This window comes from Elaeis guineensis, chromosome 13, assembly GCF_000442705.2.
Source record: "Elaeis guineensis isolate ETL-2024a chromosome 13, EG11, whole genome shotgun sequence".
NCBI lineage: Eukaryota > Viridiplantae > Streptophyta > Magnoliopsida > Arecales > Arecaceae > Elaeis > Elaeis guineensis.
In genome coordinates this window covers 2688867-2746366 of record NC_026005.2, presented here as the reverse complement: position 1 = coordinate 2746366, position 57500 = coordinate 2688867, and the positions used below count along the sequence as shown (strand labels likewise).

Below are 57500 nucleotides of genomic sequence, written 5' to 3'. Positions count from 1 at the left end.
ATTTATCATTATTTTGAGTTCAATCTGAGCTTAATTTTGAATCATGCTAGGCACAAGCCTAACTCATGAACTTGATCATCATATACCAAGCTACATTCATTTTGAGCTTGAACCAGCTTAGTTCAAACTTGATTTCAAACCAGCTAGAATTTGTGTTTCATTGTTTTAAAGAATTAAAAAAAAAATACTAGTTGAAGCTTCAATCCAATGGTTTTCTATTTTTGTAAGATATAATAAATGTATAATAATATACATATATTTGAGCATTATCAAGTCACGCATGATAGAGCCACATTAATTTTTTGCTTGGCTTGGAATTATGAGGTTGTATGCTGATTCAAGCTTAGTTTATTTAGCTACAACGTGACCTTAACTTGTGCTTTCTCAAGCCAAGATACATCCCTTCATTGGATAGCCCTCAAGATAGAGTACTTTAATACTTAAAAGTTTCAGTCATCTTACATCTTATAGCTATCCACGCTACTATCCCAAATTTAAGTTCAACATTATTTCCTATTAAACAATTGCGTCAAAAATTCTCTACCACATGTTGGGCTGTTGTGTGTTAGAGCAAACTCCTGCAAGAAAAGACAAGGCCCTAGATTGGACACCTAGAAGTGTTAGTAATTTTTTTATTCAATATTTTGACTCGCACAAACTATTGATTGCCATTATGGTTCATTTATCTGCTTCCATGAGCCTTCCAGTCATCCATTCGTGCTAGTAATTTTGATGGTTTATAACAGATGTTGATTCAGAGCAATATAAGTCTATACATGTAGAAGCAAAGTAGAATAATATTAATCCGAGTCATCCATTTTATTTCAGCCTATCCATATTTTTTTGTCCATGGTAGTACATAGTTCCACCTTTTTATTTCAGCCTATCCATATTTTTTTGTCCATGGTAGTACAATAGGTTCCACCTTTTTAATACTATCCACTAGGCTTTGTTCCACAACACAAACTTCAGATTTAAAAACATGCGAGATAAAGGGAGAACACTCGATCCTTTTAACAGACTAATTCAAGGCTTATCTTCTGACCTTGGACTCATTCCAATGCTTAGCTAGACATGATTATAATAATTTGATGGCAGGTGAAAGGTCACGTTTATCGCTTTTCTGTAATTAATCTGTAGGCTTATAAATACTGCGTTAGTGATGCACCACATTGCCATAACTTCGGCACATATATACCAGCTTGATCTTGTCTCCAATTCCTGTCCCCCCAACCTAATCTACACAAATAATTCTTCTATTGTAAGCTGCCATGTCCAACATCATTCAGATCCAGGCCCCAACATACGGGAACCTTATCACTGTTCTTAGCATCGATGGAGGAGGGATTAGAGGAATTATTCCAGCTACAATACTTTCCTTCTTGGAGTCACAGCTTCAGGTAATTGTTTGTCATGCTACCATAGTTTATGAATCGACATATCTGCCATGGTGATTAATTAAGTCGTAAGCTATATCTGTACCAAGGCTGAAATTGGTCCCTATATTCTATCTTCATTACCCATGTTAGGTAGGTTGGTAAGCAACTCATTTAGCCTTGCAAGCATGTAACAATTAATGAATAAAGTCGTTGTTATGTTGATCCGAAGAAACTAGGTTTCCACAAATTTTGCTAGATTCTTGAACGAATCAACTCTTCAATTTAGGTGTTTGTTGGTTGCAGTTTATGTTCATCATGAAGTAGAAACTAAGTTTCCACTACACCTACAATATTGCATGAGGGTTTTGAATTTTGTATGGAATGATGAAGAATACTACTCTCAAAATGATCTGATGGGGAGAAAGAAGATTTTTCTCCACCTGCTCAACTCGAATGTCGTAAAATAAAACTAAAAGAAGAGAGAAGATTTTCGAAAGTACAATTTAAGTCCTTGTTTCTTTTATTAACTGATTTAAAACTGAGATATATGGTGGCGATATCCATCCTTGCATAATTCAAGTTAGATTTCTTTTCTTATTTTTAGTAAAACTCTTTTATCTAAAATAGACATATCTAGTAGAAATAATCTAATAAAAGTCAATATTCTTCAAGAGATAGATCTTTACTTCTAATCAACTTTGCCTTCTATTACTCTGCTGAATTCTTCTTAGATTGAAGATTATATCCAGTCAAAATCTTACTCAAAAAAAAATTTTCAATTTAATCGACCTACTTCAAATCTCAAAAGAAAGAATTTAGGTTGATCGTTAGGAGCACCACCTCCTAAAGGGCACGACATTATCATGTAGATCTCAAAAAGTTCTCTGATTTTTTATATGAAGATCATCGAAATAGGATGTTGTACGACGAAGTTATAGCCTATAGAAGTTTGGCTTGGACTCGACTTCCCGATATGGGGGATCTTGCTCTTACGTACACACTATCCAGTCCTATCTATAATAGCCAAAATAATTCACATCGAGTTATATAATTCTTCTAGATCATAATATTTGCCATGCATTGTAGGTGGTCATGTTGTTTTTTGAGAAATGAACATGTGTTCTAAGCAAAAGATGTTCTTTTAGCAAATTTAAAATGCACCTTTCCTCTCTCAAAGACTGCACCCTTCCTATAAAATGAACACTAAAAAAAAAAGAAAAATTGTTCAACCAAATGGCGGTAATATTTCTCAAGATGTTGGCGCCTCTCCCTTGGCACCAATATCATGTATGAAACATGGTTTTAATTTGTGGAGACCAATCTGGTTTACTCTATGGATGGATTGCTTTCAAAGTATTAAACTTAATTACCTAAGTGAATAAAACTTCTCATATTATGTCTGAAAAATTTTCAACCGCGCATGCATTGATTTTAAATCCATGCCACTGGTATATGCCTGCATAGAATGGTCGTAAGTAATGTTATAAAACTGACCCGCTCAACACATGACAACAAGCTTGCATGAATCAAATTAATTAATCCCAAAATAGTAAGTCCTGAAAACTCATATGGACTCATCAACCAATTGACCCATCCAATTGATCTAGTTTTGAACCATCCAAGTCAACCCCTGTGAAGGTACTCAAATAAAACAAAAGGTAAAACTAATTATTTTATTATTTATTTATTTGAATTAGATTTTCCTTTAAAAATCTTAGCTATAGTATATATTTGTCTTTCTCCAAATTCCGTTTATCATCAGTACCATCCTAAGTTTTATAGCAAATGTCAGGTAAGAGATTTTCTTTCTCTAATAATAGGTTGTGAAATTCTGTCATTTGCACTTAATTTAGATAAGACATATCTAATAAGATCATGACTAGTTAATATTAAAATTTTACAATTTTATTCATTTATTGTTTTGAAACTTTATTATTTTAAATAATTTCTTGTGATGCCACAAGCTAACAGATTGATCCATTGTGGAGCTGAGAACTAATGGATCAGGTTACAGGCCAACACTAAATACTTGATTTCCATACGTTGTCTCCTTTTTCAGGAGCTCGATGGAGTGGACGCAAGGCTTGCGGATTACTTCGATGTGATTGCTGGAACGAGCACCGGTGGCCTTGTGACTGCAATGTTAACGGCACCAAACGAGAAGAACCGGCCTCTCTTTGAAGCTAAAGACATCAAAGCCTTCTATTTGGAGCACAGCCCTAAGATCTTCCCGCAACATCGGTAATACACACACACACACACACGTATATATGTACATACACCTTTGCTTAGACTCATGACTTCTGTTTTTTGACATTTAGTAATTGAGAAGCAAGTACCAAGAAATTAATGCCAATAGAAGTGATATAAAACTTAATGTTGCTCACATTACTCGCCAATTTTAATGATGTTATTTAGAAGATGCTTGGTTCGCGATTGAAATCGGAATCAGAATCAAAATTAAAATCAAAATGATTTGGAATCGGAATCAAATAGCTAAATTCTCTGGTTGCTTGATTCGAGAGCAGAATCAGAATCGAAATTGAAATTAGAATGAAACATTGAATCCGTAGAGAAGGATAGGGATTGGGGGGTGCTTGGTCAGGAGGAGTGAAAGTCGGAAATCGAAATCAGAATTAGTGACTCCCATTTCAACTGTTTGGTTGGAAGGAGTTCCATTCCAATTTCGATTATGGAGTAGAATGGAAATGGCCCAATCTATATAGAACTCAATCCCTACTCTCATCTATGAATTTAAATTTCCATTTCGATTCTGATTCTGATCACGAACCAAGCACTTTGAGGGATTTGACCATTCCAATTCAATTTCAAGCCATTCCGATTTCGATTCTGATCGCGAACCAAGCACCTCTTGAGTTTCATATAGATTAGGCCATTCTCATTCCATCCTAAAATTGAAATCAAAATGAGACTCCTTCCAACCAAATGGTTGGAATGAAAGTCACTCATTCCCATTTCCATCCAGACTCTCACTCCCTCCAACCAAGCACTTTCTAAAATATTAATTAATATATAATTAATGTTATCATGAGATCCACTTGATGCTATAATATTGTTGCGACAGATAAGGATTGTCATTAAAAATTTTGAATATATTTATCTAAAACTAGCTCAACAAGCTATCAGTTGTCATCTAATTACATTAGCCAAGAAGCCCTGGTATTTTGACACCCGTCCTAATTAAGTGCTGCAAGTGCCGGGGAGAAGTTTCATATTCAATCCTAAAAGTATAACTTTCCCGCACTTTTAAGATTTTTTTCTTTCTTGGATAAAATGAAAGAAAAAAAAATATATCATGATGCTATGTATGAAAAATTGACTATTAGCATGCTTATTAGGTTAAGATGATGTTGATACTATCACGATAGTGAGTCAATACATATTTGGTTCCATCAGAATCGGAATTGGAATGAAAATCGAAATGACTTAGAATCGAAATCGGAATAGCCAAATTCACTAAAATGCTTGGTCCGTGATTAAATCAAAATCAAATTAGAATTGAAATAAAAATTTAAATCCATAAAGAGAATAGAGATTGAGTTCCGTATAAATTGGACCATTTCCATTCAACCTCAGAATCGAAATCGGAATGAACCCTCCAACCAAACGGTTGGAATAAAGTCACCCATTCTTATTCCGATTCCAGACCCCATTTTCTCCAACCAAGCACTCCGGAATATAATACTGTGACAGTGGTGACCTTTATAAATTGCACTCCATTTCATTTCTCAATGTCATATGAGGTTCCACCATTTTATGGAAAAGGATTTCTCCATAGTTACATAAATATAAATAACATAAATATATGAAATCAAATGCCAATTATTTTGATAGAAAACAGGATCACTGAAAGTGATCAAACCCTTCTCTGGTGAGGAATTAGATTATTTTCAGTGTACAGAGATTTACAAATAAAAAGAAAAAAAATAAATTATAGAACCCATAAGAATATTTGGTGTATGTTTTGCACCGTAAAGAGTTGTGCTGCTTAATTTGGATAGCCACTATATCGCTCATCTTGAAAATCGAGGGCACCCACTCATCTTGGAAGCAAAGAGCCTCACATTGGAGAGCCGAACACACTGGGTTGAGAGATTATACGAGAGCTCTCCATTCCCGATGAGATAACTGACGCCGTGGCTAGAAACATGCACCATAAATTAAGGATCCAAAATCTAAGCATCCAACGATGATGTCCCATAATTGGTTGGTAACTACTAATTGGATTTGTACTTGTGTGTGTTGCAGAGGCCCTATTGATGGAGCATTTAACACCCTCAGACTATTTAGCGGACCCAAGTATGACGGGAAGTATCTTCATCAGATTGTTAAGGAAAAACTAGGGAGCTTGAGACTGCACCAGACCTTGACAAACGTGGTCATACCAGCTTCGATATCAAGCGACTCCAGCCCACAATATTCTCCTCCTATGAGGTTCTTCTTTAATTATTGCAACTCTAGTTAGTTTGACTTTCTTTCAATTTTTATTTTCCATCTATAGTTGACTTAAGAAGTGCTCAAGAATAACATTGGTTATAAAACCTTGCAATGGCTAAGTCAGATACGCAATGACTAGCTGTTTATCCTTAAATTTTCTGTCCTCATAACCCTGTGTGTTTTCGTTGGTATGGATGAGGGGTTTAATATGTTCATCCACCTTCCACTATCATTTCTATTGATGCGGCAGAGCTGTTCTTCTCTTACTCCTGTCTCACTATTATTTTGATTCTCCTTCATAAGCATGATCCTCCCCTTCCTTGTTCAATAAGATCCTTCTCCCTATTTATGTTCAATGTGAATATTCCAATTACTTTTTGTTAGGATTTGACGCCTCGAGATTCAGCCCACATTGAGCCCACAGTGAGGTTCGCGGCGAAAAACGGAGTCCAACGAGACCAAGATCACCTGAATCGGAGCTCGGATGGAGAAGATACGAGCTTTCGAAGATAGCACGAAAACCGAGGCGGCGGAGGACCGCCGGCGACCGGCGGCGGGCGGCAGCGGCGCGGCCGCAGGCGGCGGCGCGCGGGACGCGCGTCCCAGGCCCGCTGGCCCGCGTGGGACGCGGGACCCAGGCCCGGGCGGGACGCGGGACCCAGGCCCGCGCGGGACGCGCGTCCCAGGCCCAGGCCCGCGCGGGACGCGCGACCCAGGCCCAGGCCCGTGCGGGACGCGCGACCCAGCAGCCTGCTGGCCCATCCCCGGTCCACCGTGGACCGGGTGGTCCACGGAGCGGCCTGTGGACCGCGTGGACGTTTCCCACTCGATTCGCGCGGTCCACGGCCCTATTCCGTGGACCGGAGCGCGATCTAAGGGTCCAGAGAGCTCCCGGTGTTGATCGGACGGCTTGGGACGTGATTTGGCTTGATTAAGGATTCCTAATCCTTCTCTAATCAAATTTAAACCAGATTTAAGCCTTTAAAAAGGCCTGAGACGAACAGAGAAGCATGGGGTTCGGTTTCTCGCCGCCGTACGAACCGTGGAGAGAGAGAGAGAGGGGCGAGGGCGCTGTGAGAGAAGGAGCAGGAGGCTCCTGGACAGCGGTCGCCAGGGTCTTCAGGGGTTCAGGGGGTCTCCAAGAGAGAGAGAGCCATGTGAGAGAGAATTGGGTGTACAAGGGTTGAGGGTGAGGTCTCCTCTTGTAAAATTTTCTTTTCATAGTGAAGTTTGCATGCCCCGTGGAGGCGAGCCCTTTTGTGGCTGATCCACGTATTTTGATTGTTTTTCCTTTTGTTTTGTTTCTTCTTTCTTCCTGCTGCATCGCGTGGTACTGGAAAGATCTTGGGAGGTGGTGTCCTGGCCAGACATCCACCCAACAAGTGGTATCAGAGCAAGGCGGTACAAGGACGCAGATTGCAGTGGTGGTGAGCAAGACTGAAGATGGAGAAAACAGGAACAATCAGGATGGAGATCAACAAGTTTGATGGTAAGAGCAATTTCTCCTTGTGGCAGGCAAGGGTGAAGGACGTGCTCATCCAATAGGGGTTGATCGAAGCTCTCTTGTGCGATGAGAAACCGACCACCATGGAGGTGCGGGATTGGAAACGGCTACAGATGCAGGCGGTGAGTACCATCCGTATGTACCTGGCGGATGAGGTGGTGATCCATGTGCTGAGCAAGACTTCCCCGACGGTGCTGTGGTCGAAGCTCGAGGAGTTGTACATGGCGAAGTCTCTCACCAACACTCTTTTCCTCTGGAGACAGTTTTACCAACTGCGGATGACTGAGAGACAGAGCGTGCAGGAGCATCTGAGCCACTTCCAGAAGATCCTCACCGACCTTCTCAGCGTTGGCGAGAACGTTGAGGAGAAGACCAGGGCGCTGGTTTTGCTGGCGTCGCTTCCTTCTTCGTACGAGTCCTTGGTGACTGCTCTTCTAGTGGGGAAGAGCACTATCAAGATGGACGAGGTCACCGCAGCGATACTCCAGAACGAGGTTCTCAGGAGGGAGAACCCAGCTTCGAGCTCAGGTGGCGATAGCTCAGCTTTGGTGGCTTCTGGAGGTGCAGGAGGCGGTAGACGGAGCGACAGGAGATCGCATCGAGGGCGGTCTAAGTCCAGGAGGGACTTGAGCAAAACCAGGTGTTACCGGTGTGAGGAGTTGGGGCATCTAGCTAGAGATTGCCCTCAACTGAAAAATCGGACGGTGGCTGCTGTAGCGACGGCCGGCAGTGATTCAGATGGAGATGTCCTAGAGATATCTGACGAGGTATCTACTTCTTCCCAGCAGTGGATATTAGATTCTGCATGCCCCTATCATGTGTGTTGCAGAGAGGAGCAGTTTGACTCCCTGGAGAACAGTGAGAGCACTGTATATCTGCCAAATGGATCGAGCTGTGCGATCAGAGGCATTGGGACGGTCAGCTGGAGGACACATGACGGTGCAATGAGGAGATTGGGGGAGGTCCGATACATACCCAATTTCAGGCGGAATCTTATCTCACTTAGCAGACTGGATTCGAGAGGCTACAGGACGGTAGCTGGTGGAGGAATCCTGAGGGTGCTACGCGGCGATAGGATTGTGCTGGAGGGGAAGAAGGGGAGCAGAGGACATTATTACCTGGCAGGGAGCCCAGTGCGAGGTGGAGCATCGGGAGCCAGGTGGAGCTCAGAGCGAGGTGGAGCTCCAGGAGGCGGATCGGGCACGAGACAGGAGACTCGGGAGGACGAGAGGCGACGTCGCAAGGTAAGATTCCTATTGCCGCAGGATGATGCCCCGAGCAGGTCTCAGGTCAGGAGGAGCACAGCATACGACGGAGATGGGATCGAGCAGCCTGGCTCGACTCCCATGTTTGCCCATCCATGATCAGCAGGCGATTGCCCCAGGGCATGGGGGCGAGGAGATCCAGAAGCTCTCGGAGTTTGGAGGAGGCCGAATATCGAGTCGAGGTGGAGATTGTTAGGATTTGACGCCTCGAGATTCAGCCCACATTGAGCCCACAGTGAGGTTCGCGGCGAAAAACGGAGTCCAACGAGACCAAGATCACCTGAATCGGAGCTCGGATGGAGAAGATACGAGCTTTCGAAGATAGCACGAAAACCGAGGCGGCGGAGGACCGCCGGCGGCGCGGCCGCAGGCGGCGGCGCGCGGGACGCGCGTCCCAGGCCCGCTGGCCCGCGTGGGACGCGGGACCCAGGCCCGGGCGGGACGCGGGACCCAGGCCCGCGCGGGACGCGCGTCCCAGGCCCAGGCCCGCGCGGGACGCGCGACCCAGGCCCAGGCCCGTGCGGGACGCGCGACCCAGCAGCCTGCTGGCCCATCCCCGGTCCACCGTGGACCGGGTGGTCCACGGAGCGGCCTGTGGACCGCGTGGACGTTTCCCACTCGATTCTCGCGGTCCACGGCCCTATTCCGTGGACCGGAGCGCGATCTAAGGGTCCAGAGAGCTCCCGATGTTGATCGGACGGCTTGGGACGTGATTTGGCTTGATTAAGGATTCCTAATCCTTCTCTAATCAAATTTAAACCAGATTTAAGCCTTTAAAAAGGCCTGAGACGAACAGAGAAGCATGGGGTTCGGTTTCTCGCCGCCGTACGAACCGTGGAGAGAGAGAGAGGGGCGAGGGCGCTGTGAGAGAAGGAGCAGGAGGCTCCTGGACAGCGGTCGCCAGGGTCTTCAGGGGTTCAGGGGGTCTCCAAGAGAGAGAGAGCCATGTGAGAGAGAATTGGGTGTACAAGGGTTGAGGGTGAGGTCTCCTCTTGTAAAATTTTCTTTTCATAGTGAAGTTTGCATGCCCCGTGGAGGCGAGCCCTTTTGTGGCTGATCCACGTATTTTGATTGTTTTTCCTTTTGTTTTGTTTCTTCTTTCTTCCTGCTGCATCGCGTGGTACTGGAAAGATCTTGGGAGGTGGTGTCCTGGCCAGACATCCACCCAACACTTTTCTTTGAATAGTATGAACAAAGTTGTCTACTTAAACCTAGAGTGAAAATGGGCTGTATATGAAAATGCTTGCTGAATATGGATGTATATGAGAACAAGGTCAACTCAAAGTAACTACGCATAACAAGCCATTCTTGAATGGTGACCCATCATCCATAGCAAGCTCTTCTAAAATTGGGTGTAACTTGACCAACATTATTCGTGTATCATTCAGTGCTAATATGACAACGATGAACGTTGCAAATGCAGGTGAAAAATAATGCTCTATTGGATGCTGAGCTATCTGATATCTGCATTAGTACATCTGCTGCTCCAACTTACCTTCCTGGACATTACTTTAAAACAAAAGATTCTGATGGAAAAGTGAGGGAATTTAACCTTATTGATGGTGGTGTTGCAGCTAATAATCCGGTACTGCAACATAATATCAAGTTTTTTTTTTTAAAGAATATTGTACTAGCATATATTGTTTATGTACACTAACCTATTTCCTTCTTCTTTTAATGTTGTGCAAACTATAGGCATTGGTTGCTATGGGAGAAGTAACAAAGGAGATTTTTAAAGGGAACCCTGATTTCTTCCCAATCAAGCCTACAGATTATGGTCGATTTCTAGTCATCTCATTAGGAACAGGTGCACAAAAGAATGAGGAAAAGTTTGATGCCAAGGAGGCAAGTAAATGGGGAATTCTGGGTTGGTTGCTAAGTGGTGGTTCGAATCCATTAATCGATGCCTTCACTCAAGCAAGCAGTGATATGGTTGATATCCATATATCTGTGGTCTTCCAAGCCCTACATTCTGGATCTAAATATTTGAGAATTCAGGTGACCTATTTATAAATGATTGTTGCATGTTTATATGGAGTTATGTGATTATATTGTTACAAATATGAAAATGTGATGAAGTTAAATCTTAAGTACTTGTGAAGAAAGCTTCTATTTGAAAGTATTGCCTTCTATACTTCTGGTGATTTAACTTCTTAGTAGAACAGGCATGAATATGTAGAAGCCACTTAATTAACTTTTTTGTTCCCGTAATGTTTACATATAATATGTACACAAATATTCAAATTAACTTGCATGTCATGTATGCTTCTGTTCCTTTTATAAATGAATTATATTCAGATTAATGTCCAATTTACCATTTAGAATTTCTAAAGCAAGATAACAGAATTAAATAAAGCCTATCCTAAAATATGGCTTCCTTTTTTAAAGTATAACATACATAAATAGGACAAGCAGAAATACATAACCCAAATCGCATGTATCATTGCATGATAATCAAGTGCAAAAGCTGTTACTTTATAAATATAAGACTTTATAACATTTAGAACTTTCTAAGAACAAGAAAAAACATGTAAAAGACTCTAGAATATTTCCACGAATGAGGATAATCATTTTTAATCGTTTATGTCATTTAATACTTGATAATATAATAACAAAAACAATTATTTATTAAGTTTAACTATTATTTCTTCATGGTTCATAATGAGGTTCCAAACATGGTAGCAAGGGCTTGACCATCTTGAATTAGAAAAAAGAAAAAGGAAGAAGACAGAAGAAAAACGAAAAATTTTAATCATATCTGGAAGATGTAAGCACCAAGTTTGAGAAAGTCAACGGCCTCCTTTTAAATTCATGAGATCGCTAAAAATTAGTTGTGTTCCGAATCAACTAAAATACATAATATGGTTGTTCCATAGTGCATGCACATATGTGGGTGCTTGTGAATGTCACTACATAACAGGAAAGAGGAACACATACACACATTTAGCATATTTATAACGTTCAGAGCTCAAAAATATGGTATTATACATATGGTAATTAAACATGACGATCCTTTTGTTATTGCTAAACCAGGATGATACATTAAAAGGGACAGCATGTTCAGTTGATGGAGCAACAGAGGAAAATTTGGATAGTCTTGTTAAAATTGGTGAAGAGCTTTTGAAGAAACCTACTTCAACCATAAACCTTGAGACAGGTTTATGTGAACCTATACACAAAGAAACAAATGAACAAGCACTTAAAAGGTGAGTTCTTCATTAGCATAAATCTATTTCTTTGAAATTTGTTACTTCCACAAATTAGTGAGTAAACATGTAATAGATATTATCCTACTTTTATGAAAGTCCATGAGATATTTTTCAAAAATCCAAAATAGAATTCTTACCATGAACCTGCATATTTAGCTAGGAATATAAGTTTTCACTTATGTTAAGATTTTTTTTCTTTTAATTCTAGGTTTGCTTAGATACTTTCTGAAGAACGAAGGCTTCGGGAGATGAGATCACCATATACAAGAGCCTCAAAAGAGCAAGAATAAATATCTTTGATTTCTCCATCATTTTATTATCAAAATGACATGTCATGGTTCAAAACTAATGTGTAGGGATATTTTCTTTTGAATTTAATATTATGCAGACATGTTGTTACATTTCAATATCAAAGTCCTAAAAGATGTGTAATGTTTCAATTTAATGTCATGATTGGGTAAACAAATCTTTCAAGCAATTTTGAGATGAAAGGGTATAGTCCCTTTTTTTCTAGTTGAAACAAGAACTGAAACTTTTCATCATAAATACTCATCTATTTATGACAAAAATTTTGATCGCCAAGATATTAAAAAAATAAAAAATTTTAAAAATTCAAAAATTTTAGATTATTAGCGATGAAAATTTTTTTTCATCGTAAATAGTCAATTATTTGAGACAAAAATATTTTTATTATGAATATTTTAAAAAAAAAATTAAAAAATATAAAAATTATTTATGGTAATATTTTTTATCTTTAAATTCTTTTGAATATGTCTCATTACTCAATTTTACATAGATTGTTAGTTTTATGGACTGACTAGAAGTCATAAAGTACAAAAACCTTGTATCTACCTAAGAACATAGAAAGGAGATGATACTGGATCTTTATATGTTAAAATATTATCTACAAAAAGGTTATCCAAAGATTTTCGAATGTATACCAAACTAGACCTTCTAAATTTTTTTAAATAAAAGCTCTTCTAAACTTTTTAGTAGTTGTATAAGTCATTTGCATGATGATATAATTAAGTCATGCATAATAGATGTAATGTTCATCAAGTTCAAAATTTATCATATTGATTGATCATATCTAAATAGCAAGATATCTTTTATGATATCATATTAATTATGGTGTCTCTATCTAAGTTACTCTAATAAAAAAAAAATGAAGCATAATTAATATCATACAAAATAATAATATTTATCATAATTTTTTATAATAAATTAATATTTTTTAAAATATTTAATTATCTATAAATTATTTTAAGTTTAATTAGAAGGCATGAAAAGTAATTTTGAGTATTTGATTATCTCAAAAGACCAAAGTCAGTTCCCAACCTGAAGATCCAGATTCAAAAATATTTATAATGACTTGGACTGATAAGAATCGAAATGAGTTCTACTCAAGTAATCAAATACTCTTAACTCAAACTACAGTTGATGCTACTAAAGCATACCTTTCATAGTATTAAATGACATAAATTTTAGTAATAAAAAAATAAAACTAATAGAATATAACTATATAGGGTGGATATGTATCGCATAACTTAGTGAAAAAAGACTTGAAACTTGGATTTAATATAAAAATAAATATATAAAAATAAATTAATATCTTTCTTAGTTTATTCTTGCTCGAGGAAGAGAAAAAATTGTATCCCATGAAATTACATATCTTTTTCAAATTACAAAAATAATACCCTCTGTGCATATAACCAACTACAATAAATATTATTTATCATTACCATTTATTTTAAAAAATTTCAAGAATAGAGATTGGAGGAGACTTGACTGAGATCCAATATATTTATTAACTAATTTTGAGCCCCTGCATTGTGTGCGGGTTCTAGATGATACAATGGATTATTTTTTAAATATATATATAAATAGTAAAATAATATCCATTCAAATTTTTTTTCATGAAAAATAATTAGCGATGAAAATTATTTTTTGTTGCTAATAAGATAATTAATGATGAAATATTTCATTTTTGTCATAAATTTTTTAAAAAATTGGGGTAATTTTTTTTCATCAGAAATTATTAGCGACGAAAATCTTTTTTCATCACTAATAACCTAACTAACGACGTAAAGTTTTTCATCGTAAATTTTTTTTTTTTGGTGATTCTTTTTTAGCAAAAAAAAAGAGTTTTTTTGGTAGAAATTATTAGCGATGAAAATTATTTTCTGTCATTAATAGCGTTATTAACGATGAAATATTTTTTTTGTCATAAATAATTTTTTTGGTGCAAAAATTTTTTTATCAAAATTTTTTTTCTAAATTTTAGCAATAAAAACTGATTATTAGCGATAAAAATTTACGTCGCTCATAGTTCACGTCCCATCGTGCGAAACCCTTCTTCTCCCCCCCAATTTCGCATGAAATCGATTTTCCCCCCCTCCCCCCTCTCCCCTCCATCGCATCTTGCTGCCGCGTCTGACCGCCGTCGTCGTCCGTCACTGTCCGCGGTCCCGTTGCTTCCCGTCCGTTGCCGGCGGTAATGATTTTTTTTTCTTTTGGTGTTTTCTCGGGCCACCGAGGTGCCGACGGGGATGGGGCCGGAGATTGGCTGGCGGGGATGGGGTCTGGGGCCGAAGATGGGGGTCGGGGAGGGTTTGGGGAGGATGTGGCCGGTGGGGGATGGGCCAGGGAGGGGGCAGCTAGCAGCTCTATCTCTGTTGCCGGGAGGGTGTCGACCGGCAGAGATGGGGTCGGAAAGGGGGCGGCTGGCGGCCGGGGGAGACGGGGCCAAGGAGGGGGCGGCGGGGAAGGAGGAAGGGAAGAGAGAAAAGAGGGGGAAAAAAGAAAAAAAGAAAAGCAAAAAAAAAGAAAGAAAAAAAGAAATAAAAAAAGAAGAAAAAAGAAAAAAAGAAAAAGAGAAGATGGGGCAGGGGAGGGGGCCTGCCGATGGCTGAAGGAGATGGGGTCGAGGATAGGACTACTGGCAGTCGGAGGAGACGGGGTCGGGAGAAATGGGGCCGCCGACAGGGCCCCTCCCTAGCCCCGTCTCCCCCAGTCGCTGGCGATCGAAGGAGACGGGGACAAGGATAGGGCCGCTGGCAGCCGAGGGAGACGGGGCTGGGAAGGGGGCGACCGGCAGTCGGGGGAAACGAGGCCTGCTGACAGTCGAAGGAGACGGGGTCGGGGAGGGTGTCAACCGACGGAGATGGGACCGAGGAGGGGGCAGCCGGGGGACACGGGGCCGAGGAGGGGGCGACCGAGGGAGACGGTGTCGGGGAGGGTGTCAGCCAGTGGAGACGAGGTCGAAAAAATTATTTGATTAATTATTTGATTAATTATATTTATTACATAAATTTTTTAGTGTTACTGCTAAAATTATTTAATTATTTGATTAATTATTTTTTATTCCACTAAATAATGAACATTGTTGTTACTTATTACTATTTAATTATTTTATATATTGTTTTGTATATTTTTATTTATTATAATTAAATATAAAAAATATTTCTATTTTAAAAAAAATTATTTAAATGTTTGATGAAAAAATTTCAATACAGAGTTATTCTTTTTTGATAAATTAGAAATCCATCTTCGCACTACAACAAAATAGGTTATTGACGATGAAAAATTTTCGTCGCTAATAACTGATTTTTATCGCTAATAATATTAGCAATGAAATTTTGGTCGCTAATATTTCATCACAAATAATTCCATCATTGATAGTATTTTACGATGAAAAAATAAATTTATCGCTTATAAAAGATGTTTACGATGAATATTTTTTATCGTTAACAAAAATTAATGAAAAAATTTAATCTAAAAAAAGATATTTATGATGAAAAATTTTCTTCGCTATTATTTGCTAAATTTTTTAGTGACAAAAATTTCTATCATAAAAATTATTTTTACAATGAAAATAATTCATCACTACTAACTTAATAAAAAATTATTTTTAAAAAAAATGAATAATATTAGCGATGAAAAAATTCATCATAAATAAAATTATTTACGATGAATATTTTTTTATCACTATTAATTATATATTTATTGATAAATTAAATTATGTTAATAAAATATTTTTAGCGATGAATATTTCATTGGGAATAATTCTATCGTTAATAATTTAGTCATATTTTTTTAAAAAATTTATGAATATATATTTTAAATTTATATGTATAATATTTTTTATAAATTAAAAAATTTAAAATAAAAAATTTACATAATAAATTGATAAATAAATTTTATTATTTTATTATATTAAATTAAAATTATAAGATGTTTGAAATAAAAAAAAGTACATCAATAAGCCAGCAAATATCGACATCTGGAGAGCGAGTTGGGGCGGAGAGCGCTCAACAGAGCTCAGACCGGTGATGGAGCTCAGATCGGCCTGTTGCTGCCTCATCAGCTGCGCCATCCGCTCCATCTGCACCATCCACTCTATCATCTGATAGTCGATAGTCGTTGATGCATACAGCCAACTCCTGAGCTCGTTGTCAATCCTCGACAGCCTACCTCTGCACCTCCGTCAATCGAGCATCGCATGCAAAATGGATATCCATCCTAGATGTGCGTGAAGATGAAGGAGCAATGATCTCAAACCCTGGACCCCTAACATAACAGGATCTTGTACCGAGCATCCGATCACAGATCTCATCATCTGTGGGTGCGGTCAAGCCCTCAGAGGTAGGTTGGGATCTAATCTCTATTATATGATCTTGAAAATTAAAATTATAGTTATTTTAATTTTTAATAAAAATCAAATTATGAATAAAAAATAATTAAAAAATTTTACAAAGAGCTCCTGGCTCTCCATCGTCCACTCCTCCAACCGTCACTGGTGGGTCCGCTGGTAGATATCGATCCTACCAGAAAGCTTGCCACTCTTAGCATCTCTCTGCAATTTGAAAATTAATTAAAAAATTTTAAATAACTAAAGAATTATATGCTAATTAGAAATTAAAAATTATCTACTATGTGCTCCATGTGACGAGCAAACGATCTCGAACCCCCATAATGCGGCACGGTCTGTCTCACCCGGTTCACCGTATTCTGGGCACATCATCTCTGTAAAATTATCAATAAAATTAGTAGATAAAAAATTTAATTTAAGAATAAATGATTAAGTCATTAAATTATAAAAAAAATTTAGATGTATAACCTGATATGCTGGATCCTCGTACTGTCGGCATATAGTAGTCCAATCATCTATGGTGATGCCGTCATAGGGCTGCTGCCGTGCTGTCTCCACTCCATGATCCTGCACCACCGGATACCAATACTGATGCATGTGATGACGATAGTCCTTGAAACGCAATGATAACTGAATGTCGATGGCTCGCCTCACATGATCCTCCTCAAAATCAACGATATCAAATACACCATGTCAATAACAAATATTAAAAAAATATTATGCAAATTAAATACTCACAATATAATTTATTTTACTTGTAAGTAGGTGTAAAAAATTTCTCTCTGAGTCGGTAGAACGTGACGCCAATCGAAGAGCATCACAAGAGCATAACTACGGCATATGATACCCAGCTCAGTCTGCCAAGGGTCACACCATCCCCTAATGGGTCTGATGTAGCCGATCGGTATCTCGATCTAGAGATGCTATCCCGGGTGCTCGCATCTCCAATGCTTCAGAGCGAGGTTCTTCAATAAATCTCGCCCTCGCCTCACCATCGATGAGGACTCACCTGAAACAATAATAAATAAATCATTAATATGATCCAAATAAAAGAATCAAATTTCATTATATATAAAGTATAATAGTTAATACCACTAGGACCCACCTCATTGGGACTTGTCTCACTGGTAGGTACAGGACTCTCTGACAGTGAAGTCAATGCGATAACGGAGATCGATGGAGGTGCCTCAATCTCTGAGGCATCTGCAAGGAGCTGTAAACACGAACGTCATCGTTTGTCTCCTGGTACCATATCTGCAGAAATTGAAATATAAATAAATAAAATATTAAATAATAATAATAAAAATTAAATAATATTCTAATGAATATAATTATATCGCATATCATTATTGAAAGATAAAATTGAACAAAGAATATAGATCTACTCATCAATCTCTCTCGATGTGTAGATCCTCGTCCGAATCACAATAATCGATATATGTATCGTCTTCTATCTCATCATCATTTATGAACTGATCGTCGCCCTCCGACTCATCAAGATTAAATACAAAATCAGCTTCAACTTCGTTGGATGAAAGATTAGCCCTATTCAAAGGTGCCGTTACAAATTTTTCATCAACCAAAAGCTCGGCTAATGTTTGTTCTTCTTACTGAAAAGCTTCCTCTTCATGTAAATCTGAATTTTCATCAATTTTTAATCAAATTGATATATCATATACGCCTTTAAATATTATTTTTTATACAATATGTCAATTACCTCGATACTTTAGATCCTTCAAATATATTACTTGTTTCACTTGAGTTGCTAATATATATGGCTCATTTTGGTAACATGTTCGTGCAAGATTTGCACTAATATATTGTGAATCGATATAAATACCGATCTTCTTATTACTAATATCCTACCATTTATACTAAAACAAAAATATAGAATTACTGGACCCATACTTCAGTTCTATGATATCTACCAGTATACCATAATAATCAATCTCTTCTTCTCCTTCATATCCTGTTATAGCAATTTTACTATTCTGAATTCATCGTTGCATCTCAAGCTCCCTTATGTGAAATCTCATTTGTTCAATGAAACAAGATGTGTAGTGATTAACCCTTCAATTGGGACCACATACTAAATCATGCAACTCATCGGTCGCACCTACTTCTTTATTGAAATACTTATGTTTCATCTACATCATAAGATAAAAAATTATGTTGGTTTAAATAATATTATTTATAAGTAAATAAATAACGTATCACTAATGTAACTTACAAGATCATCAAATTATTTTGTAATTTTTTTTTTATATCGATCATCGATATCCGTATTATTCTCTTTACATAGTATACTCTTGTGCTCACTGCAAAAAATTATGATTTTTAATTTTATATCGACATAAATTTTTTTAAAAAAATTAAATAGTATGGTAAGATGATACTTAATAAAATCTTTAATTTCTTCACAATTATTTAGAACATAAAAATATGCTTTGGATAGTTCGTTCACATCCATAAATTCATATCTCCTTACACCAGTAGGTCGAACCATTTGTTTAAATATAGACAACGTCGGTTAATTATCATCCCATTCATGATCTGCGTTATGATCTGCACGATTGAATCTTATTTCGATATTATCAAAATACATTGAGCAGAATGTGACACACTCAATAGCTACATATGCTTCTGCTATAAACCCTTCAGGCCTTGCTTTATTGTACATATATTTTTTTAAGGTGCACAAGAATCTACAAATAAAAGTAAATTTTAATTTTAAAAATATATTTATATCTTATAATTGATATGATAAAGTATGAATAATTTTTTTACCATTCAATAGGATACATCCATCGATAATATACCGGTCCGGCCAAAAGAGCTTTTTTTCGAAGATGAACAGCCAGATGCACCATAACATCAAAAAATGATGGTAAAAATTTTTTTTCTAACTTACAAAGAATAAGTACAATATTCTTCTCTGATCTCTCAAGTAAGTTAATCTTCAATTTTCGATAACACAGTTCTCGAAAGAATACCCCCAGCTCAATCATTATAGTTTGACCATCACCACCCAATAACCACGCATGACCACAGGAAGCAAACGTTGCATCATCATATGGGAGTCATGACTTTTCATGCCAGAGATATTGCCATCATTGTTTCCAACACACCACGATATGTTTGAAGCATATGCATCAAAAAACTTTACGATTTTGAACCATCCACAAAAATTTTTTTTTTCCTCTCCAAATAGTGAATAATATGCAGGTGGCATAAAAAATCTCTCACCTCAACGAACTAAATGCAACTCCAGCCAGATTTTTATTTCTTACAAATCAAGACGAGCTTTTGTACCATCTTTTATTTTTTCTGAAATATTCAATATAGTATCGATGATATTATCATAAATATTCTTTTTAATGTGCATTACATCCAGATTATGATAAAGTAGTAGCTGCTTCCAATACGGTAGTTCAAAAAGGATGCTTCACTTTGTCCAATTCAGCTCAGCTTCAGTATGCTTCCGCTTACGAGTACCCGATATTTTTCTTAATTAGATATTTTCAATGACTTCAAGTTGTTCTAAAATTTCTGCTCAACTTAACTCCTTGGATGTCGATCGGACTTACCACCAAAATATTGATTATAATGGATCCTCCAAGAATGATTAGCAGAAAAAAATCATCGATAACCTATGAAATATATTTTCCATCCGTACTTTAAATGTAAAGAGGATGCATCCCTATTGCATATTAGACATGCAAGATATCCTTTGATGCTCCATCCAAATAAATATCCATATGCCGAAAAATCATTTATAGTCCATAGAATCGAAGCATGCAACTTAAAATTATTTTGACTCATAGAATCATATTTCTGTACCTTATTTTTTCATAACTCCTTCAGATCATCAATTAAAGGTCGTAGATATACATCAATTTCATTATCTGATGCTTTCGAACCTGGAATCAACAGTGACATAAAAATAAATGATTCTTTTATGCACTTCCAAGATGACACATTATATACAACTAGCATCACGGGCCACATGCTGTAAGAGGTACTCAAATTGCCAAAGGAATTAAATCTATTGGTCGCTAGATCAAGCCGGATATTGTGCGGATCACTCGCAAAATACGGATGCTTTGCATCGAAGTCTTTCCACACTAAAGAGTCGGCCGGATGGCTAAGTATGTTCTCCTTTGAAACCTGCTGCTCATAATGCCATCTCATTTCTTCAGCTATCTTTGTGGACATATACAACCTTTGAAGTCTTAGAATCAATGAAAAATATCTTAAAATCTTTTGAGATATTTTCTTTGCTTTTCTATTATCGATTTTGTATCTAGGCTCACCACATTTCGGACATTCAGTTGCTTGTTTGTTATCCTTATAAAATAATATACAGTTATTTTTGCAGGCATGTATAGAATTATAGCCAAGTCCTATTTTTTGCATATATATTTTTGCTTCAGAATATGATTTCGAAAGTCTCTCTCCATTGGGTAGAGCTGCTTTAATCAATGTTAAAATTTGATCAAATGACTTCTGACTCAAACGGTTCATGATTTTAATATGAAGCAATTTTATTAAAAATTCTAACTTGAAAAATTTTGTATAATTTAGATAGAGTGGCTCTCGTGAATCCCTTACAAGCTTTGCAAACTGTTCAGAAGTCTCTTCTACCTCAAACCAAATATTATGCTCATGATCAGAATTGCTTTCAGATGTAGCAGTATTCATGCATACATTTAAACAAGCACCTTGATGTAAATCATCTAACAATTCTTCAATACTATTATGTTCAACAGGTCCAGCACCATCAATACTATTATCTTCAGTGTCGTCATCGTCGTGCATCACTTCATTCGGATCACCCTCCCTATGTCATATCCAATAAGTATACTTCTTATCCATACTATATTGTAGCAGATGCTCTTCAACAAATGTTATGTGATGATATATCAAATTGACATATCTCTTGCATGAACACTTTATTCGACTAGCACAGTCAGCCTTATGCCATGCAAAGTCAATAAAATCTCGAACTCCTTTTCGATATTCAGGCAAAAAAATACCTCTAGCATTCATTCAACTTTTGTTAATATCCATCTAACAACAAACATAAAATTATTAACAATCAAAATAAAGTTTAGTAGTATTCTGGATTTCGATCTAAATTTTGGACTGAATCACGTTTCGAATTCCAGCTAAAATCCCGACCCGGATCCAGATCCGGATCATTTGATACAAAATGCATGATCCTATTCTTTTCAAATCATTACTAATAGGTGTGGTCCTATCCGTTTCAAAAAAATAATAATCTCACTATTATTATTAGTGGATATTTCATCTTATTTTTGTAAAAATTTTGACAGCATCTCCATATGGTTCTCCAAGTATATAATGTGGATATGGTGCCTACGCACCCTATCCAATATATACCCGAAGAATAATGGACAGATAACTACTGAATATCATATAATGAAACAAAATATCAACTAATAATAATAATATTATTATTATTTTTCTAAAAGGTCCGAATATGGAACATCCAAGTTTCGATCTCGATGAAGATCGAAACTTGAACAGAAATCTACGGCTTAATATAATTTAAGTACCATTTTTGAACGTGCATTCGAAGATGAATTTTTAATTTATCAAAAAAAATTTCATATTAAAATTTTTTCATTAAAAATTTTAATAATTTTTTTAAAATAAAAATATTTTTTTATTTATAATTTCAGTAGCATACAAAACAACACATAAAATAATTTAATTATAACAAGTAACAGCAATGTATATTGTGTTAGTAGAAAATAATTAGTCAAATTATTAAATAATTTCAGCAGTAATACTAAAAAATAATATGCAATAATTATAATAATTTCAGCATCATATTTCATCCTCATGAAGACCTGACCTGACCTGCCCCATCCCAACCCCACATGCTCTAGTCCGGCCCAATGCAGATCGGACCAGACCCACCCCGACTCCACCCGACCCGCCCCAGCCCGACCCGACCCGCACCATCCTGGCCCGAACCAGAATCGACCCAGCTCGGACCCTACCATCCCCAATCCGCCCCATCCCAGCCTGATCGGACCCGACCCGGCTCCACCCGACTAGCCCCAGCCCGACACAACCCTGACCTGACCCACCCCACCCCGGCTCAGCCATCCCCGACCCTAGGCCGGCCCGACCCAACTCCACCCGACCCGCGCCAGCCTGACCCGACCACACCCAACCCGCACCATCGCAGCCCAAACCGGAACCTACCCGGCCCAGACCCTACCATCCCCGACCCGCCCTATCCCGGCCCGACCCGCCCTAGCCTGACCGAACCCAACTTGGCTCCACCCGACCAGCCCCAGCCTGACCCGACCCGCCTCGCCCCAGCTCCACCGTCCCTGGCCCCAGCCCGACCAGATCTGGCTCCACCCGACCCGTGCCAGCTCGACCGGACCCGGCCTGACCGGCCCCATCCAGATCCGACCCACCCCAACCCAGGCCCGACCCATCCGAACCCACGCATGCCCGGCCTGCAAGCCCTGTGGCCCACAGGCCATGTGTGCCAAGGCACGACCCATCCGAACCCAGGCGCCCATCCCCGGCTCACCGACCGCGGCACGCCAGCCCGTGCCGTTCCCATCCCCATCCCCAGCCCGAACCCACCCAAAAAAAAAGAAGAGTCAATGTCGCCGGCTCTGGCTCGCCAGCCCTGGCCCGTCGCCGGCCCCGACCCATCGTCAGCCCCACATCACCATCCCCGGCCTGCCGTCATCGCCGTTGTGGCCTGTAGGCCCCACATGGCCATGGCCCACCATCTCGACCCAAGCATGCCGGCCCCAGCACGTTCCTCATCTTCGTCCCCAACCGAAACCCACCCAAAAAAAAATAGAGATGAAGTCGACTCACCTCGACGACGGCGGTGGAGAAAACTAGGACAGCGGAGGAAATCGGAGGCACGCGGGATGCTGGGGGGAGGAAGAAAAATGGATTTTCGATGGGATTTGATGGGACGTGGGGTATTAGCGATGCAAATTTTCATCGCTAATAATTAATTTTTATCATAAATAATTTAAATAAAAAATATTTACGATGAAAAATTAATTTTCGTCGCTAATAATTTTCATCAAAAAAAAATTTTTGCTCGAAAAATTCAGCCTCAAAAAAATATTATTGATGACAAAAAAAAAATTTTGTCACTAATTACATAATTAGTGACGAAAATTTTTTTCATCACTAATAATTAATAAAAAATAATTTTTTATTTAAAAAAAAAAATTCCAGACCAAGTCTTGTTCTCCGTATTATTTTCTTCTATTCATTTTTCATTCATCTCTTAGCCACAATAATGCAATAATATATGCATATATGTGTGTATGCATATATATATATAGCTGATATAGTAAATATATCAACTTTCTAGAATATTTTATTAATGAAATGGATGAACTATGGTAAGAACAAAAACTTATAACAATTCTACCGCTTCTCATCGATAGTCATCTCGACAAAGCATGGGAGATGCAGTGCAAGCATCCACTCCTCAAGAGTCTATATCACCACCTATTATAGAGGACCCGTAATGATTCAATGACCTAATTCGACAGGTCCAAGCATTGACCAATACCGTCCAGCATTTACAGCAAACCACAGAGCAATGACAACCCCCGCAACATGTTCCTCAAACTGTGCCCTCTCCGTGTAGCCAGCAAAACTACTTCCAGAGAATTTTTCTCGAGGTGCGCATCGTTCTGCCCTGATCGATCGATAATCACCATCCCATCAGGGTCCAGGCATGAAGAATAATACCAACATTCTCCAGTCTCCTCCAATGGAGATTCGACCTTGGGCTACTCTCCATCTCTCACAAAATCTTATCGGGAGGAGGACCTCGAGTAAAAAGTCCGAAAGATCGAATGTCATCTGGACGAGATTCAAATGGACAGCCAAAGGAATGATGACATCCTCAGCTTCAATTTTTAACCATCTTTCTCTTGATCTATCCTTCAAAAATTGATTTTGGACTGGTTCAAGATGTCACAGATAGAGCCTTATAAAGATTGAAGATTAGGGATATCTTAATATTCTACATACTTTTTTTGTACACATATTATTTTTTAAAAACTATCTAATATTTATTTTTATAAATATAAAAAAAATTACTATAACATATCTAAAATCCTTCAATAAAAAAATTTTCATCGCTAATAAGCTATAATTTATGAATTTTTAAAATTTTTTATTTTTTTAAATATTAACGATGAAAATTTTTCATCGTAAATAGTGATTATTTACAATGAAAATATACTTTTCATTGCAAAATACATGTTATTTACGATGAAAAAAGAGTTATCATCGTAAATAATTTGTAATTTCTGAATTTTTAATTTTTTTATTTTTTTTCATTTATTAGCGAGGAAAACTTTTCATCGTAAATAATAGAGTATTTGTAACAAAAATTAAATTTTTACTGTCAATATTCGATTATTGATGATGTTAAATTTTTATCATAAATAATTTATAATTTTTGAATTTTTAAATTTTTTATTTTTTTCATGTATTAGCGATAAAAATATTACATCGTAAATACTGGAGTACTTACGATAAAAAATTAATTATTATCGTAAATATATAAGTATTTGTGACATAATATTTTCATCATAAATAATCTATAATTTTTAAATTTTTAATTTTTAATTTTTTTATTTTTCATAAATATTAGCGATAAAAAATTTTCATCATAAATAAAAAATATTTATGATGAATATTTTATTTTCATCATCAATAATTCAATATTTATGATGTAATATTTTTATCATCAATAATCTATAATTTTTTATTTTTTTTTCAAATATTAGTGATGAAAATTTTTTATCATAAATACTTAAGTATTTATGATAGAAAATAAATTTTCGTCAGAAATATGCCTGTATTTGTGACATAGTATGTTCATCACAAATAATCTATAATTTTTATATTTTTTTATTTTTTTATTTTTTTCATATATTAGTGATAATTTTTTTTTAAAATAATACTAATTTACGATGAAAGTTTAGTTTTCATTGTCAACTTCATTATTTATAATGTAATATTTTCTTCACAAATAATCTTTAATTATTTAATTTTAAAATTTTTTTATTTCTTTTTAAATATTAGTGATGAAAAATTTTCATCATAAATAACATGTATTTACGATGAAAATTTAATTTTTATTGCAAATACATCCATTATTTATGACAAAACTATGTTCATCTTTAATATTTAAAAATTTAAAATTAAAATAAATATTTTATTATTTATGATGATTAATTTCATCATAAATAATATATATTTATGATAAAATTTTATTTTCATCACAAATATGAATATATTTGTGATGAAAAATTAGTTTCATCATAAATAAAAAATTATTAGCGATGAATTTTTGTTTTCATTGTAAATATCTTTATTTGCGATGAAATATATTTTCATCGTAAATAAATTCATTGCAAAAAGTGATATTTCTTGCAGTGTCGAATGTTTGTTCAGAGATGGTAGTTAAATTGTATTGAGCCGTAGATTTTCGTTCAAGAGTCGATGTTCATCAAGATCGACTCTTGGATATCCCATATTCAGATATTTTGAAAAAATAATAATCTTATTATTATTAATAATTGATATTTTGTTTCATTATGTGGTATTCAGTAGTTATCTTTCTATTGTTCTCTGGGTATATGGTAGATAGGATGCGTAGGCACCATATTCACATCGTATACTTGGGAACCATGAGGAGATGCTATAGAAATTTTTACAATAATTTGATGAAATATTCACTAATAAAATACTAAGATTATTACTTTTCTGAAAGGATAGGGCCACACCTGTTAGTAATGATTTGAAATGGATAGGATCATGCATTATTGCTTCATTAAATTGATGGAAGGATATTTTCTGTGTTACTGTTTAGTCTTTGTTTTTTAATATGTGTTGTTTTGTATAAAGTGATTCATGTCTAGATCCAGATTAGGATTTTGATCAAAATTCAAATCACGATTCAATCCAAAATTTGGATTAGGATCCAAAATACCACTGAACCTTCTTTTTGTTGTTAATAATTTTCTATTTATTGTTAGATGGATATCAATAAAAATTGGATGAATGTTAGAGATATTTTTTTTGCCTGAATATCGAAAAGGAGTTTGAGATTTTATTGAGTTTGCACGGCATAAGGTTGACAGTGCTAGTCGGATAAAGTATCCATGCAAGAGATGTCTCCATCGACAGGCCTCCTCTCCGACCTCGTCTCCCCCGACCGCCCCCTCCTAGGCCCCGTCTCTGCTGGCCGACACCCTCCTCGACCCTATCTCCATGGCTGCCGACCACCCCCTCCCCGACCCCATCTCCATCGACCGACACCCTCTCCGGACCTGTCTCCGTCGTCGCTGGCTGCCCCCTCCCCGACCCCATCTTCTCTTTTTTTTTTCTTTTTTTCTTTTTTCTCCTGCTTTCTTTCTTTTTTTTTCTTTTTTTTCTTTTCTTTTTTTCTTTTTCCCCCTTCTTTTCTCTCTTCCCTTCCTCCCTCCCCGCCGTCGCCCCCTCCACGGCCCAATTTCCCCCAACCACTGGCCACCCCCTCTCCGGCCCCATCTCCACCGGCCAACACCCTCACCAGCGATGGAGACAGGGCCGTCGGCCGCCCCCTCCCTAGCCCATCCCCCATCGGCCAAATCCCGCCCCCAACCCTATCTCCCCCATCTCCGGCCCCAGACCCCCTCCCTGCCGGTCCGATCTAAATCACCACTAGCCCCGTCTCCGCTAGCCTCGTCTCCGCCACCGTCGGCCGACCACTTTTCGGCCTGGTGGCCTGATCAACACCCAAAAAAAAGAAAGATCATTTAAACCGTTACCTCCGATGGATGCGGACGGCACGGACGCAAACGATGGCATGGATGCGGATGATGAGGATGATGGCGAGCGGATGCAGATGACAGTGCGGACGCGGACAGTGGTGGGAATCGACGGAGGGGAGAGGGGGGAGAGCAGAGAGGGGCAGGGGAAAAAATGGGTTTTCGCGTGAAATGGGAGGGGGGAAGAAGAAGGGTTTCACACGAAGAGATGTGACGTGATGTGAACTATTAGCAACGAAAATTTTCGTCGCTAATAATTCAAAAAAAAAAATTTTGATAAAAAAAATTTCTCACCAAAAAATATTATTTGCGATGAAAAAAAATTCATCATTAATAACACTATTAATGATGAAAAAAATTTCCGTCGCTAATAATTCCCACAAAAAAAATTATTTTTTTGCTAAAAAAGTTTTTCATAAAAAAAATTATTTATGATGAAAAAATTTCATCATTAATTATTTTATTAGCAATGAAAATTTTCATCGCTAATAATTTTACCCAATTTTTTTCAAAAATTTATGACGAAAATAAAATATTTTATCATTAATTATCTTATTAGCAACGAAAAAATAATTTTCATCACTAATTTATTTTCTACGAAAAAAATTTGGATGGATATTATTTTACTATTTATATATATTTATATATATTTAAAAAATAACCTATTATATGACCTAGAACCCACACACAATGCAGGCTATAAGTTATTTTTTCTTTTGAAAAAAAAAATTGGATGAGAAGATCATAGCCATCCAAAGTATCCTTGCATCTCATGTGCGATGTCATCTCAAAAAATTCTAGTTTATACAATATTGAGCTAAAGAAACATAGAGACAAATATTTTATATAATGGACATATCTAAGAAATTTAGATTTAATACCAAAAAGAGTTAAAATATGAGTCAAACAAATAAGTTATTCATATTTAATATATGGGCTATACAGTCATATTTTATTAGTTTCATTTTTATGTTACTGAAACTTATTTCATTTAATACTATGAAAAGTATGCTTTAGTAGCTAGCATCAACTATAGTTTGAGTTAAGAGTATTTGATTATTGGAGTACAACTCATTTCAGTTCTTATCAATCCAAGTCATTCTAAGTATTTTTGAATCTGGATCCTCAGGTTGGAAACTGACTTTGGTCCTTTGAGATAACCAAATGCTCAAAATTACTTTTCATGCCTTCTAATTAAACTTAGAACAATTTATGGATAACTAAATATATTAAAAAATACTAATTTATTATAAAAAATTATGATAAATATTATTATTTTGTATGATATTAATTATGTTCTATTTTTTTTCTTTATTAGAGTAACTTAGATAGAGACACCATAATTAATATGATTTATCATAAAAGATATCTTGCTATTTGGACATGATCAATCAATATTATAAATTTTGAACTTGATGAAGATTACATCTATTATGTATGACTTAATTACATCATCATACAAATGACTTATACAATTACTAAAAAATTTAGAAGAGTTTTTATTTAAAAAAATTTAAGAAGGACTAGTTTGGCATACATTCAAGAATCTTTAGATAATCTTTTTGTGGATCATGTTTTAACATATAAAGATTCAGTATCATCTCTTTTCTATGTTCTTGGACAGATACAAAGTCTTTGTACTTTATGACCTCTGATCAATCCATAGAACCAACAACTTATACAAAATTGAGTAATAAGATGGATTCAAAGAAACTTAGAGATGAAAAGTATTATCGTAAATAATTTTTATATATTTTTTAAATTTTTTATTTTTTTAAAAATATTGATGATGAAAATATTTTTATCTCAAATAATTGATAATTTATGATAAAAAAAATTATCATAATAATTTATAATTTTTAAAATTTTAAAATTTTTTATTTTTTTAATGTATTAACGATGAAAATTTTTATCGTAAATAGATGAGTATTTGCATGAAAAGTTAATTTTTATCATAAATAAATAATAATTTATGATGTAATACTTTTATCATAAATAATCTATAATTTTTAAATTTTTTATTTTTTTAAATATTAGTGACGAAAATTTTTTATTATAAATAGTTACATATTGACGATGAAAAGTGGATTTTCATTGTAAATACTATGCTATTTACGATGAAAAATTTTCATCATTACTAATCTGTAGTTTTAAAATTTTTAAAATTTTTAAATTTTTAAAATTTTTTATTTTTCTCATATATTAGCACGAATAATTTTCATCATAAATAATAACTATTTACGATGAGAAGCAACTTTTCATCATAAATACTAAATTATTTATGACATAACATTTTCATTGTAAGTAATCTATAATTTTTAAATTTTTAAAATTTTTAATTTTTTTAAATATTATCGATGAAAACTTTTCATCGTAAATAATAATTACTTGTGATGAAATTTTTTTTATCATAAATACTTGAGTATTTACGATGTAATATTTTTATCATAAATAATCTTTAATTTTTAATTTTTTAAAATTTTTTATTTTTTTAATTATTAGTGACAAAAAATTTTCATCATTAATAGAGCGATATTTGTGATGGAAATTCAATTTTCATAAAAAATACTCAATTATTTATGATGAAAAAATTTTATCATAAATAATTTATAATTTTTAAATTTTTTATTTTTCTTTAAATATTAGCGATCAAAATTTTTCGTCATAAATAATTTATATTTATGACAAAAAATGAGTTTTTATCACAAATATTTATATTATTTACAATGAAACTATTTTCATCACTAATATTTAAAAATTTAAAATTAAAATAAATATTTTATTATTTATGATAAAAATAATCATCATAAATAATTTATATTTATGATGAAATTTTTTTTTTCATCACAAATATGGAGCTATTTGTGATGAAACTAAATTTTCATCGTAAATATTTATTATTAGTGATGAATTTACTTTTTCATCGTAAATAGACTTATTGACGATGAAAATATTTTTCATCATAAATATTTTCATCATAAAAAATCTTTTTTCTTGTAGTATCCATATCTTTGATAAAATATTTGATATATGAATATGTTAGTATTTGAGTTATTTTAAATATATGATGTGAGTTTTCATATTTTAATTTTGATATACTTATTGGTATTTTCAATTTATTTATTATATTGGTGTAGATATATGGTGATTCTTATTAAGTTGGAAAGCTCATACCCCTATATTATATGTTTTAGAGATATAAGATGCTTAGTTCGGATGGGTTGGGTGAGAAGTTCAAGTACTAGAACTATTAGTGTATTAGTTAGTTTAATTTCTGATGCCATTGAGCATTTGAATAATTGTAATTAAATAAGTTGACTATCTATTTTGATGAATCAATTTAGTTGACATGTTTGGTATTTACTTATTTATTCTGCTAATATTTGAATTTTTATTTATTTTAGACCTTACATGATCTCTAGGATATTACTTTAGGGTTCATACGGCCGTATTACGTGGCCAACCTAGATGTTAGATTCAAGGTATTACAGTACCTTTGTCATAAATTATTTAAAAAAGTCAAACAATTTTATAGGTTGGATCAGAGTGCACAATCGAAGTTTGATGGTTGAGTAATTTTTGAAGTTAGTTAGAAACAAAAACACCAATAATGGATGTTATGATGGAAGACTCCTAGAAAGGAACTAAAGAAGAAATATTATAATTATTTTTGGATTGAGGTATATTAATTTCAAGAATGAAATTTTATTAAGGGAGGAGGGATGGATATGACATCCAACCTAGGATCGTACTAGGTTAATCAGAAACCAAGGCCCTCCTGTTAAGGTGGTGCCCTTCATTCGACTAAATAAGGACCGGAGACATGGCCTATTGAAAATAGAGGATGCTCCTTTTCCCACACATATCCACCACTATCACTCACTCTGTCTCCCTCGCTCTCCAAGGGTGACTGCCCTACTAAGCCATAGTGCTCTTATCTCATGCCTCTTCATCCTCTCGTGTGCTAGGTCCTCTCTTCCTCCCATCCTTATCCTCCTCATCTTCTTGCTGTCTCACCTTTTTCTTTTCCTTTCTCTCTTTATCTCTCCTCCTCATCTTTTCTTCCACCATTTTCTTTCTCTTTTGCCTCATCCCTCGATGTGCGGGTGTGTGTAGATATAGGTAAGAGGGAGTTATGTCTTGCTTTACCCCACAAACTATCCTTTATTCATTATCTTTTTCTCTATTAATCTATCTCTTCTCTCTCTTGGCTAGCCCTAGAGGGGCCTCCACTGTGTTGACTACCCCATTCCATCCTATGACAAGAAATAGGGCAAAGTTGTTTTCCTTGTTATAATGATAGTTGGTTTAGAAATCAAGATTTTAGAATTTTTTAAGAATTTTTAGAAATTGATTTAAAATATTGGTGTGACATTGATACAATATATATGTAGTTTTAGATTGTTAAGTCTTGAGGAATCCAAGTGAGGTGATTAGATTATCTGGATTTTTGATATTTATAAAGAAAATGATGTAATGCTACGTAGTGTGATTTCCAAGAAATCTAAAAAATTATACTTTGTATTGCTTGATAGAATTGTTTTTATGACTTCTGCATCTATTTGATTAATTGGTCCGATACATTAAGTTTTATCTTTGAAAATAATATAAGAATAAAATATATATTTTGATATTTTCATGAATAATTTAATATGAGTATATGATATATTTTGAGTAATGGTTTTGAAAATTTTGGTTAGGTGATTTGTAAAATTTTTGGTATATATTCAGCATAGCTATAATTTAGCACCATCGATGGAGATTATATGTTGGTGTTGTTAACTTGTAATCTGAGAAATTAATTTTGATATTATACCAGTGTTTAGGACAGTGGTATCTGGATGCCATCTATTATCTATCATTTGTTATCGGACCCATGACAGTGGGTTATGTAGCCATAGTCAAATATTGGATCTAGTATAAGTTTGTGAAAAAGATACTTTAATTCGAAGAAAAAAAAGTATTATTGTTTGATATTCAATAAGAATATTGAATTTTTTTTGGTTGATAATATGTTTTATGTTTGATTTGTTATCTATTAATATGCTCTAACCAACTTTTAAGTGTTATCTTGCTCATCGAGGTAGTGTAACTGGTTATTCTTTTTTTCTCTTTTTGCTAGAATCTGATTGGCTGTGGGATTTGGAGGAGTGCGTTTGATTGTATGGAGAATTTAGTAGATTGAGGATTGATGTAAAATTATTATGAAATGATTAGATATATTGTTCACATAGCCTTTCACGTCTGTTCAGTCCGTCTTGCTGGCATACAGCGTCAGTTAATATTTGGTTCGAGGCATGACATTGAAAGTGAAATATCCTGGTGAATAGGCAGCAGCTACTTCCTATGCTTGCACATAAAAAGCACGGAGATACGGCCTTTATTCTAGTTCATTATTTAGTTTCCAATTACAGCAGAATACTGCCCCTATTCCATTACTTGAGACAGATTATCGGACTTCTATAGCTATGCACTACCCAGCTTCTCTCAAGTAATATTCTACAGCTCAAAGATGTAACACGAACTTAATTCTCACAATCCATGGCGTCACATAGACCAGGCTAATCTAGAATATGGTGATCTTGCCTCACGAAGCCTTCTTTCTTCTGATAATAGCTTAGCAAACCTGTAAAAATGGAAGTTAGAATACTTTAAAACTGACGATGATTTTATGGAATAAGCATGTTAATACTAATTTGTGCAGTCACCTTATAAGAGCTTCTTCATTTGTCCCTTCTCCCTTGCCCACAGGCTCGAAGTGGCCTGTCTCTAAATTCACCCTTGAGACTGGTTTTTTGAGCAGATTTTCACCAACCTTGGCAAGATTCTCCAGGTTTTCCTTTGTGGCAATATCAACTGACGCTATCGTCCCAGTTAACACATCATCCTAGTTTCATAGAATATTATCAATTAAGCTTTTCCAGAGATACTGACTTTCTGTAGCCTTTCTTGTTGGCCGAAAATAATGGTGAGAGCAGCATTAATTAGATTATAATCTGAAACTATTTTATACCTCGATTCGAAGGTAGTTTCTACTGGAATGCAGAGCTTGGAAAGCTACTGAAATGTGGATATCCACCATATCTGCACTTGCTTGCATAAAAACATCAACTAATGGATTAGATCCATTACTGAGCAACCAGCCCAAGACTCCCCAGCCTTTAGCTTTCTTTGCATTGTATCTTTCTTCACCCTTTGATGAGCCAGTACCAAGTGAAATAACCAAGAACCGGAAATAGTCCATGGGTTTGATTGGGAAGAAATCTGGGTTTCCTTTGAAAACCTCCTTGGATACTTCTCCCATAGCAACTAAAGCCTGTAAAAGCCAGATGGATAACTTGTTGTGGTTGCCTGGAATCACTTCATAAGCTAATCATTTTGGTAAGGAAACTATTATTTAATTTACCGGATTATTAGCGGCAACACCTCCATCAATAAGATTGAATTCCCTCACTTTTCCATCTGAGTCTTTTGTTTGAAAGAAGTAAGGTGGAAGATATGTAGGAGCTGCAGAAGTGCCAATGCAAATATCAGATAGCAGCGCATCCAGAGAGCTGTTGTTCTTCACCTGTAAGATAAGAAGGAAGCTACAGAAATTTCAACAATTGGAGCATCTCAAAGATATAAAAATTTGATAGAGAAGATTTAAAACAGCTATCGGAAAAGGCAGAGCGATGAAACCAGTCATCTTTCTATCAACCTTTCCTTGGCATGGTGGTAGCTCTGTCTGTAGTTTACACTAGTTAGCTCATGAACTGAATTTATAGGCATGTCTATTTTTTGAGAGAAATTTATAGGCATGTTTATGCCTTTATTAATACTAATTTTTCCTTTTGATGAACCTACCTGAATTTATTAAAGAAAAAAATTACAAAATAAATCCCATTTTTAGAATACATTGCTTTTAAAGTAACATCTTAAAAGCAAATATAAAAGACTAACCGCTAAACTAGTCTAAGAGTCCATATCTACTTTGCTCCATAGCTTCCCAAAATTCTGGATTCTTTCATTTTGTATGACATAGCAGTCTGGTTTTAAACGACTCTACACGACAATCCTAACTATATTCTACTTGAGGATTTGTTTGTTGAAATTTAATATTTTGAAAAGAGCCTAATTGAAAGATATGATTTATATTTTCAGATCTTATATAGGTATTCAAGATCTTTTTAGTATATAAGATATCATCCAAAATGACTAGCTAGAAGATATTATTTAAATTTTTTGATTTTATATAAGTATTCAAAATTTTTTTAATTCATAAATGTTATGGAACTAAACATACGGGCTCTCAAATACTCCATCCATTTTAAGCTCTAACATCGGTCAAAAGATCCCTATAAAATTATACATATAATAATTGGCTTGTGCTTAATCCTAAAGTGACCTATGTTATAGTGTTTTTTAATTTATGTGGATTATGGATCAGATCCACTTTCATACTATTTATAATTATACAAGATCTCACTCGAAAAAGATAAGTTGATGGATATTATTCAGGCTCAATCTTTAGTCTTGTACAACTATCTATAACCTCCCCACTGCCAAATCTATATATGACTAAACACATGCTAGCAAATGCTCTTACATATATTTTTTAAAATATTTGAAAATAAGAATTATAATTGACTTATATAATTTAAAATCTCTCTTTCATTTAAAAATTTTGATGTTTTATCTAAATTTTTATGTCCACAACTAGAGATGATAAAGGAGAGTCATAAAAGGAAAAAAAGGGAGAAACGTACGCTCCTATTCACCACGACGATAGAACTGTCCACATTTCCTTTGAAAAAAATTAGCTTACGATGTTCATGGAGAAGTTTTTCGGTGTCAAAAACGTGCGAGCAAAAAGAAATTAGCTTACAATGTTCATGGAGAAGTTTTTCGGTGTCAAAAACGTGCGAGCGAGCGAGCGAGAGAGAGAGAGAGAGAGAGAGACCTCATAGGAGGAGAATATGGTTGGCTGGAGCCGCTTGATATCGAATGTTGGGATGACCACATTGGTCAATGTCTGATGAAGCTTGATACTCCCTAGTTTTCTCCGGACGAGCTCATGAAGGTACTTGCCATCATACCGGGGCCCCGATATAGCTCGCAGTATCTTTGCCGCTTGGCCTAATGGTCCTCTAAGAATTCCAAGAAGAAAGAAATGAGAGAAAACTGATCATTTCAGGAAATAGATCCTTCAAACTTTCAAGTGTGTCCAAGGTTACCCAAAATAACGTGATATGATTACTGACCCGCATTGTGGGAAAATCTTGGGGGAATGTTTCATGTAAAAGTCCTTGATGTCCTTTGCAGCAAAGAGGGGCCGATTTTCTTCGTTTGGTGCAGTTAACATGGCAGTCACAAGACCCCCAGTGCTTGTCCCGGCAATCACGTCAAAGTAATCTGCAAGCCTCGCATCTTCTCCATCCAGTTTCTTCTCAAAACGCAAGAGAAAACAAAGAAAATTATATTAGAAATGAAAATGATCATTATCTTTCTGTTTGATTTCTTAACATGATTCTTTGCTATGTGCTGTTGATATGAAAGAACAATTCCTAGAACAATATTCTCTTAACACCAATGTTTGATAATTGGTTGGAACTATATGATCCACTGCCTTCTGTCAGGATAATGAATCATGGAATTTTCTTTTTTTTGCATTTGTAGGTAAAAAGTACTTTGTTGAATGTTAGGTGAGTTTGCATGAAATTTAGTTGAGTTGTCAGACAGGAATCTACTCGTGATTTACTTTGTCCAACAAAATCATTTTTCCCTCCCTTTTTTGTAAACAAAAATATCAACCAAAATACTATAGAGAAAACTGTTAGTTAATTGTAATGATACAATTTGGCAGCAAAAGAATAGCAGGTGCACAATGATAAATAAAGAACGTGTCACTGAAAATAGATCTTGAATTCTCAAGTTCATGGAAAACAAACAATTTACATCTTGGATTATTAAAAAAAAAAAAATCAACCGTTTAAAGTTTTGTAGGCACGAATAAGCATGGAAGAAACAAAAAGCAATATGATGCCGGTGCATATGTTAGTTCTTCTAGCTAAAAGATTTCTCAATTAAACTGCAAACTGAGCAATCATTATGTCAAGAACAAATTTAAATATTCTAATATCTGAACATAATCCTCTGATGAGCACTACTTTTTTTTTTTTTTGTTTGACACTTCAAAATGTGCTTTTGTAACAAAGAGGGCATTAACAAAAACTTTAACTACTGGAACTGATTAGAAAAATTAGACATGTACACAAGTTTTAATAAAGAAAAATCACTGCTTTAAAAAAAGATGATCTGTCTAACATGTTTGACTGACCTTTGAATATCATAAAATTAAAGTATCTTTGGCATACATAAGATTTTGTAAACTAGAAAAATATAATCATAAAAAAGAAAAAAAAAGACCAAAACTATGGGAAAAATTTGGAAAACTGTCTAAAATATAGCACTAACATAACAAATGGACAACTAGATCTAAGAAAGAAGGAAAACAGAAAAGAAGCAAGAAATGATGAAGCAGCAACAATTATCTAATTATTAGGTGCATCTTAATTTCTAGAAAATTGAGGATTTAATGAAATTATCTATGAGCATTATTTGTTAACTACCTGAAGTTCTGATTCTAGAAATGTAAGAATAGTTGCAGGAATGATTCCTTTAATTCCTCCTCCATCAATGCTGAGAATAGTGATCAGGTTTCCATAGGTTGGGGCCTGTATCTGACTGATGGATTTTGATTTTTGCATGATTGTTGAGGTCTTGTTGATCAACAATGAGGGGACTACTTTGGGGACAAACAAAAATTTTAAGTGATCGAAGTTGCGATAACGTAGAGGTTTAAATAGACTTACTCAAGAAGTTTCCTAGTACTCTTCTTCCGAGTGCTAGTCCAACATTGAAGATGATACGCAAATATCAGTACTTTTCGATTTTGAAATCAACATGTGGTCATATCGCAAGCCGCCTTTTTGAATGATTCAACACGCATAGGTGGCTCGTCAAAGGACGAATCATGATTCATCACATAGAATTAAATAGTTGGATTAACTCTTTTAGAGAATTGTTGGTGAGAGTAACAATCTTGATTGTTAGGTGGCATTGTTGCAATGAATTCTAAAATCTTTCAATAGCTAGTGGACCCAAAAAGAATAAGAATGCTACCAAATGAGGACATAAAAAATCAATTACAATTGAAAGAACGGCATTATTTGATTATACTAGGCTTTGAGAACAATAAACGTCATACAAAGCATTTACTTCATTTGCATTTAATGATGTTGCTAAGCTGAAACTTAACAAGTACCTTTGTATGGGTTTCGATCTTTACACTTAATGGTAAAAGTCAAGTGATATGATAATTTCTTTTAATTTTCTTTTGAGATGGAGAATGATAATGTGCTGAAATATCTGAACACCATTACTTCTATAAGTTTAATCCACAGTTAGACCTGGGGCATACACAAAGTAAACCTGAAAACAACCATAATCTCTTTACCTGGCAAATACTTTTCTAAATTTTTGTTTATTAAGAATAAGATTTTTTCTATAAATTTATTATCATAAATGAACAAATTATATGTTGATTTAATGGCATAGCAAAATCTGACAACAAAAGATAATGATTTAAATTATCACCAATGGATAAATCTTGTGTTGATGTTCAATGACATAGCAAAATCTAACAACAAAGAGATAATGATTTATCCACTGTATACTCCAAACTGGGATAAGTAATCCACTATATATGATAGAAAATTTCATTATTGGGTTTTAATTCAGTCTTAAACTATTAACACAATGTATCTGCAGATTGCTACTTTTTTTGTAAATAAAAATCAGAAAATTAAGATGTGAACGTAATGTAGAAGGATCTTTATGCAAGCATCTGTGTTAGTTTTAGGATCTTTATGCAAGCTTTTCTATTGCCTGCATTCATCAGGTAGTTTGATGATAATCTTCAAGTGCTGTTTGGTTACTCTGTCCAGTTAGCATTGCATGCTGAAACAGTTAACATGCATATCTTCTGCACGTTTCATTCGTAGCTAAGAAGAGCAATAATTTCCATCTCAGATTTGGATTTGATTCTCGTGATACTTGGTTTTCTTCTTTCTTGTTTCCTTTTTATTTTGAAAATCCCTTCTTCAAAGCATATTCTATCAATTCTTTGTTCTTTTTGACAACTTTGTTAGCAATACGAAGAATTAAACCAATAGCATACGAGTGACATAATTGTCAAACTTGAAGTTAGTTTTAGAGACGGGAGATCTGAAGATGGATTGTGTTTCTTAACTTTCAACGAGTGCTCAATTGTTTTGTATTCCAAACTCACTACATTTCAGAAAATTGTATATTGTATATAAGGACACCTTTTTTTGCTGGCCTAATTATACGTGTACATCTGTTTAATTGGTTGAATCAAGATACAGTTTCTAATTTATTTCTTCCAAGGACTTATGACTTCACCTTTAATGCATGCATATGAGAGTGAGAGAGAGAGAGTCCACCTTCACCAAAACAAACATCATTAATAGTTACACAGGACATTTACCATAGAATTAATGAAAGAATGATATTGCCTTTTCAAGACGTACAAATCTACAGAACTTTCCTTCTGGCAAATTTGCCAACAATGTCACAATAACACTTTCTTGGATTGCATGAACTAACTGCATCCACCATGAATTCGTATATTGCAAGGAAAAATTCATGAAGTTACAGTATGAGGCCCTGGAGAGTAGCCCGCCCAACTCCACTTACTCCCAAAACCTCGGTTAGAGATGCTCATTAATATTTTATGGGCATTTTCACATGCGGAGATCTTGACTCACGAAGTCCTCTTTCTTGTGAAAGGAGTTTAGCAAACCTGCAAAGATACACCAATTAGGTTCAACTAATCTGTTTGTCACAAATCTATGTTGTTAAAAAAGAGTTAGCAACAAGCTGAAATTACTCTCTCTACCTTCTAAGAGCATCTTCGTTTGTTCCTTCTCCATTCCCTACTGGTTCAAACACACCTGTCTCCAGGTTCACCTCATAGCTGGAGAAAATGGTAGGGTGGAGCCGCTTGACATCAAAAGTTGGAATAACCACGTTAGTTAAGGTTTGGTCCAGTCGCATGCTTCCCAGATTTTCCCTGATAAGTTTATGTAGATAGTTTCCATTGTACCTGGGTCCCCATAGAGCTCTAACCATCCTCGTTATTGGAGCCAAAATTCCTCTAAAATTAGAAATTTTTAAGGTATTAACTGGAAATTTCTATCAATTGTTAAAGAAAAGATTGTGTGGAAATATCTTCACTAGTCCATTATTATAATCATTCTTACCCATATTGTGGAAATATTTTTGGGCTTTGTACTTTGTAGAAGGATTCTATGTCTTTTGCAGCGAAGAGAGGGCGATTATCATCATCTGGTGCGGTTAACATTGCTGTCACAAGACCGCCGGTGCTTGTTCCTGCAATCACATCAAAATAGTCGGCAATCCTTGCATCCTCGCCATCAAGTTTCTGCACAAATCAATGAAAAAGGCCTCCTGAGTCATAGTTGTATGGAAGAAACAGAAACAGTGCTAACTGATATGATGATCTAATTTAAATGTGTAAACAAGCTGAAACATCCAATAGAGAATCAAGGCAAGTACTTCAATTTCATCTTGAATTGTACATCATACCTGAAGTTCTGACTCCAGGAAGCTGAGGATAATGGCAGGAATAATTCCTCTTATTCCTCCTCCATCAATGCTCAGAATGGTTATCAGATTCCCATATGTTGGGGCCTGTATTTGATTGATGTTGGATTTTGATTTTTCCATCAAGACTACTTTGTAGGTATGAATTAAGATGCAAATTCTCAACAAGAACAGTGTGCCTCTATATACTTTCAGCTACGTACTGATCAAATTCTGCATGTAAGAATGTGCTTTTATAGAAGAATAATTCATCAGTCATACTTCTGGAGTTTTGGTCCAAGTAAGCTATCAACTGCGGTATCCATGGTCTCCTTAAGAATTCGACGACTTCTCGCACAAGCGTGTGGTCGTCGCCCGCCATCTATCTTTATGACCTCACCATATCCACTTCCAAAATGTTTTTAATTAAGGTGAAGTGTAAGTTGTCCCCAGAGACTTGTAGGTAGGCAGTAATACATTGGAAGTTAGGTAGATTGCATGACCTTAGTTTGAATTGTTGTTAATCTATCTTTTGTTGACCAAGGAAGATTGGGATAGACCATTAAGCATTCGAATCCGCGGATGTTATTGTTGCACACTGGTCTGAATATTCAAATGTGGAACATCGATTTAGTGTCGGGCACACAAGAACAAGTTATTGCGTGTGGTCATTCGTAATGTAAGCGATTCAACATAAACGTGTATTTTGATACCGCCCATGTGTGCATGAAAGGAAAAAGAGTCGCAAATGAATTGACACTAGATGTAACACAAGAGATATGGTCTTAATTTTTCAATTTTTTCAGGAAAAGGGACAAGAGAACGTTATTAGCACAAATATTTTTTTGTTTCAAGCACCTAGAGAGAATTGGTGCAAATATAAAGTTGAGGAAAAAAAAACTGTTGAAATGATAATGATAGAGTTAAGTGACTTATATATCACTTTCCTTAAACTCACTAAACAGTACATGACAAAAGAAAGGGGACTCAAAACAGAATGTAGCAGTTAATTTATCTTTAGAAAACCCAAAGATATATATAAATATCACAAAGCTACTGGTGAACAATGGAGGATTGATGCATGAAATCTCAATGGAGTGACACATGTTAGTAGAAAATGTTGTCCCCCATATATGCAGACCTTTTCTCTTGCTATTTCTAAACTCAATCAGCATTATGTTTTGCCTTTTCCTTCACATTTCAGTGATTAGCTGATGCAACTCTATTCTCAGATTTTAAATTTATAGTATTATGCTTAGTTTGTCAGAGTAAAGTTGTATTTGAAGAAAGACTTGGACCAAATTATTATTTGAACAAAGACTTGGACCAAATTATCTTGCACTACACCCTGAATGCAACAAACTAAGTAAGAAACATCATCTTAATATCTGCTACTATTTGATACTCAAGCAGAACAAAAACATTTTTTTCTCAGTAAGTTCTGCATGTTCAAAGATCAGCTTGTAAGTAGCATGCCCTCCTCACTCTTATCAATAATGTGCTCATTAGCTGTCTATTAATTCAAGAAATGGTTGCTTTTTCAAGGTTGTCACAGCATTTAACTGTTCTTTTTTATTTTGGCATCTTCAATATGTGGTCCTTCTACATTACGTATTTACACTCTTCTGCCTCATAGTACTTCTAGTAGTTTACTCAACATAGATATCTCGATGTATAGATATCTTGATGTGGTGCATTGGTGATATTTAGACTCCATGGAGAGTCTTTGAATCTCAAACTGTGTCTTGAGAAATTTAAAAGCATGCGAGCATAAAATTGAATGCATCTTTGAACAAACAAAGCCAAGAAACCGAGTTTATCAACTCATCCAAGGAAAAGGCTAGCAATATGTGACCCAATAGACATACTTCAGTTGCATTATTCTGGATTAATAACCAAACTCAAAGAGTCAAAAAATCTGATAAGCATATGATCAAAGATATGACTATGCTTTAATACTTTTTATCGAGCACCCTCCAGTTTATTGGTGATGCCTGATAACACTGACCTATGGACATTGATTCATCCACGTGGCAGGCCAAGCTAAAAGCATCCGGTCTTTAGGTTCCTATATTTGCTACTTATTTTACAACATAAGGTCCTTCAACATGGGTATTTTCTATCCTTATTAAATAAGATTGGGTCTGCATTTGTGTTAATTCCACACTATCAGTATGTTACCAGAGCATGAGTTTCTCTTTCATCCTCATACGGTAATGACCTCATCATCTCAACAAAAACTCTTCCAACCTAATCTGTTGGTTAGACAAGTAGTTAGTTTTCAATGGAGAAAAGATTGAAATCTCAGCTTTAAGTTCCTAAAGAAGGTGATTTTCTACAAGTTCATGAAATAGAAAATGTTAAAAGACTCGTGTATGTAATCAAGTTCCTGGAATAGAAGATGTTAAAGCACATTTCTCTGCTACTGAGATCATTAGTATTGACCCAGGTTCACAGCCGAATGTTATTTTGGTCGTGGGATGATCTGGTAGTTGATAATAATGTAAGTATGATAGCTGAAAGTGCACAATTAGGACACCAACCTGAAAATGGAAAAGTGCGTTCTCTTGATTGCTGATGCAGCAGCGTTCAGTTACAAGTGGAGAACACAAGAAACACGTCCATCCAAACAGAAGGCTACTTGCAATATGAGCTATCGTTTACAAGGACTACTTCCAGACTTTTCCATGCCCTCCCTGTTAGGCCTAGACAAAAGGCCAGAACAAGCCCCCAAAACACACTTACTCTAAACCAATTGATGGCTGGTGAAGAATGGTGGAAGTTTATTGTGTTTATATTGAAGGTTGGTTGGTCATGTTGGTGGGCATTGATGGGGATAGTCGACGTTGATTCCCCCCTGCACAGGCACCAGTTCATCAATTCCCTCTTCCCTCAAATGAAGGTTGCTATGTTATTTGGTGTGACACCTTGCTTCCCCAGTGGCCTATCAAGTTCTGCACAATATTGCTTACCTTCGTATGCCCTTGAAGGTAGGTTTTCCTCATATTAATTAAGATGGCGGATGTATTTATTTCATCATGCATTGGTTGTGCATTTGTCAAGGATATCTATTTTGAGGGAATTTAAAGAAAGAAAACTAAAATTTAAATTATATCAATGCTTGGTGAAGGGTAATTAATTAGGATAATCGTTGTTTGGCAGATTTTCCAATATGCCCCTTCCTTGCTCCTCAAAAAAGGATGTGATGGATGTTACATATTTGAGGAAAAAAATACAACTAATTTAACTTTATTTGATGAAGCTGTACTTGATAAGCACTTGAACCAATTTTCTTAGGTGATGTGGGTGTCTCTAGGTATCGCTACTTCAATATATATGCTTTAATTAATTCTACATTTTAAATATTTTTATGTTGGTATTGTGCATCAATGACTCCTTTTAACAATAATTTGTATTTTAAAGATTTTTTTGAAGTTCTGCATTTATTAAGTATGGTTAGTGGTATTTTTGGTTCTACATTTATAAAGATTTTTTGTTTTTTTTAACTTCATTCTAGATGACAACAAAATCAAGATCCCAGCTCTCCCTCTGTCATTTTTGTAGCACATTGCTTTTGCTAGGAAGTTTACAATTTAAAGACGGAACTCAACAAATTTCTAATCATATAGTAATAAATTCTTCCGTATATTTTTTGAAAACCAACAAGCATCATATTATTTGCAGAAAGAAAATTCTAGGGGTTTATTCTGGCCAAATGCACCAGCACGTAACACCAATGAAGGCCCAAACTTTCCTCACATTTTTTCTAACACATTGCTTTTGCCAGGAAGTTCACAATTCAAGGACCAACAAATATTATTAGTGATCTTCTTATTACTTTCACAAAGAGAAAGATTTTTAAGCACAGACAAGCCACTTTTCCATAAATTTCTTTGGTTAGGTTTTTATTTTGTAAATTTAGTCAAACAAATATTTCTAGCTTCTTTGTAACTTCAAGAAAGCAGATGCATGTGGTGCACTATATCTCGCGTTGCATGAGATGGTGATTGCATCATCAAATAGATCACTATCCAATCCTCACCCCCCTCCATGACCAGAAAATTCACAACCAAACACAAATAACTGTAAATGACTAATTGTCATATATAGCATGTGAGAAATGCTTCCATATATCATTTTGAAAATTTTAAATAGCATATATTGATCGTCTTCTTGGTACTTCCGTAGGAAGAACAACAATTAAGCACAAGCAGCCACTCTTCCATAATTTCCTTTTTCAGTTAGAATTTCATTTACTAAACTTTATAAAAATTTCTACCTTCTTTGGGGCTTTCAACTTCAATAAAGCTGATACACCAATAGTGCATGCATCTCATTGTCGAAAATATGTTTCAAAGTTGAATGAGTAGATAACTTTTATCTCTTAGTTTGTTATGATCCAAATCTTTATGTAATAACCCAACCCATTTGGGCCCTGGACCAAGCGCAAATTTTTGAAGCCCACTTTTGAAAAAAAAAAAGAGAGAGAGGAAGCAAACGAAGAAGACTCCCGCTGGGAGTCTTTTTCTACTCAAAATTATCGGAAGAGAAGTTGAATCCGGGGGGGATTCGACCTCCCCTCCAACCTATAAATCCCCTCCCCTCTCCTCTAAGGTTGGCCACAATGAGCATCGGATCTCTCCTCTTATTTTTTCTCTAGTTTTCTCATTGAAGCCGCAAACACCCTTATCGTGTTCATCTCAAATCCTCATCGAAGACCTCACCGATGAGGAAGGTAAGCTCCAACCCTCCTTCCTCTCTTCCTTTCCCTCCTTCCCATGGTATCGCGCACCCCTGCCAGCCATCGGGTTCGTCGAAAATCTCATAAAAAAATAAAAATTTTATTTTTCTCTATTTTGAACGAGTCTTCTCCTTCTCTTTTTCGACCACCAGCACCGCCGCCCATGATGCCTCACCCATGGGTAATGACCCCTACCGTCCTACTTTCCTTCTCCGGAGGTTTGGCCCTCGATGATCGGTCGTTAATCGAAAAAAATCAAAGAAAGAGGAGCAATCCCCTATTTTTGCTATTTTTTTTCTAATTATTTGCCGGTCGAACCTCGTCGCTGGCCATCTCTAGCTCCACCACCATCGGTCGTCACTGTCGGACCTCCGATCGTGTCACCGCACCTTATCGGAGAACGAGCCATCAAGCTCCTTTTTCACCCCACGTGTCCCTCCTCTGTTCGGCCAGGAAAAGAGAGAAAGAAGAGAAAAGAAAGAAGAAAAGAAGAAGAGAAGAAAAAGAAAAAGAAGAAAAAGAAAAAGAAAAGAAAGGAAAAAAAGAAAAAAAATGAGAGAGAGTTCTCTCTCTCTTTCCTCTCTCCTCTCTTTTCTCTCTCCTTCTCTCTCTAGGGTCTTTTTATTCTCTCTTTCTCTCTCTAATTGCATCACAGACTCTAGGATAAACTTGAGATGAAAATAAGGTGACCTAAAATTGCTTTGAAACTCATGCAGTAGGTTGGATGCTAGTCCGATCCTTATTCAAAATTTTTAGCATCTGATTATAGTTAATCCATATTGAGTCATCTTGATATGATCTCTAATGATTTTAATCATGATTGTCTCTTCTCAAGAATACGAAGATTTTTTCTCCACTTTCTCTCTCTAAAATTTTATCTCTCTTCATGATTTTTTTCTTCTAAAAGATCTTATGGATTAGTGGAGGGTCCAGATACCTACGTAATCAAGATCGATTGGTTGATCCTAGAAGATGTCCTAAACTTGTGATTTTAGTATATTTTCATAATTTTTCTATCTTTAATTATATATAATTTTTATATTTAATCCTGATCATGTAGAGATGCGACTGTCTGTAGAAGATATTGAGCAGAATATTTTATTTTCAAAATTTATAAATTAAAGAGTTCATTGATTGTAGTGCTTGGATCAATCATCAGTAAAGGTAAGAATCGCTATATATGATCACCATTATATATACTATTTTTATTGTTGGATTTATATCTTTGGTTTTATATTGTTGGATTCGTGTTAATTGTCACGCCCCAAATCCGGGACATAACACGGCCATGCTACCGAGGGATGGAACCCATGATAACACGAAGCCAATTCATCATAATCATCTAAAATCCGTCAAATAAAAAGATTCAATTCTATTATTCATCAAATAATCAAACCAATATTGGTTCAGAGCATCTAAATCCAAAAGCAAGTACTAACCCGAATCTCAACATTCATAAATGACTACAGATCCATGATTATAAAATAAATTAAACTTCTGTTGCCAAATTTTTCAGCTTGCTATACCAATCTTCAAGCTTGGATTCCTTTTGCCGATCCTAACCTTATTTCTCTGTTCAAACAAAAAGAAAACAAAAAAAAATATGAGCTACACTAGCCCAGTAAGTAGAACTTGCGCTTCCTTATCGGATCAAGCATAAGTTTTTCATGATAATGTAATATTTAGAAAATAACAGATAATACAAAATAAAATATTTCATAGAGCATATAACAAAACAAGTTATAAACTCATCATCCATGCATAAATCATGTATATTTCACAATCATGAATCGTAATTCATTTTCATCATGCATTCATGTCATGTTTCAAAATATTGCTCACAGATATTCGTGCTAAGGTCACTATTATACCCGTGACAGGGCCATGTTTCTTAATCGACAGAGTTCTTAATTCATGTGCCAACTTTATACCCGCTGGCAGGGCCATGTTTCGTGTGGATGCTAGCTCCGGATGTCGACCTTCCCGAAGGGATTCATTCATAGCCATCTGAGAGCCTTTGAAATCTTTATATCTTTTTCTTAAAGCATACATATACATAGATGGAAAAATAATGAAATTCATGCTTCATAATCATGCTATTTTCATAAGACATATTCATAAAATCAATTCTCATAATAAAATATGCTTTTTCATATCACATATGCCGATCCTTATTTTTATGAAAAATTATGATTTCATCAATAGCAATTCTTTGCATAAAAACATGATCATTTAAAAATAAATAAGGAGCATAGGATCTACTTACCTCGTTCATCTTAGATCTTTAAACTTCGTTAGAAGAATCAGCTAATCCTATTTAAAATATCAAATCATCGTCAATTTTTATTCCATGCATATAATAAGATTAAATCATAAGGAAAGAGGACTGTTGTCCGGATGTGTCGGACCATCCAGATACCAGGACAATTCAGGGTCTCTGATCTGAGGGTCAGATTTAAGTGACTTGATCAAGAAATCGTGAAGCACAGATCGAATTAAAGTCAAGATCAATCAATAGGGTTCTTTAATAATAAATTTGAAAGATCTTTGATACGATCAGATGAGGTTGACATATAGCACGGATATCAAAGTAATTTCGGATCATCTTGTTAGAGTCAATATGAACTTCTAAAAGATGAAGGTATGACTCGATATAAGATTCATAGATCCTTTTTTTTAGAGAGAGAAAGTCGGTCATAAGAGAGAAAATAGAAAGAGAAAGTGGAGAGAGAATCTTCGTATCCTTCAAAAGTGGCAATCATGATTGAGATCATCAGAGGTTATATCAGGATGACTTAATATGGATTTACCATGATCGATGTTATAAATTTTGAAGAAGGATCGAATCAGGATCTAATCTACTGCACGAATTTCGGAGCAGTCTCAGATCATCATATTTTCATCTCAAGTTTATCCTAGGATCTGTGATGCAATCAGAGAGAGAATGATCCTAGAGAGATGAAATCCATAAAAAGAGATAAAAGGTCTAGAGAGAGAAAATAGGGAGAAAATCTAGAGAGAGAAAATGGAGAGAGAAAGTTCAATTCTAGAGAGAGAAAGATTTAAGAGAGAAATGAGAGAAACTTTCTCTCACATATTTTTTTTTTATTATATATATATTCTTTTTCTTTTTCTTTTTCTTTTTAGAGAGAGACAATAGAGAGAGAGAAAGAGAGAAAAAGAGGGAAAAAGAGGGGAGAGAGGAAAATTTTCTCTTTTCTTATTATTATTTTATTTTTTTTTTTATTTTGCATTTTCTTTGTTTTTCTTTTTCTTTTTCTTTTTCCTTTTTCTTTTCTTTTTCTTTTTCCTTTTTCTTTTCTTTTCTTTTCTTTTCTTCTTCTTCCCGGGCTTTCATTGGGCCGAAACAGGGGACCTAGAGGTCCCCGTGCCTTGACTGGCCGATCACGGCCATATCATGCCCGGTGGTGGCCGGCGGCAACGGCCGACTCTCCCGGGTTCGGAGAGGCCAGAGCCGGCGGTCGGCGTGACCGTCGGCGCCAGAAAATCAGAGGAAAGAGGCGGCGTGAACAGGGGGTTTTCTTTTCCAACTAAATTTGGCGACACCTGTCGCCGGCCATCGTGCTCACAGGCACGGGAAAGAAGGGAGAGAAGAGAGGGAGAGGAGGGAGACCTTACCACAACCTCCGGTGACCCCCACCGGCATGAAATCGCGGCGAGCACAGGTCGAGGGGCCGCAGCTTCAAACAAAAAATCGGAGAAAAACTCCGACGATCATCGGTGACTGTTGATTCTACACTTAGAGGAGAAGAGGGGGGTTCTTATAGAGCTCGTCCTAGGATCTTTTAATAGCCCTAGGACTCCGATTTTTGATCGGAGACGGGAAAGAGGAAGACTCCGATCGGGAGTCTTCCTCCCTGTTCTGTTTTTTTTTTTTTTTCTAGTGGGCTTTGTGAGCTGGTTTTGGACCCAATTGGGTCGGGTTATCACATTAATGGATTATTATATTGAGATACTATGTTTCTCATATGATTTTTTCAATGTACATATATTGTGTGTTAATATGTATGTATGCCAGTGATTGATGATATGATTATATAGATATGACATATCTAATTTGATCATACTGTAAATCAAAATTGATTTGATGAAATCAATATGTAATAATTAATAAAAAAGATATGGTTTGAACTAGCCTCGTCATGTGGAACAGTCCGTCAAGAGCTTATGTCTGAGACAGCCTATCAGGAATTTATGTCTAGGACAGCTCCCACGGGCTTATATGTGTATCAGCCGGTCAGGAGCTCATGCCTGGGATAATTTGTCAGAAGTTTATACTTTGGACAGCCCCCCACGGACTTTCATATGTAGGACAGCCAGTCAGAAGTTCATACCTAGGACAGCCTTGATGGGCTTATGAATGAAAAATTTGATCAGATGAGAATTGAGTCTGCATTTGTGTATTTTCTATCCTTATTAAATAAGATTGGGTCTGCATTTGTGTTAATTCCACACTATCAGTATGTTACCAGAGCATGAGTTTCTCTTTCATCCTCGTACGGTAATGACCTCATCATCTCAACAAAAACTCTTCCAACCTAATCTGTTGGTTAGACAAGTAGTTAATTTTCAATGGAGAAAAGATTGAAATCTCAGCTTTAAGTTCCAAAAGAAGGTAATTTTCTACAAGTTTATGAAATAGAAAATGTTAAAAGACTCGTGTATCTAATCAAGTTCCTGGAATAGAAGATGTTAAAGCACATTTCTCTGCTACTTAGATCATTAGTATTGACCTAGGTTCACAGCCGAATGTTATTTTGGCAGTGGGATGGTCTGGTAGTTGATAATAATGTAAGTATGATAGCTGAAAGTGCACAATTAGGACACCATCCTGAAAATGGAAAAGTGCGTTCTCTTGATTGCTGATGCAGTAGCGTTCAGTTACAAGTGGAGAACACAAGAAACACGTCCACCCGAACAGAAGGCTACTTGCAATATGAGCTATCGTTTTCAAGGACTACTTCCAGGTTTTCCCATGCCCTCCCTGTTAGGCCTAGACAAAAGGCCAGAACAAGCCCCCAAAACACACTTACTCTGAACCAATTGATGGCTGGTGAAGAATGGTGGAAGTTTATTGTGTTTATATTGAAGGTTGGTTGGTCATGTTGGTGGGCATTGATGGGGATAGTCGACGTTGATTCCCCCCTGCACAGGCACCAGTTCATCAATTCCCTCTTCCCTCAAATGAAGGTTGCTATTTTATTTGGTGTGACACCTTGCTTCCCCAGTGGCCAATCAAGTTCTTGCTCACCTTCGTATGCCCTTGAAGGTAGGTTTTCCTCGCAATAATTAAGAGAGCGGATGTATTTATTTCATCATGTATTGGTTGTGTATTTGTTAAGGATATCTATTTTGAGGGAATTTAAAGAAAGAAAACTAAAATTTAAATTATATCAATGCTTGGTGAAAGGTAATTAATTAGGAAAATCGTTATTTGGCAAATTTTTCAATATTCCCCTTCCTTACTCCTCAAAAAAGGATGTGATGGATGTTACATATTTGAAGAAAAAATTACAACTAATTTAACTTCATTTGATGAAGCTGTACTTGGTAAGCACTTGAACCAATTTTCTTAGGTGATGTGGGTGTCTTTGGGTACCGCTCCTTCAGCATGTATGCTTCAATTATACCAAGCTACATTCATTTCGAGCTTGAACCAGCTTAGTTCATGCTTGATTTCAAACCAGCTAGAATTTGTGTTTCATTGTTTTAAAGAATTTAAAAAAATACTAGTTGAAGCTTCAATCCGATGGTTTTCTATTTCTATAAGATATAATAAATGTATAATAATATACATATATTTGAGCATTATCAAGTCACGCGTGATTGAGGCACATTAATTTTTTGCTTGGCTTGGAATTATGAGGTTGTATGCTGATTCAAGCTTAGTTTATTTAGCTACAAGGTAACCTTAATTTGTGGTTTCTCAAGGCATGATACATCCCTTCATTGGATAGCCCTCAAGATAGAGCACTTTAATACTTAAAAGTTTCAGTCATCTTACATCTTATAGCTATCCACGCTATTATCCCAATTAAGTTCAACATTATATCCTATTAAACAATTGCGTCAAAAATTCTCTTCTACATATTGGGCTGTTGCGTGTTAGAGCAAACTCCTGCAAGAAAAGACAAGGCCCTAGATTGGACACCTAGAAGTGTTAGTAATTTTTTTATTCAATATTTTGACTCGCACAAACTATTGATTGCCATTATGGTTCATTTATCTGCTTCCATAAGCCTTCCAGTCATCCATTCGTGCTAGTAATTTTGATGGTTTATAACAGATGTCGATTCAGAGCAAAATAAGTCTATACATATGTAGAAGCAAAGTAGAATAATATTAATCCGAGTCATCCATTTTATTTCAGCCTATCCATATTTTTTTGTCCATGGTAGTGCAATAGGTTCCACCTTTTTAATCCTATCCATTAGGCTTTGTTCCACAACACAAACTTCAGATTTAAAAACATACTAGATAAAGGGAGAACACTCGGTCCTTTTAACAGACTAATTCAAGGCTTATCTTCTGACCTTGGACTCATTCCAATGCTTAGCTCGACATGATTATAATAATTTGATGACAGGTGAAAGGTCACGTTTATCGCTTTTCTGTAATTAATCTGTAGGCTTATAAATACTGCATTAGTGATACGCCACATTGCCATAACTTCGGCACTTACATACCAGCTCGATCTTGTCTCCAATTCCTGTCCCCCCAACCTAATCTACACAAATAATTCTTCTATTGCAAGCTGCCATGTCCAACATCATTCAGATCCAGGCCGCAACGTACGGGAACCTTATCACTGTTCTTAGCATCGATGGAGGAGGGATTAGAGGAATTATTCCAGCTACAATACTCTCCTTCTTGGAGTCACTGTAACACCCCGGCCCAAATTGGGCCCAGAATCAGCCACGGCCCATAATTAAAAAAAAAAAATGCTTCTTCTCATTCTCCGATTGAATCCGGGAAGAGCGGAACCTTGGGCAACAAGGACTCCAAGGATTCCCTATAAATCTCCTTCTCCCCTCCCTCCAAAGGATCCCAGAGCCCGGCCTCCTCTCTTCTTCCTCCCTCTTTCTTTCTCATTTTACCGATTTTCTTAGACCCGTGCTCATCGAAAATTTGAAACGGAGACACTGTCGGAGCTCGAGGTAAGCTCCTCCCCTTCTTTCTCTCCCTCTTCCCTTTCTCCCCTGGCCCAGACCTCACCGCCAGCCATCGATTTTACTGGAAATAAAATGCCAAAGAAGATCCCCTGTTTTTCGAAAAAAAAAAAACCCGTCGGCCGAACCCCATCGCCGACCGACTTCACATGGTCAGCGGTTGTTGCTGGATCTCCGACCAAGCCGCCGGAGCCCGAGCCACCGAGGGGGGGGACCTCACAGTCTTCCCCTGTTTTAGCCAAGGGAGGCCGCGGGAAGAAAAGAAAAGAAGAAGGAAGAAGAAGAAGAAAAGAAAAGAAAAAAAAAAGGAAAAAGAAAAAGAAAAGAAAAAAGAAAAAAAAAAGAGAAAGTGAAAAATAAAAATAAAATAAAATAAAAAGAAGAAGAAGAGAGAAAAATTTTCTCTCTCCTCTCTCTACCTTCTCTCTCCAATTTCTCTCTCTAGATTCTCTCTCTAGATCTTTCTCTCTCTTTATGAATTTTGTCTCTCGAGAGTCTTCCTCATTCTTTGATTTCATCACAGACCGTAGAATAAACTTGAGATGAAAATAAGATGATCCGAGATTGCTCCGAAATTCATGCAGTAGATCTGATCCCAGTCCGATCCTATTCGAAATTTGTAACACTTGATTCATATTGAGTCACCCTGATAGGACCTCTGATGATCTCGATCATGACTGCCTCATCGAAAGGATACGAAAATTTCTCTCTCCACTTTCTATCTCTACTTTTTCTCTCTAGAATTTTCTCTCTCTTCATGAATTTTCTCTCTCTAAAAGTCTTGTGGATCAGTGGAGGATCCTGATACATAGACAAGTCCTAATTTTGGTTAATCCTAAGAGAGGTCCTAGATTTGTGTTATTAGGATCGATTATCAGATAATTTTTTTCATATATGATTTTTATATTTGATTAGGGTTATGAAGAGATGATTGTCTGCATATGATATCAAGTGAAATATTTTGTTAAAGAAATTCATAAATCAAAGAAGAATATTGATTTCTATGCTTGGATCAGTCACCGGTAAAGGTAAGAATCCCTGTACATGATCACTATTATATGTATGCTATTTTACTGTTGGTCTTGCATCATTAGTTTTGCATCGTCGGATTTGAGATCGATGAATTTATTATATCTGAGATATTGTTATTTGATTTTGAGTATGAGTATGTTATGTCAATATATATGTATCAGAGATTGATGGCATGATTATACATATCCGAATTGATCATAATGCAAGTCGGAATTGATTTGATAAAATCAACACAAAATGATTAAATGAAAAGAAAGAGATATATGGTATGGACTAGCCTTGTCATATGGAACAGCCCCCACTGGCTTACAGGTGGATTAGCAGGCCAGGAGCTCATGTCTGGGATAGCCCGTCAGGAGCTTATGCTTGGGACAGCCTCTCACGGGCTTTCGTACGTGGGACAGCCGGCCAGGAGCTCATCCTGGGACAATCTTGAAAGACTTTTTAAATGGATTCGATCCGAATGATGACTGAGGTATAGACTTGGATAGTCCAGAGCTAGAAAAAAAATGTTAAAAATCATGTGGTTATGAAAAGAGAAATGAAAGATAAGGCATGAAACAATTGTTGAACAAAAGTGTTTCACCTGTTAACATATGATGATGCATCTATTTTAACAAGACAGAAAATTTATGGATGTTTACTTTATTCTGGACATTGAACATGAGATTTTATATTTTATTGTTTATTCATATTTTTTGATTATATTACTATATTAGTGTGATATGGAAATTCTTACTGGGCTGTAAAGCTCACATCCTTTCATCCTTCTTTTCTTCTCAGAGTTACAAGATGTCCATGGTCGGCTATGGTATGGATTTGTGAGTGAGCGGATGCATAGATAGAGTACCGTTGATATCTGATCAGAGAATTGAAGAAATTTAATTTGTATCTATACAAGATTTTATGAATTATTATTGAAATTAATTGTTATGGATGTTAAGGTTGTAATGATTTTTTTTTGGCCTTGCATATTCTTTAGGGCTTGCTCTAAGGAGTGTGCGGCCATCACGTATCCGACTCGGGTGTTGGGTTCGGGGTGTGACAGAATGGTATCAGAGGATAGGTTATGATCATTAGGGATTATGATATAAGTGATTAGAATATTATAGAATGGTATCAGAGCTTAGGTTATGATCATTGGAGATTACGATATAAATGGTTAGGATGTGATAGAATAATATAAGAGCTTAGGTTTAAGATCATCAGAGATTATAAGAGATATTAAAATTTTATGTAAGATCAGTAGGATGTGACAGAGTGGCATCTGAGCTTAGAGCTTAGGTTACGTTTATTTGGAAACAATGATACAAGTGATTAGGATATGACAGAATAGTACTAGAGCCCAAGTTTAAGGTCACTAGGGATTGTCATATAAGTGATATCAAAATTTTGAGATTATAATCAATAGAGTATGACAGATAATATCAGAGTTTAAGGTTATAATTATTCAGAATTATAATTTTAGTGATATTTGAACTTAGGTTATGATCATGAGAAACATGATAGATATAAAAGAGAAGATTCAATATTTAGATTTCGAATCAATAGATATTAAGATGAAATTTATGCATAAGTGGCATATGATATCTATAATAGAATTGATGAGTCATATCTTGGATTTCAATTAGTAGGGTGGCCTGAATATAAGAAGAATTGACCCTGGAAGGAAGCGGGAGGTATTGATATGTTATGTTGAGTATACTCGATGATTTTGGAATGCTAAACTTATATGAAGGAAATCATGATAATTTTTTTGATTTTGATGTTAATTATTCGAGCATTACAAATTTTAAATTTATTAGAAGGAAGTTAGGATATGGTCTAAGAAGAAATTTTATCATATGAGAGAGAAATATTTTTGAGCATTGAACCTATAAGAGGATCATATATGAAACTCAATCTTAGATGAAAAATATACTTAAATTTTATTATGAGAATATGAGATACACATTTTGGTGAAATCTTTGGTTACTCAAAATATCATATTCTGAATAGGATTCCTTGATCCTTCAAGTTACATTGAATTTCAAGTCAAAAGCTTATTTTTCTAAGTGGATCAAAAGTACTTTGATATTATTAAATTAAAAAAAAAAATTTATTTTATCAGAGTATGATATACAGATTATGATGAAATCTTTAATAATTCATATTATTATCTTCGGATTAGATTTTTTTAATTTTTCTTGTAATTATTGAAGATGGTGAAGTGTATTAATTATTCAAGTCAAAGTTTGGATTTTTTTTAAATTGAACTAAGACATCTTGTTAGTGTTAAATTTTGAATGACTTATACAAGGGATAAGATTTTGTATGAATTTATCGATTAATATTAAGGGTTGTGATGAAGAGAGCTCTATAAAAAATAATCAAGTTGATTCTACTTAAGGATGTTGGCTTGAGTTCTTCTAGTTGACAAGTTGAAATTTAATTTTTTTTAAAAAAATTAATTTAAAAATTATCTAAATGATTGTAAGGTAAATCTAAGGTTAACTCCAATTGATTCTAGACATGTTGGATTCTTGAAGAGTGATGAAACTTATGCAATGATTTCAAACATAGGAAGTGGATCATGATTTAATTTTTATATGCTATACCCAAAGGTAGTAAAGATAAAAAAACTTAAAATTTTGTCTTAAGTCTTATATAAAATTTAAAGGTTGAATCTATTCTGGACTGATCTAACATATAAGGATATTTTTTTTATCTTTGATAGACTTATATAATTTGATAAATTAAGATCAGAGTGCACAGCAAAAGCGTGGTGGATTAAATTAATTAGAAATATTAATCTTTTAAATCAAAAAGATATTATGATGAAATACATTAGTTGTAAACAAGGAAGGATTTTATTGATAATGAAAGGATGCTATAAATTTTGATCTAATCTGATCATAGCCGGATAATTTTTGTCAGTAGGTTGCTTCATTGTAGATAATGCCAAGAAATTTTAAATATCTCAAGTTTATTAACAGCTAAATAGTTCTGATATTAGTTCAAACTTAGAATGTCTTGACATACATCTCATATTTTTAAAAAAATTTAATATTGTTACTTGAACTGATATAGAAGATTGAGATTTTTCTTAAGATGAGAGTCTATATATAAAATTTGTTGGAAGATCAAGTGAAGAAAGAAATTGATGATTGTGAAGAGTGCCCGATGTTTGATCTTTGTTTATTTTTCTATCAAGGATAGCCTGAGATAATTATGAATTTGAGTGGAATGTATTAGACAAATAATGGTGATATATTAATACAAGTCCAAAATATTACAGTTCTTCAAAAAAAAGTTGAGAAATCAATAAGAAGGGATGAGTTTGAGATTTCAAATAATTTTGTTATAACAAGATCATGAGAAATAAATAATATATAAAATATTATTGTAAACTTGAGAATGACATGAAGAATGTATACTTTGAAATATATCTCAAACAATATAACTTAATTTCGAGGATGAAATTATTTGAAGGGGGAGAATGTAACACCCCGATCCAAATTGGGCCCAGAATCAGCCACGGCCCATAATAATAATAAAAAAAAAAGCTTCTTCCCCTTCTCCGATTGAATCTGGGAAGAGCGGAATCTTGGGCAACAAGGACTCCAAGGATTCCCTATAAATCTCCTTCTCCTCTCCCTCCAAAGGATCCCAGAGCCCGGCCTCCTCTCTTCTTCCTCCCTCTTTCTTTCTCGTTTTACCAATTTTCTTAGACCCGTGCTTATCAAAAATTTGAAACGGAGACACTGCCGGAACTCGAGGTAAGCCCCTCCCCTTCTTTCTCTCCCTCTTCTCTTTCTCCTCTGGCCCAGACCTCACCGCCGGCCATCGATTTTGCTGGAAATAAAATTTCAAAGAAGATCCCCTATTTTTCGAAAAAAAAAACCCGCCGGCCGAACCCCATCGCCGACCGGCTTCATATGGTCGGCCGTCATTGTCGGATCTCTGGCCAAGCCACTAGAGCCCGAGCCACCGAGGGGGGGACCTCACGGTCTTCCCCTGTTTCAGCCAAGGGAGGCCGCGGGAAGAAAAGAAAAGAAGAAGGAAGAAGAAGAAGAAGAAAAGAAAAGAAAAGAAAAAGGAAAAAGAAAAAGAAAAGAAAAAGGAAAAATAAAAAAAAGAGAAAGAGAAAAATAAAAATAAAATAAAATAAAAATAAGAAGAAGAGAGAAAATTTTTCTCTCTCTCCTCTCTCTACCTTCTCTCTCCAGTTTCTCTCTCTAGATTCTCTCTCTAGATTCTCTCTCTAGACCTTTCTCTCTCTTTATGAATTTTGTCTCTCGAGAGTCTTCCTCATTCTTTGATTTCATCACAGATCGTAGAATAAACTTGAGATGAAAATAAGATGATCCGAGATTGCTCCGAAATTCATGCAGTAGATCTGATCCCAGTCCGATCCTATTCGAAATTTGTAACACTTGATTCATATTGAGTCACCCTGATAGGACCTCTAATGATCTCGATCATGACTGCCTCATCGGAAGGATACGAAGATTTTTCTCTCTATTTTCTCTCTCTACTTTCTCTTCTCTAAAAATTTTCTTCTCTCTAG

At 35.6% G+C, this 57500-nt stretch overlaps 3 protein-coding genes across 4 annotated transcripts; 1 reads left to right on the top strand and 2 right to left on the bottom strand.

Moving 5' to 3' along the window:
• Positions 1 to 1180: 1180 nt before the first annotated feature.
• On the top strand, positions 1181 to 12285 carry LOC105060932 (patatin-like protein 2). The gene is given in 8 exon segments (XM_073247332.1): positions 1181 to 1400; positions 3439 to 3620; positions 5649 to 5785; positions 5788 to 5834; positions 10030 to 10191; positions 10302 to 10604; positions 11640 to 11812; positions 12024 to 12285. Coding segments are annotated over 8 exon segments (1143 nt in total). The 5' UTR covers positions 1181 to 1271; the 3' UTR covers positions 12034 to 12285.
• Positions 12286 to 32669: 20384 nt separating this feature from the next.
• Positions 32670 to 40527, bottom strand: LOC105060933 (patatin-like protein 2). Of its 2 annotated transcripts, none has more exons than XM_073247331.1 (7): positions 39992 to 40527; positions 35563 to 35744; positions 35262 to 35448; positions 33726 to 33887; positions 33333 to 33635; positions 33028 to 33206; positions 32670 to 32945 (listed from the first exon to the last, which is right to left on the bottom strand). In XM_073247331.1, the coding sequence occupies exons 1-7, from the start codon at positions 40130 to 40132 to the stop codon at positions 32867 to 32869; spliced, it is 1233 nt and encodes a 410-aa protein (XP_073103432.1). In that variant the 5' UTR covers positions 40133 to 40527; the 3' UTR covers positions 32670 to 32866. The 2 variants fall into 2 exon arrangements, with proteins under 2 accessions (XP_073103432.1, XP_073103431.1); XM_073247330.1 differs by lacking the exon at positions 39992 to 40527 and adding an exon at positions 36931 to 37196.
• Positions 38866 to 42768, bottom strand: LOC140853207 (patatin-like protein 2). The gene is made up of 4 exons (XM_073247333.1): positions 42532 to 42768; positions 39646 to 39827; positions 39282 to 39539; positions 38866 to 39185 (listed from the first exon to the last, which is right to left on the bottom strand). Exons 2-4 carry the CDS (start codon positions 39744 to 39746, stop codon positions 39107 to 39109), a joined length of 438 nt encoding a protein of 145 aa, XP_073103434.1. The 5' UTR covers positions 39747 to 39827; positions 42532 to 42768; the 3' UTR covers positions 38866 to 39106.
• Between the last annotated feature and the right edge of the window lie 14732 nt (positions 42769 to 57500).

Excerpts from the sequence above, each read along its gene's own strand:
- LOC140853207 (XM_073247333.1), bottom strand. The coding sequence starts at position 39,746 with ATGTTAACCGCACCAGATGATGATAATCGCCCTCTCTTCGCTGCAAAA. Across the intron at positions 39,540-39,645 it reads AAAATATTTCCACAATATGG|AGGAATTTTGGCTCCAATAA; the intron begins GTAAGAATGATT and ends TTCTAATTTTAG. Across the intron at positions 39,186-39,281 it reads AACGAAGATGCTCTTAGAAG|GTTTGCTAAACTCCTTTCAC; the intron begins GTAGAGAGAGTA and ends GTATCTTTGCAG.
- LOC105060933 (XM_073247331.1), bottom strand. The coding sequence starts at position 40,132 with ATGGAAAAATCAAAATCCAACATCAATCAAATACAGGCCCCAACATAT. Across the intron at positions 35,449-35,562 it reads AAGATTTTCCCACAATGCGG|AGGACCATTAGGCCAAGCGG; the intron begins GTCAGTAATCAT and ends TGGAATTCTTAG. Across the intron at positions 32,946-33,027 it reads AATGAAGAAGCTCTTATAAG|GTTTGCTAAGCTATTATCAG; the intron begins GTGACTGCACAA and ends CCATTTTTACAG.